At 34.1% G+C, this 72,089-nt stretch overlaps 2 protein-coding genes across 2 annotated transcripts; one reads left to right on the top strand and one right to left on the bottom strand.

The window, feature by feature from the left end:
• Positions 1 to 32,661: 32,661 nt before the first annotated feature.
• LOC112703552 (protein trichome birefringence-like 41) lies at positions 32,662 to 38,789 on the top strand. The gene is made up of 5 exons (XM_025755037.3): positions 32,662 to 33,522; positions 35,819 to 35,990; positions 37,081 to 37,256; positions 37,345 to 37,503; positions 38,291 to 38,789. The coding sequence occupies exons 1-5, from the start codon at positions 33,098 to 33,100 to the stop codon at positions 38,583 to 38,585; spliced, it is 1,227 nt and encodes a 408-aa protein (XP_025610822.1). The 5' UTR covers positions 32,662 to 33,097; the 3' UTR covers positions 38,586 to 38,789.
• Positions 38,790 to 55,438: 16,649 nt separating this feature from the next.
• On the bottom strand, positions 55,439 to 59,021 carry LOC112703551 (uncharacterized). The gene is made up of 5 exons (XM_072199706.1): positions 58,673 to 59,021; positions 58,330 to 58,461; positions 57,052 to 57,141; positions 56,716 to 56,778; positions 55,439 to 55,741 (listed from the first exon to the last, which is right to left on the bottom strand). Exons 1-5 carry the CDS (start codon positions 58,982 to 58,984, stop codon positions 55,712 to 55,714), a joined length of 627 nt encoding a protein of 208 aa, XP_072055807.1. The 5' UTR covers positions 58,985 to 59,021; the 3' UTR covers positions 55,439 to 55,711.
• Positions 59,022 to 72,089: the final 13,068 nt, after the last annotated feature.

The following is a 72,089-nucleotide window of genomic DNA, read 5'->3' as shown; positions in this document are numbered from 1 at the left end:
AGCTCGCCACGGTGGTCACCACTCTGTACCTATGCATGAAGTTTCCAACTCCAGAAGGGATCTCCACCATAAAGGGAGACCAAAAACTCACGCGACGCTGTTTCAATGAAAGCCTGAACCTTAAAGGCGACCCCAGAGGAAAAGAAACCCACACTATTGAACTCGGTGGAATCCAAGCTCGCGAAGAACTTTGTCCTCAACCAGAAGGTGAGACCAAAGAAGTTTATATTAGAGATACTTAAGACAAAATAACAAACATAGGGGCGAACCTAAAAGAAGACTTAAAGGAACTGTTGACAAAGTTCTTAAGAAAGAACTCCGACCTGTTCGCATAGAAGGCCGCAGACATACCCGGTAGTGATCCTGGACTAATGTGCCATAGATTAGCAGTATACTGTGGATCTCGGCCAGTACAACAGAAACGTAGGAAGCTTGGCCAGGAGAGATCACAAGCCGTAGAGAAACAGGTACATGCCTTGTTAGAGGCAGGGTTCATAAGGGAGGTAAAGTACCCATTATGGCTGGCCAATGTCATACTGGTCAAAAAGCCAAATGGAAAGTGGCGGATGTGCACTGATTACACTGACCTTAACAAAGCCTACCCAAAAGATCCCTATCCTCTCCTAAATATAGATACACCAGTCGATGCCTCATCGGGATACAAGTACCTTTCCTTGATGGACACTTACTCGGGGTACAACCAAATTCCAATGTATCATCCCGACCAAGAAAAAATCTCGTTCCTAACCCCAAGAGCAAACTACTGCTACATAGTCATGCCCTTCGGACTCAAGAATGCAGGGCTATGTACCAGAGGTTGATGAATAAAGTTTTTGCCAATCACATCGGAAAGCTGATGGAGGTTTATGTCGACGACATGCTGGTAAAGACACAAAGAGAGGAAACGTTATTATCCGATCTCGCCGAAGTATTCGACACCATAAGAAAGTATGGGATGAGACTTAATCCCGTAAAGTATACTTTCACGGTAGAAGCTGGCAAATTCTTGGGCTTCATGCTCACCCAGAGAGGGATCGAAGCAAACCCAGATAAATGCCAAGCCATACTCACCATGAAAAGCCCGACCCGCGTCAAAGAGGTACAGTAGCTAAATGGAAGATTAGCGGCCCTATCTAGATTCCTAGCTGGGTCGGCCTTGAGATCTCTCCCTTTTCTATGCAATACTAAGGAAAGAAAAGAGGTTTGAATGGACCCCAAAATGTGAACAAGCCTTTTAGGACTTCAAGACATTCTTGGGGTAACCACCCATCCTTACCCGACCCCGGCAAGGAGAAGAACTGATCCTATACCTCGCCGTAGGAAGTCAAGCAATAGCCTCAGCCCTAGTTAGAGACGACGAAAAAGGGCAACAACTCATCTACTTTATTAGTAAGACTCTACAAGGGGCTGAAATAAATTACCAAACGATAGAGAAGTTTGCCTACGCCCTTATACTCACTTCCCGACGACTCCGACCATACTTTCAGGCCCACACAAATAGAGTGTGGACCAACCAACCCATAAAAAGTTTTCTACAAAAAACAGACATAGTGGGAAGAATCCTACAATGGGCAGTCGAGTTGTCCAAATTTGACCTTAAGTGTGAAGCTCGGACAGCCATCAAGTCCAAATACTTGGCCGACTTCGTTGCAGAATACACCGACACCCCAGACACCCCCACCAATTGGAACCTCTACATTGATGGCTCATCAAACAAAGTCGGAAGCAGAGCCGGAGTAATCCTAGAAAAAAATTAGGGAACTCAACTAGAGCTCTCCTTAAAGTTTGAGTTTCCTGCCTCAAATAACCAAGCCGAGTACGAAGCTCTACTGGCAGGCTTGAAGTTGGCTAGGGAAGTCAGAGCTCAAAAGCTTATTATTTTCAGCTACTCACAGGTAGTCACCCCGTAAATAGAAGGGAGCTACCAAGCCAAGGATCCTACCATGAAGAAATACCTAGACAAAACCAGGGAGCAACTAGCCAGCACCAAACCAGGGGCAATAATAGAAGCCTGATTCAGGAAACACTACAGAATCTGTCAACTTTGGAGGAGCAGAAGGTCCTAAACATATCAGACCAGGACCAAGACCAAAACCAAGGGTGGATAACTCCCATAATTAACTACCTAAAATCTGAAACACTTCCCATAAACAAGAAGGAAGCAAAAAGGCTCATAAGGGAAGCACAGTACTACACCATAGTAGATGACGTCCTATATAGGAGAGGGATCTCAACACCCCTCCTAAAATGCGTCCCGACCTCCACTACAAGGGAGGTCTTGGAAGAAGTTCACGGTGACATGTGCGGCAACCACCTCGGGGCACGAGCTCTTTCCAAAGAGGTACTCTGAGCTAGTTTCTACTGGCCAACCTTACAAAAGGAAGTAACAAAACTTGTCAAAATATGTCCTCAATGCCAGAAGCACACCAACTTCCATATAGCACCACCTGAAGAACTCATCTATGTCACTTCACCCTGGCCATTCGCAAAGTGGGGACTCAACCTGCTCGAACCATTCCCCCAGGGGTCAGGACAAGTCAAGTTCTTCATTGTAGGAATAGACTACTTCATAAAATAGATTAAAGTATAGCCATTAGCCGCTGCCACCACCCAAAAAAAGTTGGAAGGTTCTATACAAAAACATTGTCATAAGGTTTGGAGTCCCATGCTCCATCACCACAGACAATGGCACTCAGTTCACCGACACGGGCTTCAGGAACTTGGTAGCTGATCTGAAAATCAAGCAGCAGTTCACCTCCGTAGAACACCCACAAGCCAATGGACAGGCGGAAGCCGCCAACAAAGTCATCTTGGCCAGGTTGAAATAGAGGCGATAGGACGCAAAAAGATCTTGGGCTGAAGAGCTCCCGCAAGTCTTATGGGCATACCGAACAATGCGACACTCCACCACCGGGGAATCACCTTTCCGATTTGCTTATGGGATAGAGGCAATGATCCCCGTAAAGATGGAAGAAAGATTCCTAGAGTGTTCCTCTACAACGAAAATACCAACTCCCAAGCACAAAGGGAAGAGCTCGACTTACTTCCAGAAGTTCGAGAAAAAGTCTGGATTATTGAGGAAGCGCTAAAGCGTCGAATGGCTTTAAGATATAATCGGAAGGTAATCCAGTGAAGCTTCGCCACCAATGATCTCATCTTAATTTGAAATGATATTGGAGCAGGTCGGTCAGGAGAAGGGAAGCTAGCAGCCAACTAGAAGGGGCCATACCGAGTCACAGAAGTACTAGGAAAAGGTTACTATAGGGTGGCCGACCTCCAAGGGTGAAAGCTACCAAGGTCGTGGCATGCCTGTTACCTAAGAAGGTACTATAGCTAGAAAAAGATCTTAGGCCAAGGTGCACTCTTTTTCCTAAATGGTTTTTTAATGAGGCGCCAGGCCGAGACCTAAAGGCTGCCCGAGATAGAAGGGTAAGCACTCACATGTACACACTCTTATTTATATTTTTACTTTACTACTTAAATAAAATTTGTCGATTCCTAAAAAGTTTTCTACTAAGACGCATTAATGTACGCTCATAAACGCAAAATTCCTCGCCCGATTAAGAGAGGTCGGCAAGGTGAAATGATAAAAGCCTGAGTTAATGCAAGAAGTTATAAAAAGTAACCCATATAAAGCGACCTGACGAGGTCGGACTAAAAATGGGATTACTAAAAATAACTTGAGAATGCCTGACAGAAAAGTCGGACCACTGAAAGGATCACTGAAAAGGGACAAACACCACACAAAGGCCAAAAAAGGTTAAAAAACCTAGGCCTGAAGTACTCAGCTAAAAGGTACAAGCCCTAAAAAGGGACGCTACTTAAAGCAGAAGCGCGACTTTAAAGGCGAGGCTAAGAAGTCGTCCAAATAAACTAAAAAGAAAAGGTTCCGCATGAGAACACTACCTAAAAAGTTATTTGGACTCTGACTAGAAAGCCCAGATAGCCTATCATAAGGCCGACACAAAGCACCACCAAAAGGTCACATCTTAAGAACCACTTGGCCAAATATATGAACCATGCAAAGGTTGAAAAAGCAACCTAAAGAATACAAAGAACATCGCCAGAAGCTAAGTCAGCATATCAGCAAACACAGGAATTAAAACATTAAAAACTCAAGGGCTGCCTAATGGCAACCCAAGAGTTGAAAGTGTTTTGATTAAAGGCAATGGTTGCTAAAGAAACAACAAGTGTCAGAAAAAGTCATCCATAAAAGCTTACATAAACCAAAGTTCAAAAGGTCCACAGGCCGGACCGTACAAGTACATAATAAAAGATATAAGAGAATTATAAAGGGTCCAAATTCGCCCCAGCAGCTATATATTTGGGAGAAGGAGGAATGGTCGAGATCGGGGTGGCACTGACAACTCTATCTGGCCCATTCAGAATCTCCAGGTCAGGCTCGGGCTCAGGAGGGACCACCTCGGTGAAAGGAGCTGCGGATGACTCAGGGGCTGCAGAACCCTTGGCTGTCAACACGGGAGGAGGAATCTCGTCATCGTCAGGAGCAGGAACGATCTTACCATTCTCAATAATATTATCCATACTGAATAAAGTAAGATCAGCATCAGGAGCAAGAACCTGGACCTGGGCCTTCAGATTTTCATACATAGCAGTCATTCCACCCACCATATGGCCATGGAGTTCAGCGTAATCATCATAAGCAGACTGAAGCCTCTCCCTGATTTCTAAGAGCTCGCCATAGGTTTGGGTATAGCTCTCCTTGGCTTTCTTGGCCATGTCCTCGGCCAGGTTAGCAACCGTCTCTGCCACACTAGCTCGAGCCTTCTCCTTCTCGACATCAAGCTCTAATTTAACAGCATTGGCCTCAAACTCATCATTCAAAACCTTAATCCTATTGTACTCAGACTTGGCATCCTCCAGAAAGGCCTTAGTAGCATGGACCGAAGATTCCTTGATAATCCGGGATAAAGCAGCACTAAGATTAGCCATCTGGATGCTATTGCTTGATATGAAGTCAAGATGATGAAGGATTGATACATCGTCAAGAGGAACCTTGCCATGAGGAGCAATAATCTCCGAAGCAAAAGCCACACCGTGAAACTCTTTGTCATTTAGATTATAAGTCCTAACAATCTTTTGCTTCTTGAGAGGGGGACCAGCAGAAGTAGGGGAGGAGGCAGCACCAGAGGTCATCTGAGGCGGGTCAGAGGAAGCTGTCCGAACTTAAAGGGTTAGGATAATCTTTCTCGGACCTTGAGAATCTGTTGCTGGATTCTTTGGAGGCAGTTGTTGCAAGGAACCCTCCCCCAACGTCTTCCTTGACAAATTCTGGGTAGCTACCGCCTTCTTCGCGTTACGAAAAACTTTCATTGAATCTGAAGACGACACCATCTTTTAAAAGAAGCCAGGAAAACAGTCACATAGCAAATAAGGGCCAAATCACAATCAATAAAAGAATACTTTCTATAAAGGAGGAGCTCGAACTCTACCTAGCTCAGAGCGGAGAAGAGCAGGATCTCCTAAAAACTTCTTAGTATCCAGATGAGGAGGCTCCCCCCAATGCTCCTCTAACACACCCACAAAAGCCCTCTCTACTTCATCTAAACTCTCCCAGGGGTACTTAAGAACTACTGTATCTTTCAGCCACCATAAGGGAAAGGTCGACTCATTATTTTCATCCAGAAAAAAATGGCGAACATCCTCAACAGCTCGGACTTTAAAATAAAAATTTTTAAAGTCTCAAAAAGGGTCATTAAACATGGAAAAAACCTTTCTCTCTTTGGTAGCTTAAAAGGAGATCCAAGAAGCCTTCTTCTTGGCCACTCCCGGTTTGCTCAGCACAAACAAGTAGAAGAAAAGGGACTGGGAAGGACGGACACCTAGTTCTTGACACAACAACTAAAAAATCTTTATAAAAGCCCAAGAGTTCAGATGAAGCTGTGAAGGGCCACATTAGAGTTCCACAAGAGTTCGGTTTCGAAAGTAGTAAAAGGAAATATAATACCTAGTTGGCTAAAGAAATAGTCATAGGCATAAAAGAAAGGACGCTCTATTCGATCTAAGAGAGGGAAGCTAACTCTCTCCTCAGGGTTGGGCAACACCAGTTCATAGTTCTTCTCATCCTCCCTACGCTCACAGATCCTATGAAATCTCCTAAGTTTCTCACAATACTCCGGGTCGGCCACAGTGACACACATCAACACTATGGAATCTAACCAGTTAGCCATACCCGCAGGGAACTTCGTAGACATCTCGATAATATTCTTATGCGAAGACATAAGAAAAATACACCTACAACAAAAAAAAAATTGAAGAAGGGTCACTACTAAAGCAACTTGGATAGAATCAAAGAAAACAGAAGCAACCAGTAACCAACAAAATGCAACAGCAAAAAAGGGCGCCTCACGGCTCAAAAGTCCACCAATTACAACCCAAGAGGCACCCTTTGGAGGCAACGATACAGAATACACAAAGGAAGAAAGGCTGCAAGCCAAAACCCTAGCTCTCTCAGGTGCCAACATTTCTTCGGGGGCACAAGCCAAGCAAAAAGATCAAAACTTTTTCAGAAAATGGAAACATGCAACAACACTAGAAGCTAAAAATAAAGAAGGATCGCAGCTATCACATGAACAACAAAAGAAAGATAAAACACTAACCTGCGATGAAGAAAAAGCAACTGCAGATGCACAGCGAAAGCACCTACGATCTAAAAACACCGCTCGAAAACTCTAGAAAAGAAGGAAGCTTGGGGCAAAAATGAAAGGGCCAACCAAACGAAAGTCTTTCGCAGAGAAACAAGAACTAATAAAGCAAAAGAAAGAAGGAAACTGAAAGAACCCAAAACCTCTCTAATTTCAAATTGAGCGAGGGAATGAAATGACAAAGGGAATTAAAAGCCCTATTAAAAGGCTTTAAAAGCGTTCACTCAAGACCTAAACTGATGCACTTGGGAGTGACGCCACATTTAAAAAATGCCTCGTGATTCAAAATCATTAAAGACATGAAGATAGCTCAAGAAGATGACGGATCAGACGATGCTTGAGCACGACTTCCACGAAGAGGTCGAAGCTCAGAAAATGAGCACAACCTCACGAAAAGAGTGAAGCTCAAGCAGGGGCACTGTTTATACACCGGTCCGAGCTACAAGGTCTGAGTTGACTCAAAAGTAAATAAATTGACCTTTTGAAAAGTTGGTCCATTACCGACCTCTTTACAAAGAGCTCAAAAGACCGCAATAGAGGCCCAAGAAGGCCCAGAACAAAAGGACACCGCCCACTAGAAGGCGGTTGACCAAAAGATACAGATCTCCTCCCCAAAAGATAAGATAAGATAACCAACTTATCTTAAAGGAAGATCATCAAGCATTACTATAAATACACTGGAGTACTGATGAGCGGATAATTTATACGCTTTTTGGCATTATTTTTATATAGTTTTTAGTATGATTTAGTTCATTTTTAGTATATTTTATTAGTTTTTAAGCAAAATTCACATTTCTAGACTTTACTATGAGTTTGTGTATTTTTCTGTGATTTCAGGTATTTTCTGGCTGAAATTGATGGACCTGAGCAAAAATCTGATTCAGAGGCTGACAAAGGATTGCAGATGCTGTTGGATTCTGACCTCTCTGCACTCGAAGTGGATTTTCTAAAGCTACAGAACTCTACATGGCGCACTCTCAATTGCGTTGGAAAGTAGACATCCAGGGCTTTCCAGAAATATATAATAGTTCATACTTTACGCGAGTTTTGATGACATAAAATGGCGTCAAAACACCAGCTCTCTCCTCTTTTCTGACGTCAAAATGCCAGAACTGGCATAAAAGTTGGAGTTAAATGCCCAAACTAGCATAAAAACTGGCGTTTAACTCCAAGAGAAGCCTCTACACGTGTGAATCTCAATGCTCAGTCCAAGCACACACCAAGTGGGCCCAGAAGTGGATTTCTGCATCATTTACCTATTTCTGTAAACCCTAGTAGCTAGTTTCATTATAAATAGGACCTTTTACTATTGTATTTTGATCTCCGGATCATAGAGAAATTCTGGATATCATATTTTCATACTTGAGGAGGCTGGCCATTCGGCCATGCCTGGACCTCCAGACCACTTATGTATTTTCAACAGTGGAATTTCTACACACCATAGATTAAGGTATGGAGCTCTGCTGTTCCTCAAGTATTAATGCAAAGTACTATTGTCTTCTTATTCAATTCAAGCTTATTCCTATTCTAAGATATTCGCTTGCACTTCAATATGATGAATGTGATGATCTGTGACACTCATCACTATTCTCAACCTATGAACGCGTGCCTGACAACCACTTCCGTTCTACCTTAGATTGAGCGTATATCTCTTAGCCTCCATTCCGAAAGATCGGAGTCTTCGTGGTATAAGCTAGAATTATTGGCGGTCATTCCTGAGATCCGAAAAGTCTAAAACTTATCTGTGGTATTTCGAGTAGGATCTGGGAAGGGATGACTGTGACGAGCTTCAAACGCGCGAGTGTTGGGTGTAGTGACAGACGCAAAAGGATCACTGGATTCTATTCCAACATGATCGAGAACCGACAGATGATTAGTCGTGCGGTGACAGCGCATTTGGACCATTTTCACTGAGAGGACGGGAAGTAGCCATTGACAATGGTGATGCCCAACATACAGCTTGCCATGGAAAGGAGTATGAAGGATTGAATGAAGACAGTAGGAAAGCAGAGATTCAAGAGGGATAAAGCATCTCCATACACTTATCTGAAATTTCCACCGATGATTTACATAAGTATCTCTATCTTTATTTTACAATTTATTTATCTTTTAATTATTAAAACTCCATAACCATTTGAATCCGCCTGACTGAGATTTACATGGTGACCATAGCTTGCTTCAAGCCGACAATCTCCGTGGGATCGACCCTTACTCTATTACTTGGACGACCCAGTGCACTTGCTCGTTAGTTGTGCGAAGTTGTAAAAAAAGAGTGAGATTACAATTGTGCGTACAAGTTGTTGACACTATTGTGTATCACAATTTCGTGCACCAAGTTTTTGGCGCCGTTGCCAGGGATTGTTCGAGTTTGGACAACTGACGGTTCATCTTGTTGCTCATATTAGGTAGTTTTCTTCTTATTTTATTTTCAAAAAATTTTCAAAAATCTTTCAAGAATTTTTTTCTCCTTTTTTCATTTTTCCAAAATGATTTTCGAAAAAAACCAAAAAAAAATTCATAAAATCATAAAACCTCAAAAATATTTCATGGTTCTTGTTTGAATCTAGGGCCAAATTTTAAGTTTGGTGTCAATTGCATGATTTTAATTGTCTTTCAATTTCGAAACACATGCATTGTGTTCTTGATGATCTTCAAGTCATTCTTGATGAATTACCTTGTCTGATCTTCATGATTTATTGATTTGCACAGCATGATGTTCTACATATGCATTCTTGCATTCATATGGCCTAAACATGAGAGAGTTCTAAGTTTGGTGTCCTCCATATTTTCTTTCATTAAGAAAATTGAGTTCTTGATGTTCATCTTGATCTTCAAGATTGTTCTTGGTGTTCATCTTGACGTTCATAATGTTCTTGCATATATCTTGTGTTTTGATCCAAGAATTATATGTTTCGACTCATTTTGTTGTTTTTCAAAAATTGAAAACATATCTTCTTGAATAAAGGATTTAGCAAAATGAAGATCCAAGAACATAAATCAGAGGAATTACAGAGAAAAAAAAAACTGGGCATTCAAAACGCCCAGTGAAGAAGGAAAACTGGCGTTTAAACTCCAGCCAAGGTACTTGGCTGGGCATTTAAACGCCCAAACCATGCAGCAATTGGGCGTTAAACGCCCAAAACATGCAGCTTCTGGGCGTTTAACGCCAGGATGACACAAGGAGAGGAATTTTGTTTTCAAATCAAATCTTTTTCAAATCTTCATATTTTTTTCAAAATCAAATCTTTTTCAAAATCATATCTTTTCAATCATATTTTTTTCAAAATCAAATCTTTTTCAAAATTTTCAAAAATCTTGATTCAAAAGTTTCAAGTTTGTTACTTTCTTGTTAAGAAAGGTTCAAAATTTGAAATTTAGAATCATATCTTTTAGTTTCTTGTAAATCAAGTTATTAATTTTAAAAATCAAATCTTTTTAATTTTTATCTTTCCAATCATATCTTCAAAATCATATCTTTTTCAAATCATATCTTTTTTAAAATTCTAATTTCAAAATCTTTTTATAACTTCTTATCTTTTTCAAATTTATTTCTTATCTTTTTCAAAACCACTTAACTACCTTTTTCACTTCAAATTTTCGAAAACCACTTCCAATTTTTCAAAATTTCATTTAAAACTTAATTAATTTTAAAAAAATTAGTTTTCGAAAATTCCCCCCTCATCTTTTTCCATTTAAACACTAACATTCCTCCTCCATTGTCAATTCTAACTCCATCTCTCTTTGTGTGTTCGAATTCTTCCTTACTTACCTCATCCTTCCATTCTTGTTTTCCTCTGACACCTCCAGGAATCTCTATACTTTGACATAGAGGATTCCATATTTTCTTTGTTTTCTTCTCTTTCATATGAGTAGGAACAAAGATAAAGGCATACTTGTTGAAGCTGATCCTGAACCTGAAAGGACTCTGAAGAGGAAGCTAAGAGCAGCTAAAGCACAAAACTCTGAAGAGGACCTCACTAAAATTTTCGAAAAGGAAGCAGCAAAAGAAACAATTATGGCCGAACCAAACAACAATGCAAGGAAGATGCTTGGTGATTTTACTACACCAACTTCCAATTTTTATTGAAGAAGCATCTCAATCCCTGCCATAGGAGCAAACAATTTTGAGCTAAAGCCTCAATTAGTTTCTCTACTGCAATAGAACTGCAAGTTTCATGGACTTCCATCAGAAGACCCTTGTCAGTTCTTAACTGAGTTCTTGCAGATCTGTGATACTGTTAAGACCAATGGAGTTGATCCTGAAGTCTACAAGCTTATGCTTTTCCCTTTTGCTGTAAGAGACAGAGCTAGAACATGGTTAGACTCACAACCTAGAGATAGCCTGGACTCTTGGGATAAGCTGGTCACGACTTTCTTAGCCAAGTTCTTTCCTCCTCAAAAGCTGAGCAAGCTTAGAGTGGATGTTCAGACCTTCAGATAAAAAGATGGTGAGTCCCTCTATGAAGCTTGGGAAAGATACAAGCAGCTGACCAAAAAGTGTTCTTCTGACATGCTTTTAGAATGGACCACATTAGATATATTCTATGATGGTATGTCTGAATTTTCCAAGATGTCACTGGACCACTCTGCAGGTGGATCCATTCACCTAAAGAAAATGCCTGCAGAAGCTCAGGAACTTATTGAAATGGTTGCAAATAACCAATTCATGTATACCTCTAAGAGGAATCCTGTGAGTAATGGTATGCCTCAAAAGAGAGGAGTTCTTGAAATTGATGCTCTGAATGCCATACTGGCTCAGAACAAAATATTGACCCAACAAGTCAATATGATCTCTCAGAGTCTGAATGGATTGCAAAATGCATCCAACAATACTAAAGAAGCATCTTCTGAAGAAGAAGCTTATGATCCTGAGAACCTTGCAATGGCAGAGGTGAATTACATGGGTGAAGCCTTTGGCAACACCTATAATCCTTCATGGAAAAATCATCCAAATTTTTCATGGAAGGATCAACAGAAGCAAGGCTTCAATAATAACAATGGTGGAAGAAATAGGTTTAGCAATAGCAAACCTTTCCCATCATCATCTTAGCAACAGACAGAGCATTCTGAGCAGAATCCTTCTAGCTTAGCAAATATAGTCTCTGATCTATCTAAGGCCACTCTTAGTTTCATGACGGAAACAAGATCCTCCATTAGAAATTTGGAGGCACAAGTGGGCCAGCTGAGTAAAAGGGTTACTGAAACTCCTCCTAGCACTCTCCCAAGCAATACAGAAGAGAATCCCAAAGGAGAGTGCAAGGCCATTGATATAATCAACATGGCCGAAACCTTAGAGGAGGAGGAGGACGTGAATCCCAATGAGGAAGATCTCAAGGGACGTCCAATGGTCAGTACGGAATCCCCTAATGAGGAACCAAAGGAATCTGATGCTCATACAGAGACCATAGAGATTCCCTTGGACCTCCTTTTACCATTCATGAGCTCTGATGACTATTCATCTTCTGAAGAGGATGAAGACATTATTGAAGGGCAAGTTGTCCAATATTTAGGAGCAATCATGAAGCCAAATGCTAAGCTGTTTGGTAATGAGACTTGGGAGGAAGAGCCTCCCTTGCTCACTAATGAACTGAATACATTTGTTTAGCAAAATTTACCTCAAAAGAAATAGGATCCTGGTAAATTCTTAATACCCTGTACCATAGGCATCATGACCTTTGAGAAAGCCCTGTGTGACCATATGATGCCACTCTCTATGATGGAGAAACTGGGAATCTATGAGGTACAGGCTGCCAAATTCTCATTGGAGATGGCAAATAAATCTATGAAAAAGGCTTATGGACTAGTAGAGGACGTGCTAGTGAAGGTTGAAGGCATTTACTTTCCTGCTGATTTCATAATCCTAGACACTAGGAGGGATGAAGATGAATCCATCATCCTTGTAATTGATGTTGACAGAGGAGAGTTGATCCTTCATGTGAATAAAGAACGCCTTGTAGTAAAGACTCAAGGTTCTCCATCTGTAACCATGGAGAGTAAGCATGAAGAGCTTCTCCCAATACAGAGTCAAACAGAGCCCCCACATTCAAACTCTAAGTTTGGTGTTGGGAGGCCGCAGCAAAACTCTAAGTTTGGTGTTGAGAGATCTAAACCATACTCTGATCATCTGTGAAGCTTCATGAGAGCTCACTGTCAAGCTATTGACATTAAAGAAGCGCTTATTGGGAGGCAACCCAATTTTATTTTAATTTTATCTATATTATTTTGCTTTCTTTTAGGTTGATGATCATGTAAAGTCACAAAGACAATTACAAAAATAAAGAAAAAAAAATCAAAAACAGCATTGAAAATAGCACATCCTGGAGGAAGGACTTACTGGAGTTTAAACGCCAGTAAGGGTAGCAAAATAGGCGTTTAAATGCCCAATCTGGCACTTTTCTAGACGTTTAAACGCCAGAATAGTGCACCAGACTGGCGTTTACATGCCAAAATAGGGCAACAAACTGCATTTAGATGCCAGAACAGGAAGAAAAGCTGGCATTTAAACGCCAGAACAGGGCAGCAAACTGGCGTTTAAACGCCAGAATTGCACTCTAAGGCGTTTTGTATGCCCAACTGGAGTAGGGATGAGAATTCCTTGACCCCTCTGGATCTGTGGACCCTACAGGATCCCCACAACCTCAACTCACTCTCTCTCCTCTTCACACCTTTCTACAACACTCTCCATTAAATACCCTTCACCAATCACTTCCTTAACTCTTCCGCAAAAACCCCCACCCACCTTCAAAATTCAAAACCATTTCCCTCTCAAGCCCACCCAAACCTTTCGGCCACTCCCCCCTTTTCCCTATCAATGCCCCCCTTCACTCCTTCATTTTCACACATCCCAACCACCTTCTTCTACCCTTGGCCGAACCCTATACACCCTCCATATCCTCCATTTTCTTCTTTTTCTACATATTTCTTTCTTCTTTTGCTCAGGGATGAGCAAATATTTTAAGTTTGGTGTGGTAAAAGCATTGCTTTTTGTTTTTCCATAACCATTTATAGCACCTAAGGCCAGAGAAGCCTCTAGAAAGAGGAAAGGGAAGGCAACTGCCTCCACCTCTGAGTCATGGGAGATGGAGAGATTCATCTCAATGGTCCATCAAGACCACTTCTATGAAGTTGTGGACAAGAAGAAGGTGATCCCTGAGGTCCCTTTTAGGCTCAAAAAGGGCGAATATCCAGAAATCTGACAAGAGATCCGAAGAAGAGGTTGAGAAGTTCTGCCAACCCCATTCAACAAGTCAGAATCTTAATGGTTCAAGAGTTCTATGCAAACGCATGGATCACTAGGAACCATGATCAAAGTATGAACCCAAACCCAAAGAATTGGTTTACAATGGTTCGGGGGAAATACTTAGATTTCAGTCCGGAAAACGTGAGGCTAGCGTTCAACTGCCAATGATGGAAGAAAATGCACGCCCCTACACTAGAAGGGTCAACTTTGATCAAAGGTTGGACCAAGTCCTCATGGACATATATGTAGAAGGAGCTCAATGGAAAAGAGACTCAAGAGGCAACCCGGTTCAATTGAGAAGACCGGATCTTAAGCCTGTGGCTAGAGGATGGTCAGAATTCATCCAATGCTCTATCATTCTCACTAGCAACCGATCTGAGGTAACTGTGGATCGGGCCATCATGATCCATAGTATCATGATTGGAGAGAAAGTAGAATTTCATGAAATTATACCTCTAGAACTCTACAAGGTGGCTGACAAGCCCTAACCTTTGGCAAGATAGCCTTTCCTCATCTCATATGTCACCTTTGCTATTCAGTTGGGATTGCCATAGAGGGAGACATCCTCATTGAAGAGGACAAGCCCATCACTAAGAAGAGGATAGAGCAAACTAGAGAGCCCATTCATGGCACTCAACAAGAGCATGAGGAAGTCCCTCATCAAGAAATCCCTGAGATGTCTCAAGGGATGCAATTTCCTCCACACAATTATTGGGAGCAACTCAACACTTCTTTGGAAAGCTTGAGTTATAACATGGACCAATTAAGGGTGGAACACCAAGAGCACTCCATCATTCTCCATGAGATTTGAGAAGATCAAAGAGCTATGAAGGAGGAGCAACAAAGGCAAGGAAGAGACATAGAGGAGCTCAAGAGCACCACTGGTTCTTCAAGAGGAGGAAGACGCCACCCTCACTAAGGTGGAATCATTCCTTAATCTCCTTGTTTATTTATTTTTCTATTTTTCAGCTTTATGCAGTAGGTTCTATCTATGTTTGTGTCTTCACTACATGATCATTAGTGTCTAGTGTCTATGTCTTAAGCTATAAATAACTCCATGAATTCTTCACCTCTCTTAAATGAAAAATGTGCTTGAATACAAAAGAACAAGAAGTGCTTGGATTTCAAATTTTATCTTGAAACTAGTTTAATTATTTTGATGTGGTGGCAATACTTTTTGTTCTCTGAATGAATGCTTGAATAGTGCATATTTTTTATCTTGTTGTTTATGAATGTTAAAGTTGTTGGCTCTTGAAAGAATGATGAACAAAGAGAAATGTTATTGATAATCTGAAAAATCATGAAATTGATTCTTGAAGCAAGAAAAAGCAGTGAAAAAAAAGTGAAAAAAAAAAAGAGAAAGAAAGAAAAAGAAAAAGCAAGCAGAAAAAGCCAATAGCCTTTAAACCAAAAGGCAAGGGTAAAAAGGATCCAAGGCTTTGAGCATTAATGGATAGGAGGGCCCAAGAAAATAAAATCCGGGCCTAAGCGGCTAAATCAAGCTATCCCTAACCATGTGCTTGTGGCATGCACATCCAAGTGAAAAGCTTGAGACTGAGTGGTTAAAGTCGTGATCCAAAGCAAAAGAGTGTGCTTAAGAACTCTGGACACCTCTAACTGGAGACTTTAGCAAAGCTGAGTCACAATCTGAAAAGGTTCATCCAGTTATGTGTTTGTGGCATTTATGTATCCAGTGATAATACTAGAAAACAAAGTGCTTAGGGTCACGGCCAAGACTCATAAAGTAGCTGTGTTCAAGAATCAACATACTGAACTAGGAGAATTAATAACACTATCTAAAATTCTAAGTTCCTATAGATGCCAATCATTCTGAATTTCAAAGGAAAAAGTAAGATGCCAAAACTGTTCAGAAGCAAAAAGCTACAAGCCCCACTCATCTAATTAGAACTAAGCTTTATTAATACTGTGGGATTCATTGTATATTCTCTTCTTTTTATCCTATTTTCTTTTTAGTTGCTTGGGGACAAGCAACAATTTAAGTTTGGTGTTGTGATGAGTGGATAATTTATACGCTTTTTGGCATTGTTTTTATATAGTTTGTAGTATGATTTAGTTAGTTTTTAGTATATTTTTATTCGTTTTTAAGCAAAATTCACATTTATAGACTTTACTATAAGTTTGTGTATTTTTCTGTGATTTTAGGTATTTTCTGGCTGAAATTGAGGGACCTGAGCAAAAATCTGATTCAGAGGCTGACAAAGGACTGCAGATGCTGTTGGATTTTGACCTCCCTGCACTCGAAGTGGATTTTCTAGAGCTATAAAACTCCAAATGGTGCGCTCTCAATTGAGTTGGAAAGTAGACATCCAGGGCTTTCCAGCAATATATAATAGTCAATATTTTATGCGCGTTTTGACGATGTAAAATGGCGTCAAAATGCCAGCTCTCTACCCTTTTCTGACGTCAAAACGCCAGAACTGGCATAAAAGTTGGAGTTAAATGCCCAAACTGGTATAAAAGCTGGCGTTTAACTCCAAGAGAAGCCTCTACATGTGTGAAGCTCAATGCTCAGCCCAAGCACACACCAAGTGGTCCCGGAAGTAGATTTCTGCATCATTTACCTATTTTTGTAAACCCTAGTAGCTATTTTCATTATAAATAAGACCTTTTACTATTGTATTTTGATCTCCGGATCATAGAGACATTCTGGATATCATATTTTCATACTTGGGGAGGCTGGCCATTCGGCCATGCCTGGACCTCCAAACCACTTATGTATTTTCAACGGTGGAGTTTCTACACACCATAGATTAAGGTGTGGAGCTCTATTGTTCCTCGAGTATTAATGCAAAATACTATTGTCTGCTTATTCAATTCAAGCTTATTCCTATTCTAAGATACTCGCTTGCACTTCAACATAATGAATGTGATGATCCGTGATACTCATCATTATTCTCAACCTATAAAGGCGTGCCTGACAACCACTTCCGTTCTACCTTAGATCGAGCGTATATCTCTTAGCCTCCATTTTGAAAAATCGGAGTCTTTGTGGTATAAGCTAGAATTATTAGCGGCCATTCCTGAGATCCGGAAAGTCTAAACCTTGTCTGTGGTATTCCGAGTAGGATCTGGGAAGAGATGACTGTGACGAGCTTCAAACTCGCGAGTGTTGGGCGAAGTGACAGACGCAAAAGGATCACTGGATTCTATTCCAACATGATCGAGAACCGACAGATGATTAGCATGCGGTAACAGCGCAATTGGACCATTTTCACTGAGAGGACGGGAAGTAACCATTGACAACGGTGATGCCCAACATACAGCTTGCCATGGAAAGGAGTATGAAGGATTGGATGAAGGCAGTAAGAAAGCATAGATTCAAGAGGGATAAAGCATCTCCATACACTTATCTGAAATTCCCACCAATGATTTACATAAGTATCTCTATCTTTATTTTATGATTTATTTATCTTTTAATTATTAAAACTCCATAACCATTTGAATCCGCCTGACTGAGATTTACAAGGTGACCATAGCTTGCTTCAAGCTGACAATCTATGTGGGATCGACCCTTACTCACGTAAGGTTTATTACTTGGATGACCCAGTGCACTTGCTGGTTAGTTGTGCGAAGTTGTGAAAAAAGAGTGAGATTACAATTGTGCGTACAAGTTGTTAGCGCCATTGTGTATCACAATTTCATGCACCAAGTACCCAGGTATAACTCATACTCAAATTCTACTAAAAACATGCCTAAAGCTCGTACTGACTTAAGCATCTGAGTCTCTTGCATGTACCACCCCCCTCCGGTGATCGAGGACCAGCAGCATCTCGAGCTCCAACAAGTCGAGCACGACAGCCTTGACCAGTTTAGAAGATCTTATCCGAGATCGACCTCCCTGTTTCACGTAACCCTCGGAATACTTCTTGATAAAGTTCACATTCCAATATCCCCACAAAAGTTATCAAAGAATCCCCAAGATTTGAGTAGTCTTGAACACGACCTCATGCATGCTATGTACGTGAGCTTGTCCCAAACTGTCAGCTTCCGATGTGGTTCCATTATATTGGTGAAATCCAGTGGGGCCATATCGTGATTATGATCCAGAATAAACATCTTTGCCCTGTACTACCCAGAAATCATGTCCAAGTAGACAACATACTTGGCATTGCAATTGGTTCTGGTCTCTAGTTTATAAACCATCTTCTTGTCGACCCTCTTATAATGTTTCTTTTCACCCAAACCTTGTCAATTGTAGTAAAAAAATATCCGCACAATATTTCCTTCCTCATCTTTCACAGAATCACCCTTTCGTATAGTAAAACCAGTCACCTTTGCAAAAGCCACATATGCTCTATACGCATCTTCGACACTATCATACTCAGCTGATCCTAATGAGGTGGCTGTTAAAGCCACTAACCCAAATTTTACGTCACCATACGGATTGTCGGCTACCAATACCGGCATGGACCCCTCATCACCAGCCAATAAATCATCTTCTCTATCTGTTGCTGCCGATTGACCTCCATATTAAAATTACCTTCTGGGGAGGTCGGACCTATTCTAAAAAAGTCGAGGCATTTCGAATTTTTTGTTGACACGAATAGCTAGTGTGTATCATCTTACAAGAATAGAGTCTGGGATAGATCAACCGGAAGAGGTATGCATAAAAGTATATGTACCAAGGAAAAGGTTATCGACAAAAAAGATTTGTCTAAGTTACTTTGTTTCTTTTTGTCCAAGTTACTTCCTTCATCCTCATCCCCTAAATCCGTGCTCCATCCATCAATTCGTTGGACAAAAAAATTGGAACTTTCTTCTCCATCAATTTCCATATCAAATTGGCACCATCGTGTCCAAAATAAACCAAGAACGAGTTAACCACTCCTATATTCCATCATCATAACCAATGCACAGCATAATAATTGCATGTAAATAAATTTTCAATATGAAATTGCTAACACCTTAGACCCAACAGCATGAACAAATGGAACAAGGATGTATCTGATTCGCATAATCGCTAACAAAAAAGGCAGCAAAATCGTGTGCTGAATTAAATTAATCACTAGAAACAACACAAAAATGCTATGCAACTCATAAACTTGGTGTACAGTTCTCTGCAGAGCACTCCTGGTTGGGATTATATTGGAGTTCCCAAGTTCTCAATATGCACAATGATCATGAAGCTTACAAAAAACTAATCGAATGGAAAGAATAAACCCACTCAGATGTGACCCTTACCACAGATTGAAAACGCCTTTCATCGTCGCCAGTGGCCCACAATCTACCAAATATTGCAGGCTGGAACCAGGTAGAGAATCTCAAATCGCTACTACATCGAAACTACATGACTAGCCACCACCAGACTCATCGCCGAAAACTCCAAGGATGACTTACTTGAAAACCAATCTTGAAGTAGGACTCACCATTAACAAGGTCGCCAGCTAACCCACATGAACCTTAGGTCATTTTCTCCGTCGAGAGCAACCCTTTCAACTTATGCGTGGAGGGATTTTTTTGGTGATATAATTTTTTAACCTTTTGCATTTTTCCATTTGTCCGTTAGGGATGTACATGGGTCGGGTGAAGCTGGATTTGATCTAACCCAGATCTGGCCTAAAATATATACCGGGCCTATTTGTTAGACCCTAACCTGGCCCTAAACCCAATGAAATCTACATACCTTTGGGCCACAATTATACCAGGTAAAAACTAGGTCATTGACAATAATTTATATAAAGAGATAAAAACTTCCTCCTTCCATTGTTCGTTATCTAAATAAACAAAAATAAGAGCAAATTCAACAATAATCAACAAATCAGAAAGACAGAAACCTTATAATAAAACTAGAAGAACAGTAAACACATCAACTAAATTAAGAACAAATCAGAAAAAAATAAACAAGTAATAATTTGAAGTTCCAATAATACTAATCAGAACAAGTAAAAAAAATAAGTTACAAATCAGAAAAAAATACTAAACAGAACAATAATCAACACCCTTAATATTCAGAAGTTCTGATAATAAAAAATCAACACCCATATCCCAAATCAGAATTCTAATAATGAAAATCAACACCCACACCCCAAATCAGAAGTTCTGATAATCAAAATCTATATTTCCTAATCAAAATATTAATTAAATAATAAAATTAATTATTTACCTGAGAAAAGAAGAAGAAGATGACTTGAGAAGAGAGCAGAACAGAACTAGCGAGGCTAGCAGAGTAGAGCAGTGGCGGGGCAGTAATAGAGAAGAAGAAGAAGACGACTGGGCCGAGTAGAGAAGCGTCACTCATCACCGAAAAGCAAAACAGCACTGTCGGTCGTCAATCGTCGCTCGTCAATCATCGGTTGTCACCGTGTGTGTCGAATGAGGAGATTCGCTGGTGGCTGGTGAGAGACAAAGAGGGCTGAGAAAGAAAAGGTGGCACCAAGCGTCAGGGGAGGAGTGTGCGTGGCCGGTGGCTCAGTCTCAACAGTTGCGACTACATGGTGTGTGCTAGCATTGGGAGAGAAGACGAGGTCAACATGGGGACTGGAGAGTGGCGACTGTGGGTGTGAGGCTGAATGGCTGAGGGAGCTTGAGGCCTGAGGCTGAACTGAATGCGTGACAGTATGTGTCCTAATTTTGTATGATCACCAGGCCAGGTCTGGGTGACCCGAGCTATGGCCCGGTCTCGGTTTCACCCCCTTCCATGTTTCATTTCTTCTTCCCAGGTCACTTCGGGTTCGAGCCATCATCTTCCAAAATGCTTTGGATCTAGACTAGGTCTTCGAGCCAAACCGAGCCGTGTATACCACTATTGTCCATGTTCCTGAACATGATTAATTCACAAGGATTATGTCTGCTAATTAAGCATCCACATATTAGAAAATTTACCTTAGTCAGCAAAGTAAAAAAACTCCTTCACTGTCTGCCTAGAATGCCATATGCCAGCATTTATTTGGTTAAGCCCATTTAGTCACCTTGTCTCTCTCTTGTTTCCACCTTGTTGTGGTCAACCCATAATATGTTGGATGGTCATTTTAGTAGGTATGCGGATGGTTATTTTAATTCTTTTGTGGATAGTTATTTGATTGGAATAGATTTAGTTAGATACAACTAAAATATACTGGATGTTCAATTCACTGGATATGCGGATGATTATTTTTATCCTTAAGTGGATGGTTATCCTTAAGTGTCGATGAGGGTCCTTGTTGACGAACTAACGGCAGTGAGGAGGATCCCGGCGGCGACGATGGGAGCTGGTTGGCGACCAAGTGACGGCGTGAATGAAGAACCCAGGAGGCGACGATGATGTCCGGTGAGAGAGTGAGTGATGCCGGTTAGTGAGATGGTAACGGCAGAAAATTTGAGAAAAAAACTAGTACTTTGATAAATTAAGATATAATAAATGATTAAAATTTTTAAATTACTCAATGAATTTTTTTAATTGAGTAATTTAAATGGAGTATTTTTTTATTTTATTCGGCCAAATTTTTAACCCATTATTTATGTAGTTCATTAGCGACGTACAAAATTGGGTCTGTTGGTACTTGGGTTAAATATGGGCGGGACCAGATAGTGAGATAGAATTGCTAATGTGGTGCAAACCATTGTGTGGGATATGGCTAAGTTTAGAAAAAGATAATTCAGTTACAACTTGCAAGCATTCTTTTTGTAGTTTATACATAAAAGTTGAATAAGACCTACGTGCTTATCTGCGTTTATACTATTTAGTCTTGTCAATTATAACTTAAATGCTCCTATCAACGCCCACTCATATTACACTCATCAGTTCATGACATACATGATAATCTTGAATTTATGTATCTTGTTTTATTTGTTTATTTCCTTTTTTCTACAAGAAAAGTTTTCTATGCTCACCAAAGGGAAAAGAAAACATTTGTGTTCATATCATCGACAACCAAAAGATTTCTGTTCATTAAAATAACCTGAATTTATCAATAAAAAATATTAAACTACTTTTATTAATAGATAGTAAAAATTTGAACTCTAAATCGTGAATATCCGTTCCGTTTTTATAATTATTAAAATTTAATAAATAAAATTAAATTTTAAAATTTATATAATTATTACTATCACGTATATAATATTAATTAAAATAAAAATTTAAAAATAATATAATATTATTAATTTTTTATTAATTATTTTATATATATATATATATATATTGAGACGGATATTATTTAAATTCGCCTACATCCAAGATCTCAAATAATATTGTCGTTCCTACGTGACACTTCTTTTGAATTGTGTTTATAAAATTAATTGTACAAACTAGATTAAATATATCAATATATCAAACGAAAGTGCATGCCATTGCCATTGAAGATCTTAATTACATGAAAAGAAACCTTGTTTACCGGTTCAATTGCAATTCTACAATCTACACGCACTTGCTGAGTGAGGCTTGGTTTGTATCTATGTGCAAGTCTTTGTCTGATCCATATGCCCATTTAACACACTTAAGTTTAGCACTCTTAAGTCTTAGCTTAAACTTATTGACCGGTTATGATTATTAAAATTGTGAAGATATAATAATTCAACTTTAGAAAATGAATGGTTTACAATGGAGGCTTGTAATATAAGTTTGTAGGTGGTCCATTAATCACTTATAAATTTTGGTAGACGTGGAATTAAAATAAACAATTTTGTTAGATAATTAACTCCAAATTTTGGTAGACATGGAATTAAAATAAAAAATTTTGCTAGATAATCACCTCCTTCCAACCAAGAATCAATCAACTACTTAAAGAAAATGAGAAAGAGCTTATTGAGTTGCTATTGTAGAGAGGAAAAAAATTAAGAAAAAGAGAAATATTAAAGTTTAATTTGGTAAAACTTTTTAAAAAGATGCTTGTATTTTTTAAAAGCATAAATTATTCATTTTGTATTAATAAATTAAAAAAATTATATACTTATATTTGCGGTTTTTATAAAATGAGAGTATTTTTAAAAATATTTAAAATAAAATTTTTTAAAAATGACTTGTACTTATTAAAATTAAAAATTTCAATATAACTTCATATATTAATTAATTTTTAAATTTAACTCTCGTTTATTATAATATCTTTAAATTTTAAAAATTATTTTATCAGATATAATTTTTATTATTTGTATTTATTAAAAATTATTTTTAATTTAATTTACTATATATATATATATATATATATATATATATATACTATTTTAAAAAATTATCTTTTAAAAATTAATTTTTATAAACTATTTTCTAACACTAAAAACTTTACTAGCTATGTTAGGAGAGAATATCATTGTAATATTTATGTGTCATAATTCTAAGTTCTAAACATAGGTTTGCTTCTAATTTGGGTCCTTGACCAGTTGACCTCATTTTTGAACTAGGCCGAGTGGGAAAAAAGTTCTTAAGTAAGTTGACAGCACCTATCTTATTTAAACGGAAATGAACAAATCAATATAATTGTCTTTTGGTAATGAACTGAATCGTTATTATATATAAACAATTTTATAAATTAATATTCAATGTAAGATTGCAATAAATATAGAGATGAGAATGACACATTGAGCTAACTGATGCATGCATAGAGTGAAATTTGACTAAACAACAAGAGTAATTTAGAAAAGACTTGGACATCATAACGAAAAATCGGTTAAACCTGTATTTGGGGCTACAAAGAGTCAATCATCAAAGCTGAGATTTCAAAATAATAATGATACAAATTTGTTCGTTTATATAAACTTTTTGTATTGTTTTTATATATATTTCAGAGGTAAGAATATAATGCGAAATATATGTAATTTATTACTCATGTTTTACTGGTTTGTATATGAACTATATATAGTTAAGTGAGCTGAGAGTAAATTGTACGAGTAATATATATATTATTTATAACTATATGTTTATCACATTTAAAATTATCTATTTATTTCTGCAATAATTAAAAATACAAAATAAAGAAACAAATGCATTAACGAAAGTGTAGGAAAAAGAATTTAAGCGATTGAGATAGAATAAAAAAATTTTTAATTAGGGACTAATAGAGAAAAAGAGAGTTCGTAGAAAAAATCTATATTAGGACCAAAGGAAAAAAAAAATCAATCACTAAAATCTTTCATTGCTATTTGCATTCTTACTATATTTATTTATAATAAATCATTACTAGTAAAATTATTCTAATTGATTCTTAGACCTATTTTTTACTCATTACATTACTATGCATGGTAGTGCGTGTTTTGAACGTAACACACAGCGGTCGCAGTTTTTAAGCGAGTTTAAACTTTTATTTTGGTGAACATGTGATTACTTGGAATTAAGCACATAACAAAAATTGGGTATCAATTTTTTTCATTGGATGGCAACTAATATGAAATTTGAGAATATATATGTATACAAGCAGTATGAACTTTTATTTATAGTCTTTAAAAGGAAAAAAATGGGCGGAGGGGATGAAAATGAAAGGCACCAAATAATCCAGTAGTCATGAGAATTAGAAAACGATGGTTGTCGATTGAAGTTGTCGTAAGCAACACGTAACTAAAAAGAAAAAAAGTAGCAGCCAAATCCATTCATTCATTCAATTAGAAGCATTTGTTCGGTAATTCCGTTCACCAAATATGTTTCTTCTTATAGAATCACTGCCAAATAATCCTCCAAGTTATTATATATCACACACGAAATTGTGTAGCTAAAACTACTAATGCTTTCACTTGAATTTCAATTATTATTGTAATAATAGTGAATTAATATGCATTCTTTTCTCTAAAATTCAGTACATAAATATGGATAGTCAAAAGGGTAAGTAGTTTAATTTAATATTTAGAAATTTTAAGTTCAAATATTAAGAATAACAAAATATTTTATTTATGAAAATAATATTTTAGAAAAAAATCTGTACATCAAACATATTTTCAATCCCTCTGTATATACTAATATTTTACATCATTATTGAAGCGACATTTGCCCCAAAAAGAATCAGGTAATTTTTTTTCAAAACTATATGTAAATGAATATATCCTTTAATTATAGACAATTTTACACTATATATGAAAAAACTAACAATTTAACAAAATTCCAACAATCTTGCTTACTCGTCCTAACTAACTTGAGGTGACTCAGCTGTCACAGCATCTCACTTACCTCTTTTTCATTTTCCTTACTTACAAGTAGGATCATTTAGACAAATAAAAAAATTCCCAAAATTAGGGTAATTTGAGTTAATATTTCAATTATATTTTTTCCATGCGAAATATAATTAATAATTGTAGAATCGAAGATAATATTGATGGAAACTGTAAAAGGCATATATAGATATTATCCTCGATCTCTAATAATGTACAATAATTACACAATTATGTATCATCTTGAAATAAAGATAAGAACGAATAATATATATTGCATGCATGATTTTATTATTAATTATTTTTCTATCCATCAGTATTTCTTGAATTGATATATAGTTGAAAATTGTAAAGAAATATATAATGATAAATAAATTTTTGAATCTTTAGTTTTCTTTATTTTGTAAAATTTTTTGAGAAAATAAGAATGGATTAAATTTTTAAAATGGTTTTTTAAATTTGGTCCGTACATCAATTTAATTCCTGAAATTTTAATTGCACTAATTTAAATTTTTAGATTAAACTCTGAGCGACATATTAGTCTCTCAGCTTATTTCTGGCGTGAATCAGCAGCCGAACTACTGATGTGGTACGTACCACTACTGTCTCGTGGCATCATCACTCATCCCACATCATCACCATCTTCTTTCTCATCCCTATCTCCATCCTTCTCTTCCTCTTCTTCCCCTACCCTCTGTCACCTTCCCTTTCCTTCTCTTTTTTCTCTCTTTCCCATTCTCACAACTAAAAAATTACTTATTACAAATGAATTTACAAACATATTTGGTCTTCATTACAGACTAATTTTTTATTACCGACGGATTTTGTTTCTCTGTAAAAGTCTCGTCGAGAATTATTTATCGACAGATTTTTTTCGTCGGTAATTTACCAACAGATTTTTTTCCGTTATCAACAGAATTTTTCTCGATAATGGTCCCCTTTTGATTATAGTCGGATATTTTGACAGATTTTCTGTTGGTAATTTACTGACAGATTTTTTTCGTTACGGACAAATTTTCTCTCGGTAATCGTCACTTTCATTTCGCTTAAATTGTTCGATTTTTCGACAGATTTTTCATCGGTAACTAGTGTCAAATTTTTCGACAAATTTTTCATTGGTAATTGGAGCCTTGGAAAAACATTTCCAAACCCTGAATACAGATAGAAAATGTGTCTGTAAATCTGTCAGTAAATTAAAACATAATTTTTTTAGATTTTTTTATTGCAAAATAAATCTTTTTTCATACAATATAAATTTAATGAATACAAATTTTCATCTAACTTATATTCGAACATTTATAATATTTCAAAAAATAAACAAGTTCATCGTATTATCAAATTAAAAGCAAAGTACTGTAATAAACAAGCAATTCGATATAATTTAACACATAAACAAAATATATTAATACGTCAACTATAATCCTCAATATATTATTCAACCATACTAAATAATATGTAAAACTAGTAATTCTTAGACACTAATCACAACTCAAGATGGCGTCTTTAGTCTTCAAGATTTAGCAATGGCCGAAGCAGTCAAAGATATGGAGATTTGTGGGTATTGCTTCAGCCATGATTGCACTTCTCTATTACAATAAAAAATGAAAAAATAAATTTATATTATTGAAATATATGAGAACTAAGTACATAATGGTGAGGAGTGATGAAATTCACAAAGTTTATAAACTTCCAATCTAGAAGGTTACCTTTTCTAATATTGGAGCCATCCCCATTATTACTGAAACCAAAGCAGAACATACACGTTGTGAACAATCTGATGACATCCCCTGTAAAAGTTATTCCAAAGTATTTAAACCTGTAAATATAGGTTCATTTCTGGATTCGAAGAATCTCAATTAAATTAAGAAATAAACTGAAATTAATTCAGATTTGAACAAGCAGTCATAAAAAAAACATATCAAATTCATTTCTGCATTCAAATGAACCTCAATTAAACTAAAAAATGAATCGAAATTACTTCATATTTGAACAAACAGTCATAAAGACTCAATTATCAACAAATCAAATTTATTTTTGTATTCAAATCCTCAATTAAACTAAAAAATAAACCAAAATTACTTCATATTTAAACAAACAATCATAAAGACTCAATCATCAACAAAAACACATCAAATTCATCTATGAATTCAAATGAATCTCAATTAAACTAAGAAATGAACCGAAATTACTTGAGATTTGAACAAACAGTCACAAAGACTCAATCATCAACAAAACACATCAAATTCATTTCTAGATTCAAATGAACATCAATTAATCTAAGAAATGAACCGAAATTATCTCATATTTGAACAAGCAATCATAAAGACTCAATCATCAACAAAAATACATCAAATTTATTTCTGAATTCAAATAAACCTCAATTAAACTAAGAAATGAGCTGAAATTATTTAAAAAATAAAAAAATTGGCTTACTACAATATCTGTCGGTGCGCAATATATTTCTTCATCAAATCTGTGACATTTTCTGTTGTTGAGAACCATGCACATTGCAAAAACCACCTATAGGACAAAAATTTATTAGATATATGAGAATAAAACTTTTTAGAAAAATTATTAATATTAAAATAATAGCTGAAGATTTTACTGTATTATATTTAAATCAGCTTTGTGGTCTAACATGAATATAGTTTCAAGTTCATTGGTTGCCCCTTGTTTGTAAAAATTTATTTGCATAATCCACTGATAGCATTTCTCCCTTAGCTCATCTTTTATTTCTCTTTCTTTCACTGGAGTCTTATACCCTTCAGAGATGCTCAAACTCAACTCTGTACTGATTTTCTCAGCATGTTATAATGCTGCTGTCACCCCAGCATCCATCACCGCCTCTACCAATATTTTAAGTTATGTTACTATTGGTTGAGAGGTCAGGGGACTAATGCCGAGGCTGAACAAAGGTGCATCATCTTCCCAATGCTAAGGACGTGGAGAACTGCAAGATGATAGAGGAAAGTTTTCGAAATAATAAAAAATTGTATGATATAACATCAAAATTAATAAAAATAATTTTAAGTAAAACTTACACATTCAGTGGAGTTTCTTGTTTGGATTGCCTTGCCGAAGTTTCTTCGCAGGCTTTCTGTTAGGTTTTTAAAGGACAGCTGAATTAAGCAGAAAAGTGTTAAAAAATAAATCGAAATTAATATTATATACTATCAAAACTAATAGAAAGAATTTTAAGTAAAACTTACACATTAAGAGGAGCTTCTTGCTCCGATTGCCTTGGGAGAATTTCTTCGCAGACTTGCTGTTGTGGTTTCAGAGAGTAGCTAAATTAAACAGAAAAGTGTTCAGTAATGAACCGAAATTATTGTGATATAACATGAAAACTAATAAAAAAGATTTTAAGTAAAACTTACACATTAAGAGGAGCTTCTTGCTCTGATTGCCATGGCGGAATTTCTTTGCAAGCTTGCTATTGGGGCTTCGGAGGGCAGCTGGATTAAATAGAAAAGTATTCAATAATGAACCAAAATTATTATTATATAACATCAAAGCTAATTAACTAATAAAAATAATTTTAACTAGAACTTACTCATTAACAGAAGCTTCTTCTGTTTGAGTTTTTGAAAGGACGAAGGTAAAGATTTTTTGTTGTTTTATCTTTTCCACGAGAGAATTTGGAAGAGCAATTGCAATAGAAACTCTAATGAAGGTAAACAAGAAAGGAGTTAATGTTGAACGATTAAAATAGGAAAGTAAATTAAAAATCTGCACTAAGTGAAAGCTACACATTGATTAGAATAGAAAAGTAAATTGAAAAACTCACATATCTAGAGGTTGAGACTAAATTTCTTCTCGAACCATAAGGATTCGTTCTTGAGGATCAAATGTTGGGCTACCAATAATTAAACAAAAATTTTGCATCAATAATTAAACAAAAGTTATTACCTAAATTCAAAAGATCAAGTATTTCAACTTACATAATTAGAGGTTGTAAACTTTTTTTTTCATGCCATTTTTTTCTTCTAAAAGTTGTAACCGAAGATTCAGGGGTATTTTTTCTAATTAAAAATATACGAAATTAAAATCATCAACTAAGATATTCTAATTAAAAGTAGAAAAAGTAAATAAATGTTAAGAGGAATTACTTGGTATGTTCGATGTATTTACAAACAGTGCCAAGTTCGTTTGTATTTGTACCACAAGTTCACTTTTGCTGCCCAAATTTATAATCGACGATCTAAGCAAAAAAATAAATATTATTCAGTAAAATCAAAGAAATTACACGAGGTTTTAGAAAAAGTTAGCAGAAAAAGAAAAAGAACTTATACAAGAAACTCAATTGTACGTCTACGATAAATCATATTGTGCATCCGTTGAGTCACGATCATCCGAAGTAACATTTGTTTTTTCAGTACCATTATTTTTTCTCTTCATTCTTTTTTCTTTTTGTTTCTTCTCCACTTCTTCACTTCTGTCAATTCATACAAAAAGTTTGGATTTGAAATCAGGATGAACCTTAATTAAAAAATAAATGAACCGAAATTTTTAAATGATTTGAACATGCAATCTATGTTCGAAAACAAGCAGAGAAACAAGCAGTTAAGTGAAGCTCAGTTAATTCACAAATGAACCGAAATTATTTCAGATTTGAACAAGCAGTCAAATAGACTCAATCATCAACAAAAACACATCGAATGTATACAACTGACAAAATATCAGAGCTATAACTAACTTAACAAGCACACATGAACAAATTCAGCAAATTCAAGTGAAACAAAACCAAATGAACATCAAATAAACTTAGAAATGAACCAAACTTATTAATACTTATCACATCATTAAGTGAACCTCAATTAATTCAGAAATAAACCAAATTTATTTCAAATTTGAACAAGTAGTCAAAAAGACTCAATCAATAAAAACAAAATATATATTTACAACAAAAAAATAATCATTTCTGAATCTTTTTCATCTTTGGATTCAGTTTCGCTTTCCGAATCCGTCTGAACAATCTTCCTTTTTGCTTTGTTCTTCTTTGTGGTTATTTTCTTTTCTTTAGTAATGTTTTCTCCATTTTTTCTTCTTCTCTGCAATACATACAAAAAATTTTGTTAAAATAACAATACAAAACTTTAAATAAATAGATAGTTTTCGATAAGTGATGGTGAGAAGTATACTTAGATTCAGAAAAAGTTTCTTCTTCTGAAGATGAATGCAAGATGACAAGTTTTTTTTCTTTCTTCTTCTTTTCCTTCTTTTTTCCCTTCTTTTCTTCTATCTCTCCCCCCTCAATTCTGCTCTGTTCACAATTTCCTAAAACAGAAACTTATTTCATTAATACAATAATTTAGAAGCATCTAAACCAAAATATCAAGGGAAATGGTTTTTTTATTTACCATTTCATTATTTGTTTCAAAGACAATCTGGTTGACCAGTCTCCTCCATGTCCAGTACGCCACCCATGGTGGCCCGGGAGCTTCATCTGCTTCTGAATGAGGGAACTTCGTTTCATGAAAATATATTAACATTAACACAAAGACACAGCCATCAACGGAAAGCTTGTGTTCTACTCTCTAGGCTTTGGTCCCCATGATCAGGAAGCTCAGCACATGAGACACCCAATTCCATTGTCGGACTGTCTCTACATGAAGGGCAGGCGGCTTATGGACCAAGGAGACTGTACTTACTATTGTCGGCAACAAGAAGCATTTCTGGACGAAGATGATGAAAGTCGTCTTGAATTTCAGCAAGTTTTCCTCCCCTTCAACACTCATATCAATCATAGATTTTATCAAAGACGCCAAAGCAGCACCTTTGAAGCTGTCAACAATCTCCTTCTGTTGCTCATTTAGTTTGCTGTAGGTAACTTTTTCAGGAAAATGATCCCCTACAATATTTTAATATAAACAAATCAGTTCATATTTGAACAAGCTGCCAAAAAGGCTCAAACATCAACAAGAACACATGAAATTTATTTTTTGTATCCAATGAACCTCAAATAAACAAGAAATGAACCGAAATTACTTAAAGAATAAAAATACAAATGTAAAAGATGGAAAGTATAATACCACCTGAATTTAGGTCTAGTGCATCTCCTATCTTGGCAGGGGTTATGTAGACTTTGCCATAGCGAGTGTCCAAGAATCCATGATAAAGATCAAAGGAAAGAATCAATTTCTCAAGAGCTTGTGCGAGACATTCAATTCTGAGATATGTCTCAGCGCACCAAATTTCATTTCTTCAACGATAGCTTTCTTTTGCTCACTCAATTCAGCGAACACCCAAGCTATCGATCTTGTTGAGCAACTCAAATCGTGAGTTTTCTGCACAGATTTGAAAGATTGTGTTATGATATATTTATAATACAAAAATACAAATGATTTAAGGTGTATATGCTTACATTGTAAGGCGACTTCTCCTTCTTTGAGATGGTCATCTTTTTTATTTTTGTTGTAAGGAATAAAAAATTTAGTCAATACTTAACACGTGAATCTCACTCAATTCACAAATGAACTGAATTTGGTTTAGATTTGAACAAAAACTAACTAAACAACCTCACATGAACAAGTTCAGCAAATTCAAGCCAAAACCAAACCAAATGACCGTAAATTAACTAAGAAATGAACCTACATTTTTTAAGGAATAACAATACTTAACAGTAACATCAAGTGAACTTCACTCAATTCATAAATGAACTAAATTTGGTTCAAAGTTGAACAAAAACTAACTAAACAACCTCACATGAATAAGTTCAGCAAATTCAAGCGAAACCAAACCAAATGAACGGAAATTAAACTAAGAAATGACAAATTGTGTCAATACTTAGTAGTAGCATTAAGTGAACCTCGTTCAATTCATAAATGAACCGAATTTGGTTTAGATTTGAACAAAAACCAACTAAACAACCCTACATGAATAAGTTCAGCAAATTCAAGCAAAACCAAACCAAATAAACGTAAATTAAACTAAGAAATGAACTTAAATTTCCTTAGGAATAACAAATTTGGTTGATACTTAGCAGTAGCATCAAGTGAACCTCATTCAATTCATAAATGAACCGAAATTGCTTCAGCTTTGAACAAAAAGTCATAAACATTCAATCAGTAAAAAAAACACATTCAATTAATTTATGCATGCATACAAATGAACTCAATTAAAGTAAGAGATGAACCAAATTATTTATCAGAACCAATAAACTAAAAATACAGTTTTATTTGATGCCCTAGTTATGAAGAAAAACAACAAAAAATAGAATCAAAGAAATTTGATCTACTAAATGAATGAACTCAATCCGCTAAAGCTTAAATCGAATTAATATAAATGCGAGATTTGCAAGAAATTAACTGAACATAATAACAATAGTTTTCTTAGTACCTTGTGAAATCTTTATTCTTGTTTTTGTGTGTTTTTTGTTGATGAATTTAAATGCACCACCAGATTTTGCAGTAGTTTTCGCAGAGAATTTGAAAGTTTTTTGAGAGATTTTGAGAGAGATTTAAAATTCTTTTGTTGCAGTTTTGAGTTTGAGCAATGAACTGTTTTTCATATTAAAACGCGAATTGTATTGGTAACGTTTGGGATTTTTCGGCGTGTATGACTCTCTTTAATGAGAGTGGGTTTTTTTTTATATTAGACCTGCTTGGTTGGACTTAAATGCAAAAATATTTAGATGTGTAGTCCAACTATATGAATAAATACTGATTCGATCTAAATTTCTATACTCCTAAGAAATCTACAAATCAAATATTACCATGTTTTATAAATTTATTTGTTTTTTCCCTTAAAAATTATAAAGTTATTGTAAGCTCTTCAAAATCTTTTATTATTAATTATTATTATTATTTGAGAAAAGGGGCCCTTGTTTTCTTTTAAGTTTTAATGTTATTCCTTCTCTCTTCAATTCATTGCCCCGTCTTTCACACCGTACCATATATGACGAAGACAATAAAAACTTAAAAAGAACGCGTCACGAAAGCCCAGTTTTACCATCCCTTCTATTTCTATCCCCATTCCCCAAACACTTGCTTCCCACAACTTTCAACAATTCCTTCCTTACGCCAAAAATGAAACTAATTAAACTAAAAACATAAAAAGCGAAAGAAATCTCAAATAGTTAATTTAATATATCTTTTCCAAGAATGTCCCTTCATACATAAAACACATGCAACCGCACTCTCCTATAAATGCCCATAACCTCAGCAACCAAGATGTCACAAAAGAAGAAACTCTTTCTCTTCCCTTTTTCTTAGAGAGAAACATGGGTGACTGCCCACAACAATGTTGTCACCGTTTTATATTCTCCCCGTACATCTCCTTCTTCTTTTTCTTCTTTCTCGTGCTCTTTCCGTCCACGCAAGTAAACGGAAAAAGCACGAGTTTGAAACATTGGTCAGGTTCGAGTCATGCTTCGAGTACGGGAGAGTGTGATTTGTTCACGGGTACATGGGTGTTGGACCCGTCGTACCCACTGTACAAAAATGCCACGTGTCCATTCATACAGAAGGAGTTTAGCTGTGAGAGGAATGGGCGGCCTGATCGAATTTACACACACTATAGGTGGCAGCCACTTGCCTGCAACTTACAAAGGTAAATACCACCCTCCACTTTCCACTTTCCCATCCTTCTATTCTATCCTTCACAAACAAATATTGTTATCAATTATAATCAGACAGAGTCCCACGCACGCAGTTTTTTTTTCTATAAAGTCAATAGTAAAAAATAATACATAATTTATTATGTTTAATTAAATTATTATTTAATAATTTATATAAAAATAAAATTTTTACTCTGTTATTCATTTTTTTTCTGATAAAAAACGAAGGTTGTAATTAAGTTTTGGAAATGAATGCATTTATGACAATTATATTTGGAGTGAAAAAAGTTTCAGTTAAATACGGAGGAAATGATTTCTTTCCTTTTTTATAAAAAAGATTATATAGTAAGCATTTATGGGGGACTATCAATTATATTTGTATCAGTAATATCAGTAATAATCACTAATTGCCAATGAGTTTCTAGCTAGAATATAAATTTCATTCAAATCAAAATACTTTTTCTTAATATATTATGACAATTACTAAATAAACTCATGGAATATTTAGTAACTCCAGTCGTTATATTAGTTTATATATATTTCTAAATATGTTACCATTTAACTGTTACTACTTAATTCGAAGCGTATAAATATACACAAAGCAGAGCATGTTCGGTAATGATCCCCACCATACCAGCCTGTAAAAAGAAAAAACAAAAAACTGATGGAGGGAAAATTTTACAAAAGGGTTCTTTTAGCGGCGAATTTAAAGGTTGCATTCCAAGAGCATGTCTAGAATTGAATTTTATTTAAAAAAAATAATTAAAAAGTATGTTTAAGTAAAAAGGGAAAATAGATGCAATCAAAACTAATCTTTTTAATTCCGAAATATACATTTATATTTTAAAATTATAATAATTTTATTTATTTGACTTTGAATATTAATTAATAAAAATTATTTCATTCATATATATTTATGTAATTATTTAAAATAAATTATTCAGATATTTTAAATATAATAAATCATTTTAAATTTACCTTTTAATTAAAATATTCAAACATAAATTAATTATCACGTAATGAATCAGTTTTAGAAACGTATTAAAATAAATTTGTTTTTTTAACATTTCCAATCATACTCAATTACTCAGTGTTTCGGTTGGTTTGGCCATTCTGGCGTATCTTCACGTGCAGCTTGTAAAAGCACTTTTCGGTGTTGCAGTTTTAAAAATAGGTGCTTTGTTAACATGTCACTGACAAAACAAACACTAGATTAGATTTAGAATAACAAGATTCTCATATTTTAATCTTAAATTTCTTAACTAGTTTCTTTTGTCGTATATTTTTTATTGATATAAAATATAAAAAAGTAATTATTTTCATGTATTTATTAACAAAAATACTGTATATAATTATATATAATAATCAAAACAACTTTTAAATACATAATTTTTAAAATTAAATACTTTTAAATACATAATTTTTAAAAGAGGAGTGCTATTGTTAGGGAGCAGCAGAATTTGTGAAGTTTAACCATCATCAATATTTTCAATGGTGTGAGATGACATCTAATAACGTAGAATTAATTATTTTTTTAATGATTAAGTGTTAACCAAAATTTCAACAAAAATATTGATTCCTTAGAGTTTCTTTTTTCAAAATTCACAAATGTAAGGTTTTGATAATATTTATTCAAAATTTCATTAAATAATATGTGCTTTTTTTTGTACTATTATAGTATTATTATCTTCTTAAACTTCTGGATGGCTGCGAACATTCTTTATTTTCCGCTCTTCAAAAAAATATTACTGCGCTGCGCCACTTAATGGTAGAGTTGGCTGTCGGACGAAATTCTATTTTATTTCTTTGATATTTTCTTTACTCTTACCAATTCCCATATTTTCATGTTATTGCAATTAACCCTCTTTTAATTTGACTTTTGTCCTGCACCTTTTTTCTTTTTTATTCGATAAATTAGTTTTTTTTAATATTTATTAAAATTCTATGATATTTTCAAATGTTAAAAAAATTAATAAAATAAATGGATAAATGACAAATTAATCTCTTAATTATAGTTTTTTTTAGAAAATTGAAGACTATTTTTTTAACATTTTTTTAAAATATTACAAACTTCATCCAATTTATTTTATCAAACACTAATATGTCTAATATCTTAAAAGACTAATAATTAATTTTTAAAATTTTTTATTAAGAACAAATTTATCCAATCGCTAATTTTTTTTAAAAAGCAGAATATATATACCCTTTAATTCAAACATACAAACTATAACTAATTCAAAATGACATTAAATTATTGTTTCATTATTTTATTTGATTTTATTTTGTTAGATTTAATGGGCAAGATTTTCTGGAGAGGATGAAGGGGAAGAGCATCATGTTCGTGGGTGACTCACTGAGCTTAAATCAATGGCAGTCTTTGACTTGCTTGCTTCATGCAGCAGTGCCTAATTCCAATTACACTATTAACCGAGTTGGATATGTTTCTATATTTACATTCACGGTATGTATGAGAAGAAATTAAATTCAATTTCATTATTTCCTCTAATAACTTTGATTATATATTCTGAAAAGAATTTCAGGTATTTTAAAAATATTAGTGTTCTAAAACGTTTAACTATTAATGTCACCTATAAAAATATTAATTAGAATTATTGAAATATTAATATTTAAAAATATTTAAAAATTTTCCAATATTATATGATCTATTCTTATAATTAGTTTGTTAGCTTATCCTCTATGAAAAAAATATTTAATAATATAAACAATTTATTTCGAGAGTCGTGATCATCATTATTATTATCTGACTTGAGCATTGAAGTTAAAGAAAAAAGAAAGAATCTCTTAATTCTGGAAAAAGATGTGGGTGTAAGGGATTGTTTTGTAGTAGCACCATAAGGGTATGCACAATGTAGGGTAAGCAACAATGGTTCATTCAAAAGTGGTCCCTTTTGCTTGTCCATATTCATAAGTCACTTGGTGCAAATGGCTACCTTCCAAAATCACTATTGTTTTCAGGAGGAGAAAAATGTTTTTACATATTTATCATATTTTTTACATTATTATCCAACTTTTTACTACTTTTTTTACATGGATCTCATATTTTATTTAATAAAAGCTTTTAAATAGTACATAAAAATATTAATAATTACTATCAAAGTTTGACTTTTAAAATAAATCTTTAATTAGAAAAGCAATTAAAAATCTTAATGCATCTTCTTAATTATTTTTTTTATGCTTTTAATATTTTCAAAAAACAACATATTTTAAATTTTATTCATTTAAAAGAAATAAGAAAATAAATTAAGATTCCTAATTGTTGCTAAAATAAACTAATAGTTCTTTTTGCTTTTACTAGCAAAGTCCCACCAACTTTTATTTACTCAATGATGTAGTGTTAGTGTACAAGCTTTAGCAATCAAAAGGGAGTTTGAATCTTACAAGGATTGATAATGCTCTTTTTCCTCATCTTTATCAATCATACCAAAACTCCTTATTGGCTTGTTAATGTGTGATTGTCTATATTTCCTTTATTATATCCTCATTCATTTATATAATCTAATACCTTCTTTTATAAAAATAAAAATTTTCAGGAATATAATGTGAAATTGATGCTAGATAGGAGTGTGTATCTAGTTGATGTTGTAAAAGAAGATAGAGGGAGGGTGTTGAAGCTTGATTCCATAGAAGGAGGGAAGCTATGGAAAGGGATTGATATGCTTATCTTTAACACTTGGCATTGGTGGTACCGTAGAGGACCCACTCAACCGTAAGTTTCTTAATTCAAGTAATTAGTGGTTCATATAATTGCTAATACTTTTGTCATTATTAATTGAATTTGTTGTTTTGTTAATTAGATGGGATTATATTGAAGTAGGAGGTCAAGTGATGAAAGACATGGATCGGATGAAAGCATTTCAAAAAGCACTTGAAACATGGGCTGCATGGGTGGACACTAATGTAGACCCAACAAAAGTAAAGGTCTTCTTTCAAGGGATTTCTCCATCTCACTACAAGTAAGCACCTTCCTTTAATTTTTTTCACATACATAATTTTTTAATTTTGATGTTCTTTTACTTTAATATTTAAATTCTCATTTTACACTCCCACATTATATTACCTTTCAATTGCAAAAATTCTTAGGCTCATCATTTTGGATATATAAATTCTGTGTGTGTTGTGCATAGTTATAAAAGTGGGTGGTGTTAAACATGAATGTGAGAATAGTTTTTTTTAAACTATGAGGTGAAAAAAACGGACTGTTCGATTTCTTTATTAAGAAAATTAAGAACACAAGTCAGACTGTCCAAATTGTGTGGGAGAGAAAATGAAAGGATTCGATTTGTACTTTTAAATTTTTTTATTTTGAAAACAAAAATCGGATAGTCTGATTTTAATATTAAAATTTTTTTATTTGTCTAAAACACAAATCGGACGGTCCGATTTGTGTACTGCAAATTTTTTTAATTTTTTAAACATAAATCGAAAAGTCCAATTTGCTCTTGACACCACAACTACGTAAAACACTCATACACTCCATACACTCCATAACTGCGTCCTACACCATTTCCTCTTCTATATCTAAATTAAAAAGTGAAAATTCTTAACCATCAAATAAAAAATAAAAAGATATTCTATCAAGCTAGTTGACAAACAATTTGTTTCTTTTCATATTTAATTTACGTACTATTTATCTAATCCAATTTATTTTTACAAAGAATGAAAAGAATAGAAATGATTGTAGTAGAAATTAAAAGTTGCTAAGCTTGTGCATGACTATGGTATTATTATTTGAAATTACAGTGGCACCCAATGGAATGAACCAACGGCAAATAGTTGTGTCCACGAGACGACTCCGGTGGCCGGATCAACATATCCGGGGGGAACACCAGAGGCCGTGGCGGTGTTGAAAGGTGTACTGGCCACAATGACTAAGCCAGTAACACTTCTCGACATCACCACCCTCTCACTTCTAAGAAAAGATGGACACCCTTCTTTATATGGACTTTATACACCAAATGGCATGGATTGTAGTCACTGGTGTCTAGCTGGTGTTCCAGATACTTGGAATGAAATTCTTTACAACCTTATGATTTGATAGAGTAAAGGAAAATAATTCATTGATTATTAAATTATATTGGGAGGGAGGGGGTGGTTTTGAGGTTTTTTCTTATAGAAATTTTTATATAGAAAATTGAGGGGTGGTATAAACAAATAAGCATGCATTTATCAATGTAATAAACTGCCTTGGGCTTTAAACTGAATATTCATATTATTCGGAATACATGATACATTTTTTGCATATTACTAGCTACTTTAGCCAGCTCCTTCAAATTAAATACACCTTCCATCTCTCCCCCTAACATTTTTGAAAAAAAAAAATAAAAAACAAAAAATAGACTTGATGTAACTAAAGCTTATTACTGACATTCTCAACATTTTTAAATGGAAAATTACTCTGCTTTTAAAAATTGACATAAGATCAAATTCAATGATATTAGTGCAACTTTAAACAATGTTACATTATTTATCATTTACTAGCATTTTCACAAGTATTAATATTTTTAGATATTAATATAATTTATTAAATTAAAATAGTAAAATTATGTCTATATATAAATCACAATAAACACAAAAATAATATAGGATAAAATACAATTTTAATTCTTAATGTTTGGATTAAGTCCTAATTTTGTCTCTAGTAGTTGAAACATTTTATTTTTATCTTATACGTCTTATTTTATCCTATTTTAAAACTCTAGTCAAAATTAAAATTTTTTTTTCAAAAATACCATTTTCTCCTTATGATCTTTTTTTATAGATAATAGCAAAAATCATAATTGTATTGGTCATGATGGTGGTTAATGTAATTTCTATAAAAATGACAAAAGAATAAGAGAAATAAAAAAATAATAATAGAAGAAAAATGACATTTTTAAAAGAAAAAATTTTAATTTTGACTAGAAAATAAAAATAGAACAAAATAAATATTTTCAAACTAAAACGTGACCTTTTTAATGCTAAAAAAAAATTCTCTTAACTAAAATATTAAAGACTAAAAGAATATTTGATCTGCGACAATTGGTCAACGACAGACTCTTAAATGAAGCTCAAATTCGTGAAGGATTAGTTCTTAACCTATTGAGTTGGGAACACACCGTGGGAGAAACCAATCTGCAAAAATGATGAGCATACCTATGATGAGCAATGCCTAACCAATAAGTTCAATATTAGTAATAAATTAATAACTATTTTAAGTATTTGTACCATTATTTAGAACACGATAAATGACATGGATTTATATATACTGGTTCACACTAAAAATTCCCAATACTGATATATCTCATTTGAATCATACCATATATATGACAAGTGTTAATCCATGGCTATAACTTATTCCTACATGTTATGAATTAATAAGACAAGACATTGGAGATTGGAGTCAATGATTAATCAAGGAAATAAAAATAAAAAACGAGAATAATATTTAATTTACAGAAGATTCTTCAATTGTCAACATATACCATGAGACTTGCAATACAATGCAAGCACATTTGCATATGACATGTAACATGAACATATTCCAATGAAAGAAATTAAAAATCCATTTTCACAAAACCAGCTTGGCTCCTTTTGTCGGTGAGATTTCTCTCTCCAAATATATACACTAATATAAGTAAATATATATATCAATATTGTATCCCACAAACATGCACAGATCAAATGTATGAAGCCAATAATTGATGCCAGGCACTTCCCTGATCTACTTAAATCACTATATTAAACTAATTTCAAATATCTGTTTCAGATGGAATCAAAACAAGTGGAATCATGTCTTTTGTGATACTTCACACTTAACTTATTTATATTGTTTAGAAATTAAAAATTTTTGTTCGAATATGAGTACCAAGAGTTGTACACACTGTATATAATTCGAACTTTGTGTATATCACATGAAACTAACATAGGAAGATATATATAATGTGGTAATTAATAATATAATGCTAGGGATATAATCAGTCTAAATAATTTAAAATTGTCTTATTTAATATTTATTTATTGTATGGTGTATTAAATTAAACTAAAAATAATAAATTTTGACAATTTTTAGTTTATATTTTTTTGTTATCAAATATTTTTTATATGATTCGAAATTAGCAATTATGCGCTTAACAACAATAATATAATATTTAAGAGATATATAATAAAAAATCAAATCAAATAGTTAAAAATTATTTTATTTAATATTTATTAATTATTATTAAAATAATGATATAATTTTAAATATAATAAATATATAATTACGAATATTATGTATATAAAATTATAAATATTATATTATAATTTTTCTAGTATTATTACCGATTTAACAAATATTAGTGAGAATACATTATTAAATGGAGAATGAAAAAAAACAAAGGGTCGTTTTTCAAGGATAATGCTTATCTAATTCTTGAAGCTTGAATTGATGGTGTTTAGGCTAAGATGATGGGATGGGCCGGAAGATGTTGTGATGTGTGTTATGTTATGGCACTTTAGATTTGACTCATAGCCAATCCATATATAACTACAACTACTATTTGATTGGTATGAACAGATTCGTCACATTGGGATAATTATTGAGAGTCCATATAATTTGGTTGTCTATTTTACATTGTCCAACTTCAAGCAAGTGATTAATGTTGCATGTGAATGCAAATATCTAAAAGTAAATAATAATGTAAAATAAAGTTTTAAAGTGAGATAATATTCAATTAAGTTTGAAATAAAGGCTATATTTGTATTAAAATTTAGGAATAGTGAAGTGAATGTTAACATAAAATAATATAATAATTTAAATATTAATTAAAAAAAATTTCTAAGATATAGTTTTATTTGTTGTCTTAGATTTTGTTTGGTTAGTGTAAAATCCGGTTAATTAACGGCTAATTAGCCTATAAATGAGAATTTATTCTAGAAAGCGCAAAATGTGATTTTTGTGGCTAAATATGATAGAGGAGATTGAGACGAGAATTTCGGTACCAATTTTATAGAAATCGGACCAAGATTGGACCGAACGGGCCAAACCGGGCCAACCGAACCCAAAATGGGCCCTTGGCCCAACATAACTAAATCAAAATCCTAGTTTTCAGCATTCTCTCTCCTCACTAAATACACTCACATGCTGAAAATGGAGGCCATGGAGGGAAGAACACTCTCTCAAGTTCTTTCTCTCACTTGATCTTCAAACCACCATAACTTTTGATTTAGAGCTCCGATTGCCGCACCGTTTGTGGCCACGCGTTCACCGCGGAGAGCTCTACAAAACTCATACAATTAATCTTGAGGTAAGCCACGTTTTGATCTTCGAAATTCCAGCCTTGTTTTCGAGTTTTATGAGCAAAAATGTTAAGATTTTGGGTTCTTTGATGTTATAAGACCCAACTCTCTTAAAGGAGAAGGTTAATCTTGTCTCCTTGGACCTTGGGTGTGGTAAGATTCTCAACCCTAGTGTAATTTGTTGATTCTATGATGTTTGGGTATTGAGATGTTATGTATGGGTATGATGATTGTGGCTTAGGTTGTGTATATGTGAATATTGGAGCTTGATTGGTGATTTTGAAAAGTTTGAAAAAGGGATTTGGTGGTGAAAAATCTGTTCTTGGAGGTATTGAGGCCTTGAGAGCTTGTGGATAAGTGGTTTGGAAGTGCTCCGGTTGAGCTTGGAAAATCGGCTAAGGTATAGTTTCGGTTTCCTGTATCTAATATGTAATGTGGTAGGAAATACTTAGGCTAGAGGCCCTAAGATAGGCATTGAATGGTTGATGTTATTGAATGATTGAGATATATGATGTGGTCATATATGTAATGATGATTATTGATGCCTTGGTGGTATGATGTATGAGAAATATGCATGTTGTGATATATGCTTGATGATTGGTTATGGTTGAATTGTGGGTTGAACCATGTTGATGGTGAGTATGATATTGATTGTGTACAATGATGATTTATTGGAATTGGTGTTGTTGAGAATTGGCATGAGGAAGAGTATATGATATGTCAATATGTTTGAGTTTGAGCCACTTGGGTGAAGTAGGTTAAAATGATGAGATAGTGATTTTGTAAATTGTGGTAAAGTGTCAATGTGTGAGTTGAGGAGGCTTGATGTTGAAATTGATATATTTTGATTGATTTCAAAGAAAAGGGATGAAAATGGCATGTTTTGATTGATTTTGAAAAGAGTTGAATATGGCTTGTTTTGAAAATGGCATGTTGTGGTTTTGTATGAAAAACATGGTTTTTGGGCATACTTTGACGGGACATAACTTGGACTACGAATCTCTGTTTTGTACCAAATCTATTTAGAAATGAAATTGGATCCGGGATGTCTCTGCCGTTCAAAGAACGGGTGAAAAACGATTTAAAATGAGGAAGTTATGTCCGTCGGAAGATTGGGGGTTGAAACTGTGAATTCTACAGCTTTTAACTTAGAAAATTTTTTAGCAGAATGACCCCCCACGCGTAGGCGCACTTGGCGTGTACGCGCCGTTCTTCTCGAAAGCGCCATCCACGCGTGCGCGTGATGTGCGCGGGCGCGCCGATGTGCTGCACCCAATGCCCAACCATTTTCCAGAGAGTTATGCCAGAACTGTGCCAGTTTTGTGCCTGGGGCACGAGAGTACCCACGCGTACGCGTGGTTGATGCGTGTGCGTCGTTTGGCTAGTTTTCAATCCACGCGTTAGCGTGCATGACGCTTACGCGTCGATGAGTTTTCGAGGCCATCCACGCGTGCGCGTGGAGTGCGCGTACGCGTGGACCTGTTTTCATCCCAAAGTTGATTTTTTGAGTTTTAAAAGCCAAATTTCATACTTCTAAGCCTGCGATCTTACCATTTATGTCTTAAATCATTATGATATGTCTAGCTATGAGAAGAAGGGCTAGTGAATGTGGCTACTTGCGAGTGAAGCAAGGAAAAAATGGATGATCAATGAGGATCAAGCATGAATATGTGAGATGCAGAGGATGGTGGTGGAAGTGCTTGTTATGCCATGGGCCGAAAGGCTGTAATTGTTGATGAAACGGTTGGTTATGGATTTAACCGTGAGCCGGATGGTGGATTATTGCCGTGTTACGGCGGGGCCATGATTATGGCTATGTATAAACGCATATATATGCTGTTGAATGAATTGTGAAAGTTGCACTTCCATTATCGGAGATGAGAGTTTCCCTGGGAGAAAGTAGTGGCTAGCCACCACGTGCTCCAGGTCGAGACTTGAAGCTCTTTTGACCCTATGTCGTCAGGGTGGCCGGGCACTGTGAAATTCCCGGACGAGCTCACCCCCAAAAATATTCACCAGTGATGGTGATGGATAAATATTCACCAGTGAGGGTGATGGATATGGATCATGATTATGATCAAGTTATAATGAGCACGACTCAAGTTGGGGAGACACGACAGAGGGACAGTCCAATGGTTAACTGCCAGGACTTGTCGGGTTGGCTCTATAACCGACAGATGATATCATCAGCCACTAGGGACAGGCATTCATCATATGCATGCTATATGAATTGTTTGAGATTGCCTATTTGACTGCATATTACTTGCTAATTGTCTAAATGCCTTACTTGTTCCTAATTGTATATTTCTTGCTTGATATAACTGTGTTTGCTACATTATACTCTTGCTGGTGGTTGGGAGGTCTGAAGGAATTGGAAAGGGAAGTATTAGTTAGACTGAAGAATCTTTAGTCAGATGTCCTTTATGGTTTAGCTTGTTTATAAACTTTGATATTATCTGGAGGGAGTTCTAGGATTGCCTTCGGCTTTCCTCTATTATTATGTATTATATATGTGGAAGCTGTTACCATGCTGGGGACCTCTGGTTCTCACCCATGCGGATTTTGTGGTTTTCAGATGCAGGACGTGAGGTTTCCCGCTGAGGCATGTTGGAGACTTCTAGATTTGCGAAGATCCTTTGTTCTCGGGGCTATGTTTTGGTTTATATGTTTTGCTTAGATACTTTTATCTCCATTAAATAATACAAACTGTGATGACTCCTCTTATGGGAGATTTTGGAGATTAGGTTTTATATATTTGTGTCCATTTGGGTTTCCTTTGGGGTTTTTCTTATTTTTATCATATGTATATATTGCTATGCTCGGACCGGTTATCTTCGCAGCCGGATCTTGAGTCTTGATATTCCTGTTTTTGACACTCCTTTGTATATATATAATCTCGCGTTGGTTTATCCTTGCTCGTTACGTTATCGATCGGAGTGTTGCGCTTTAGAGTTGCGATTTTTGTTTACCCCTTTTTCTAAAAAGGCTCCTAGTTATAATCAGTCATTCATACTACTATACGTACTAATTTTTATTTTAGAGGTCGTAATACCTTGCCATCTTTGAATTATGACTTAAGCATATGACTCTGTATGGTAGGGTGTTACAGTTAGTGTATCTAAATATATAAATATTTTATATATTTGTATCTATATATTTAAGTTTGACAAAAATAGATGAATAAAACACATAAAATTTTAAAAAGTTTATATATTACCTCTTGTTGAGTTTAGAAAATAATTTATTTTTAATTATAATGACAAAGCGTCCGCATCTTTGATGTTTTTCTTCTTTTATTTCAATCAATTTATTGAGAATTCTTGTCAAATCAACAATAAGTTTTTAGGTTATAAAAAATATTGCTTTGATTAGTTGAATTCATTGATTACAGAAAACTTTGAAAGAAAACTAGCAAAAAATCGAGAAGAAATGGACCGCTATTTGGGAAGGCGAAGGATGGAGAAAGGGAGCCTTGCCACAGCATGAGCATTTTGATTAGGGTGCAGTTTTTGAACAAATTCATTTGGGAATCGAAGCACTGCAGCATCTCCTCAACCTCATCCTCGATCTTGATTTCATCCTCAATCAATATCTCGATCCTCGATCTCCATCTCCTCGAACTCGATTGCACCATATTTTTTTTCACGATCTCGATTTGGGCCATCAAGGAGGCTTCGCGTACGACACGGATGGTTGGATACCTTCCAGAACCTCGATTCAAGCCACTAAATGTCCAACTTTTCATCATTCGCTCGGTCATTCAAAAACTAATGATGAAATTAATTAAAGATTGCAAGTAGATAAGAACAAGATTTTTGCTGGGAAGGAAATAATTAATATCCTTTTTATTAGCTTTCATGTTATATCCTAATCATTTTTCATTATTACTTTAAACTTTCCAAATTTGGGTAATTTCGGTTCATTACATAGTTTACTTGAGGTTCATTTGAATCCAGAAATTTACTGAGGAAACAAGTGCCGAGTTGAGCTTCACAACCGCTGCAAGGTACAAAACTCTAGAGGAAGAAAAAGAAATCACAGATGAGTTGAAGGAGAAGTGTTATCATTTGATGACACAATTAAAGGAAACCAAAGATATTATCAATGAATATGACACCATATTCATGTTGAACCATGAAGCACATTTGGAGGGATTAGACAACACTTCATGTCTCTCAGACCGTGACAAGATGTAGAAAATACGGTAAATTCTTCTCCTATTACATTACATTAATGATTTTTTAAAAGCTTTTATACCAATATATCTAGTAAATTTTCTTCATATAGGTGGTCAATGCGATGTGTATGCTTCGAATGACAGAAAATGTCGCCGGTTTGAAGAGGAAATATACTGCGTGCCAGCAGATATTGTGGTAAGTCAAATTTTTTATTCCTTAAGTAATTTACTAGTTCTGATAAATAATTCGATTCATCTACATGTAGAAATGAATTAAAAATGTGTTTTTCTTGCTGATTGAATGGTTATGAATTTTTATTAATATTTGAATCGAATTTGGTTCATTTGGGAATTGTGTTAGATTTACTTGACATTACTGCAGAATTGAATTAAAAATTTTCTTCCTGATTGAATGGTTATGAATTTTTATTCAAATCTGAATTGAATTCGGTTCATTTGGGGATTGGGTTAGGTTCACATCATACTGTTGCTAAGTATTCCTTAAGAAATGAATTGAAATGTGCATTCTTACTTATTGAATGCATGTGACTGCTAGAATATAATTTTCGGACTCTATGGCGAGAACTACATTGATCCAAAAACTAACAAGGCATACCAGATCAATCAATATACGGACTTTCTCCCTTTTTTTGACAGAAGAAAATTAGCATCACATCCATTTGTAAGTTGTGATTTCCAAAACTTCTTTAATAATTCTGTCGTTTACTATCATTTGGACTGAAATATTCTCTCATTATCCCAAACTTCAGTTGTTTGCACTGGTTTACAATGGAGGGCATTGGTAGTTCTGGATTGCCGATGTCAAAAAGAAGGCATTTTATGTGCTTGACCCCGTGAAGAAAAAGAAAAATGAAATACCTTAGTCAAGAATTACACTGAACAAATTTGTTGTAACTTATCACTACAACAATTTCGGCAGATAGCGGCGGAAATTTTGTGGTGCATATCACGGCGGTTAGGAGTGGGGCTGCAATCAGCCTTGTATTTAGCGAAAGTTTTAGAATATGTAACATCGGGTGAATTATCATTTTACATTTTGCGGCGATTTTCTTCCAACCGTCACAAAATGCGTATAACCACATATTTCAATGTTTTCTTTAGTAATAACCATCTGGGTATAATCTAGTTAAGTTAACACTTCTTTTTTAAACTATATATGCTTAAATCATTGTTACTTAAACTCGTAACACTCTTTCTAGATTCGTTTTATGTAAAAAAGTTCACAAGTTAAATAAGTTATATATGTTAACTCATGTGAACAAATTTACCAATAAGATTTTCTCGTTTAGTTTATTGTCATTTAATTTGTATTCAAACATAAATATAAAAGAAGAAAATAAAGTCATAGTCTGAATTTATAAAGTTAAAATAAAGTTTTAACGAGCATAAATTAATGTTACTCTTTTTTGAAGTTATGCGTTACTAAACTTAAATCAAGAAACTCTAAAAGTAGATAAACATGTAAAACTGCGACCCAAATCATTAAATTAAGGGAATCAACGTCACTCTTATAATAAAAGGTAAAAATTTCTCTTCAACATCGTATTGACCTGGCAAAAAATATTCTGTTAAGAATTTATGTGCTACACGTTTTACAGGATCTGATATTTTATCTCCATACCATGGCTTTTTGTTCGGATTAAAGAACCTTTTCTTAACATGTATATCATCTTCTCTTTGTTTATCTTCTAAAGTTTCATTGTCTTCTTCCAGAACCTTATTGAGATCAAACTGCATGGATCTGTCAATTCCAACAGAGGAGATATCATCTAAATTGTCTTCTGAATTAGATTCTTCCCCATATAAACTGTCAGGAACTATTTCTCCAGAATATTCAGGTAATACTAAACCACATGCATACAACAAAATAAGTATACCCAGAAGAAAGTGAGAACTCCCAAGTCATTAGATACCGACTTAGAAAAAAAACCGAATGACAATATGCTAAGATAATTTTAAAACTAAATGCAAATTATCGATAATTACCATATCCCTTGTTGGTAGTTTAGGAAAATTTCTTAGACAAAAGCTCTATAGTGAATGTTGTGCTTGCAGAGGATGATGAAAAGTCCTCAGTTTTTATTTGTTCTGTTTCACCGTCATGTTATGTTCATTAATGTTTAAAAAACGTAACACTATTGAAATTGATATTGAATATTAGATATCAAGATTATCAAAACTACAACATTAAGAACAACAACAACTAAAACAACATTAAAGATTTAATGTAAACTAACTTTTGACGAAAAAAAGCGTTGAAAGAAACGGGAAATCTACTTTTACTCATGAAAATTTGCAATACAATAAATACTTAACTACAAATCGAAAATACACCAATTTTTTTGTAACCAAAGAAAACAACGTAAAACATTGAGTTTATTTAACTTAGTTCATGACACAAAGATCTTTTTTTAAATTACGTTAAAATTCTTCATATAAGCATTACGCAACATCATCGATTTCTGTGGGGCCTTCTATATCATCCTCCCTTGTCAATTGTAAATCTCAAATGTCACCTTCCACTGACATGTTCAACCTTGGCTGTGGAGAAAAACCAACTTCAACTTCTTCATTCTCTTCTCCCATGTCATAAAAATCTTGTGGTTTCACATGAACCACAACACTCCATTCCTTAGCAACTTCATCATCCACATAGTATACAAGCTGAGCTTCTGATGCCAATATGTACAGTTCATTGTATTCTCGATCACCAGTGTGTATCGGACAAGAGAAATTAACGCTGGTAAGCCCCAAATGGTCTTGTTTGATGCCTCTACTGGTAGCGGTATCAACCTAAACACATTTAGATAATACCACTGTGAAATGACAGCTATAATTCAATTCAATTATGTTCACAATTTTTTCGTAATACGGAAAACGACCAACAACCACTCTATTATCATGCATGCTTGCATAACTTCTTGTATTAGATGATGCATATACTCCACTATCTTGGGTTTTCAACCCGTCTTCCTTTGTGATAGTTCTAAACTTGTGCCCGTTAACGTTGTATGCCCCAAAACATCTTGCCTGAATCATGGGATTGCATGCAAGCAACTTCATTTCTTTCGAATGAAGCGTACTTTCCATTGGAACTTGGAATTACATGACATTCATGCTTTATATTAAAATCAAATTTCATAAAGTACGAATTCTAGCCTAAAAACACATTGGTCATGTTAATATTCTATCAACCTCATGCTTGAACCACCGAGGAAATTCCGCATGCAAAACACTGTCTATCTTAGATTGCGACCATGTTTGAGCTCGTAATCTTCGCTTTATTTCTTCCCTAAATGTACTTTATGAGAGAAAAGAAAATTAGTCCAACTAGTCACTGTGTGTGAAAAGAGTTATATTTGTGTTTTAAAAATACATGTGTATACTTACTCAACAAACGAAACCACGGCCTTGCAGTTGACTATAACATGACGATCTGCTTGATGTTTTTCCATTGAAGTGAGTTCGAAATGCAAAACAGCCCCTAATGCCTGTCCAATAGCTGGGAACAAAGTTTCCCCTAAATTATGTGTAACATCAACGGGTTTATCATCAACTCGCCCTGGTCGGTTGATTCTATTCTCAATATTATCCAAATATCTAGAATAGAAAGTCAGAATTTCTTCAGATAAATAACCTTTCGGAATCGACCCTTCTGGTTGTGCCCTATTACGAATATATTGCTTCAAACGACCTAGATACCTTTTATATAAATTTACACAATTAATTCAACTGATTGTATTAAAGGGATTTATTAGCAAGCTAACCTTTCTATTGGATACATTCATCGATAATGTACTGGTCCACCAAGATTTACTTCATCAATAAGATGCACCGGGAGGTGAATCATGACGATAAAGAAGGATGGAAGGAAAATCATTTCCATCTGACACAAGGTTTGCACAACATGATTCTAAAGGTCGGCATGTTGCATAGGATTTATGGCTTTCCTACAAAGTTCTCGAAAAAATGATGACAAATTTACAATCACATTGAACACTGGACTCGGAAGTACATTCTTCATCAAAATCAGAAGTAATTGTTCCATCAGAATATGACAGTTGTGACTTTTCAACCCAGACAACTTGCGTTGTCGCAAATCAACATAACAAGCAATATTGCTAAAGTAACCATCTGGAAAGACCATATTCTGCAGAGTCTTCAGGAATATATCCCTCTGTGAATTTGACATCGTAAATATTGTAGAAGGATATTTACCACCTTCGTCTGGCCACAATTCAGGCCTTATGCCCATTCATTGTAAATCTTTGCGAGCTTTAAGATTGGCTTTTGATTTGCCTCTATCATTTAAGATAGTGTATACCATATTGTCATAGACATTTTTCTCTACATGCATCACATCAAGGTTATGACGCAACATCTGATCCTTCCAGTATGGGAGGTTAAAGAAAATACTCTTCTTTTTCCAATGCGAGTCATCTTCATCCGTATCCTGACCATTGCGTCTTTTTTTGGATGTCACAATTGAAATCGTCCTAAATGAAACGTGTACATTAGACTATTCCCTCAATACATCTATTCTGGATAACTTATTCTGTGGATCTCTACCTTCGACTTGCCCATCAAATCTATTCCGGTCTAGTCTGTATTTGTGTCCCTGATTCAAAAAGTGGCGATGGCCAATGAAACACCATTTTTTACTGTCTTTCAGCCGATGAGGCTTAGCATCCAAGTTACATGTAGGACAAGCTAATCTACTTTGCGTATTCCAACCAGATAAGTTTTTCAATCTTGGAAAGTTGCTGATAGTCCACATTAGTGCTGCACACATCTTGAAAGTGTTTCCCTTTTTGGCACCATACATTTCAACGCCATCTTATAATTGCTTCAACTCATCTACCAAAGGCTACAAGTAAACATCTATGTCATTACCTGGCATTTTTGGCCCAAGAATAAGCGTGGATAGAATGAAAGATGTCTGTTTCATGTAAAGCCAAGGCGGAAGATTATACGGAATAAGAATCACAGGCCAGATGGAATACTTTGTGCTCATATTCCCAAAAGAATTAAATCCATCGCTCGCCAAGGTTAGGCGAACATTGCTTAAATCCTTCGAAAAGTTAGTATACTTTGCATCAATCTTTTTCCATGCTTCAGCGTCCCCTGGATGCCTAAGAAAACCATCGTTATTACGCGCCTCTTTATGCCATAACATGTCAGTTGATATCTTGCTGCACATGAATAACCATTACAGTCATGGTATGAGAGGAAAGTAACGAAGAGTCTTGGCTGCTATAGGTTTCCCATTTCTCTTCACAGGTACGTTGAGCTTAACAATAAAGCCTTTTTAGTCTTCTGCTTCGATCTTGAACACCCACATCACTTGCACTTAGTCAAGTTTCCAGCATCACCTCGATACAGCATACAATCAGTTGGACAATCATCTATCTTAGTATATTCAATACCCAACTTTTTTATTGTCTTCATGGCTTCATACACTATCTTTGAAAGTTTTGCTTGTTCGAATGCGTCCCGCAGTAAGTCAAGAAGCATGGTCATTGCCTTATCACTCACACCGCACATACACTTAATATGATAAAGATTCGCTAAGAACAATAATTTGGAGTATTTTGAGCATTCGGGATATAACTCCTGCTCTCCATCTGATAGTAGATCGTTAAAATCTCACGCCGCACAACTTGGACCTTCATATAAGTACGGCAACATGTCTTCATCATCTTCGACATGTTCGATTGTTGTTGTGTCTTCACTCTTATGTTGCAGCGTGAAATTAAATGCCTCGTTAACCATTTGGTGCATTTGATTTACTTGGGATATCGGATTTTCCTCTACTCGTCCCAATCCAGATCTCTCTTCAACTGGCTTCTCACCATGATGCAGCCAAATCATATATCTAGGAAAAAATGGTCGTAACAACAGATGGTCATATGCATCCTCTCTTGTTTGTATAAGTTAAAACCCACATTTAGGACATGAACACCTTATCATGCCATCGGAGGATGCATTCGCAAATGCAAAGTCTAAAAAATTGTTCAATCCTTACCTATATTCCACATTATTCCGTGACTTTGAAATCCAGCTTTTATCAATATCTAGTATAGTATCAAAATATATCGAACTAATTAATAATGACATACGAATTATGAGAAAATAATATTGTAAAAATTTTCATCCATCAGAACGATCCTAATTTAATTTATTGCTTTAATTAAGTTTAGCGAATTGCAGTTACTATAAAATTTACATAAGTTTGCACAATATTTAAAATATCTTTCCTTCACTTACTACTATTTTAATGGGAATAAATGTGACCAATAATATTTAAATAAAATACAACAACCAATGGTCTTATGAAAAATTTTTTATATTTTTTACGTTGTTATTATTATTTAAAATTCCGTCGATGTACATTAAATATTTAAATGTGTAACTAATATTTTTATTAAATATTTTGTTAATTATATCTGTTTTATGTAGATTATTTATTATGTGTCATAATACTTGGTCGTATGTATTTTTATTGTAGGTTAAGTATTATTGATTAATTAAATTAAACTCCAATATATTTTAAATATCCCACTATTCATGAACCTTAATTAAAATATTTTATATCACCTTGTAGAGAAATTAATGGTAGTTATTTAGGGGCGACATAATAAAATTCCTAGAATATCGGACAGTCATAAAAGATTTTTTATTTTTAATTTACATGCTTCAGTAGTTTGAAAACTGTATATGATAAATGTTTGATATAGATATTATTTGGACTCGTACTAATTGACTTAGTTTTAATTTAATAAAATTATTAAATATTTGTCAATTAAGGTAATTTTATTAGGACTAATTTATTTAAATTCTTGTTAATATTTTTTGCTGTAACTTTTTGTTTCCTCATATTTGTATTGCATTTTATTTTAATACATGTGAACTTAATTTTCATTTTAATTAATCAATTATTCAGTTCTATTAACTTTTTTTTAGGATTTTTTTCTAAAATAAAAATTAAAAAATAACTATTTTTCAAAACTCTATTTTTTAACATTAATTTTTCAAATGCGATTTTTTTTTTATTTAGAGCAAGTACACGGTACCCCGGCGAACTCCACTTCAAATTCTAAAAAAAATGGCTAACTCAACTTCTTAAGCATCAACGGACAATGGCAACCATTATCATCGTCTCCATAGTATATAGGAATACACAATACTACACAAGAATAAGTCATTTTTATTGGGAAAATAATGGTTTTTGTTATTTATAATGGAAAAAAATCCTTGTTAAATATAAATTATTCTCGTGTATCTGCGTTTTCGGTCCTATTAGCTTTTCTTTTATATCATCTTCCAACATAGTTTAACCCACTCCCACCCACCAATATTCCATTATGTGCATGCTAGAATTATTTTTCATTCATTCAATTGTGGGACCAATACAGCTTAGAAATATAAATTTGTAAGTTCTGCTGTTATTTGTGTTAATTGTTAACACATCTAACCAGTAGAAGAATTAGTAGAATAATTATTGAGGGATTTTTTCAAATTTTTTTTACGGAATTAATTATTGTTTATTTAGCATTTTATGGTAAAATTTAGGATCTGAATTTTTAATTTGTTGTTACCAAAAAATAATAAATAATTTTTTAATAAATGAAAAAGATCAATAGTGGTATTTTCAAAATAATAAATTTACCTTTTTTATACATAAATACATATATCTTTTAAAATTAACGTATTATTAGAACCATTCTATTCATATTTCAAATTATAGTAATTAAATTCAAAGCATAATGTTTCTATTTTTATTTTGAAAAAAACTATAATTTCAAATCAATAAATATTATTTTACAATCAGCCACTACCCAATTTAGAATACAAGATCCAAAATGGTATCATTTGGATTTTTCAATTATTATTTTATCATTTGAAATTATATATTTTCTAATTCTATACCATTTTTAAATATAATTTAACATATGATAAATAATATAAAACAACTATTATTCATCTCTATCAATATATATAATGTCTATTTCAAATAATTTGTTCGGTAATGATTAAATTATACTATATAACTTAAAAATTATAATACCGCTTAAGGAAATGGCAATATAATAAAAATATGGCCCACAACATAAAAAATACACCTACTAATAAAATAAGAAAAAAAAAGAAAATCCAAAATCCCAGTGCGTCCTCCCTTCCCCCAAAATCCCTTCCTTTTGTGATTTTTTTTCAAATTTGGAAAGTAAACCACAAAACCTTCTTTTTCCAGAGTTGAAAAACTAAGCCTCCAAACCCGATTTCTTCATTGGTGTCACGGCTGCCGTTCGTGGTTATTGTCTGTCCGAGGCTTCGAGCTGGTCGGTGTAGTCTAGTCTTGGTCTTGTCGCTCGCCGTTGTCTCGCCACTCGCCGTTGTCTCGCCACTCGCCGCCGTCTCGCCTGGTCACTGCTGTCTCGCTGCTCTTCGCCGTCTCGCTCGGTCGCTGCCGTATCGTCGGTCGCCGTCGTCTTTGAAGGTTAGTGGCATTATAGTTTCTTGGTTTTGTGTTGTTTGATGGTTTCCTTTCATGCACTGTTCGTTGAATTGAGTCTGTTCTGAATGTGAACCTTTTCAAATGATTGATTTTGAAAAGCTGCTGGTGAAATCATTTTTGAAGATGAAAAATTTACTATGCGTTTGATGTGTTTTAATTACTATTACCGCGAATAATGCAGTTGGAAATAACTAAATCTTTAAGAACTAATCAAGAATCTTGGAAAATCTAAAAACATAACAGCCAAACTGAGAATGAACACATCAAAAGAAGTAGCCAAATGAATCTGCTTGCTATCTTAATCTTTAAGCCACTGTAATGTGCATCACAGCAACCTGTGTTGTTCATATCCAGCTGGACCACTACAAGAAAAACACCCATTCAGGTACACTTGAAAAGTGTAGCCAAAAGTGAAAAAAAATGATGCTTTAGGCTACGGCTACGCTTTTTGGGGGATTCCTATTCGGCCATTGCCTATTCTCAAAGGCTACGCTTTTCTGCACCAAGGGCTATGCTTTTGGCATTTGGGAATAGGGTGCGCTTTTCAAGAGATACTGTCCAGGACCAAAGGCTACGCTTTTCAACTTCTATTTTTGCCAGAATAGGCTACGCTTTTTAATGCTACTACATCACCTGTAAAGCATAGCCACGTTGTATACCATGGCTACTTTTTATAAGTGTAGCTTTAGGTCCCTCGTTTTTTTTTGTATACTATAGCTACTGTATATAAATGTAGCCTTAGGTCTCTTTTTTTTTCTCTATATATATATATAATTTTCTAATAATTATTAATACAACATAATAGTTAATAATATGATTACATATATAATAATTGTGCATTTTTAATTAAATGAGTTAAATATTATAAAATAAAAATAACTACATAATTATACTAAATAATTTTTTTAAATAACAAAAATTATCTATAAAGAATATATATTTATAATGATCCAAAAGTACTGGAATGAAGTTAATTTTGAATATTATTCATACATCTCACACTAAATTAAGCATAACCATATCAAAATAAGCATGAGACCACTTAGAATTTACTACAAATACTTTACAAAAAGCTAAACTAAAATATTATATCCTACATAAATATCTTCTGATAAAAGTTATTAGTCAACCATACATGTATCCATTCCCAATACTACTCCATCTTAGCCAATAAACCACAATCATAAACAGTTCAATCTTCATTATCATCCTCAATATTATCCTGCATAATTATATAGAAAAATAATTAAAAAATATTTATAATGACATTCGCAATTATAAAAATAAAAAATCAAAATAATTATTTAACAAGGCAAAAATTCAAATATAAAATATAAATTAATTGTTCATAAGAGATTATTGCCTTGGTAGTCTGCTTTTTATTTTATATAAACAAGCACAAGAAACCCGCCTCCTCTAAATTATTGGGCCATGATGGGAACCTAAACAGAATGACACCAACCTAAGCTAACCTTACTCTTGCTAGTTGCTACTACTACTACAACTACCATCAAAGAAAACAGCATTGGAGAATGAAATTCATAACCCATTCATACCATAAATTTTTAGGAAGTAACTGTTTTAGTATCACTATTGTTCACTAGAAAAATTTTGATTGGTGTCTAATTACTAGCAAAGTAGCAAGGAGGGGATATAGATAACACTTTTTATTTTGTTATTTATTTGTTTATGATTCTGACCCATTGAAAATAGGAGAGGGGGTAATGTACTAATGTAAAAGAAATGGCAAAGCTATATTTTTGGAAGAGGAGGGTAATTGACCCATCAAGGAGAAAATTGATAAGCATTCGAAAATAGTGTCCATTATGTCTCATGAACTTCCCATTTAAAGATAATCGAAATCAGCACAATATTTTCATAACAATAATGCAAATGATTGACAATTGATAAATTTAAGTTCATTTGTTCCTAGAGACATATAACCTCTAGAATTATAAACATAACAATATCAATAATATTAAGTTATTCTTTTTCCTATTTAATTTACAACAGAACAGAGCATGCACAACACTTTATTCAACTGAACTATACATGTGACATTGCAGCAGCAACAATTAATGCAACTCATGGTAAAACAAACATATTAATTCTCAGATCAAAATGTCCAAAGAGACCACAATAATGATGCAAAACCTTGTTATAAGCATATTCTACCAATGGTTACTAAAAACAGACCTTGATTGAGTGGAAGATTCCATCAGCATCGGCAAGAAGCACACCAACATCAGAAGCCTGGTCCTGTATGCAAAAGGGGTGACTAAAGGCAGGAGAGAACAATAAGAAAACCAATATCACATTGCCAATGAGACATCCATCCAATATTTAGAAATAACAGAAGAAACTTTGGGCATATTTGGATAACATTTGAAGGTTCAGAAGAAATAAAGCCCTAATTCACAAGTACAAAGAAAAAAATTTTTCCAGCAATACACCATTATCCCAAGAGAAATGTAATAGAAACTCATGTAACATAGCTCACCAAGCATAGTTAGGTTGAGTCCAGATAGTTACCTTTATAAAGACCAAACTTCTTATTGAGTAATACAGGTCAACCAAAGTCTTTGCATACTTGATAGTAGCTTTAAGTCTAGAAGCAATATCCTTTATAAAATAAACAAATTGTACCATCAATTTTTCAGACATGCTAAAAAACATGTGAAATGAAATTTCATTGCAAAAGCAATGATAACCAGAACCAAATCAAGACAATAATAATACCTTGAAAACGTCCCCATTAAATTTTTTACAATAGCAAAGCAATAAATTTTTTAAGATTAAGAAGAAACAATTTTTTTATTATTTTTAGACTTTTGTTAAATAAAATGAAAATAGTAAAATTAGTTGTAATGTTGCAGAGCAGTCACAGTTAGCCTGTATTGGTACAAGATGATAATATTCTTGTCTCCATTAGAATCAGTTTCGAAACACCCTTAGCTTTATAATCTTACAACAAAGCATATTAACAAAAATATAATCAAAACAGGTTGCAATTTGGCTTAGGTGCAGGAATTACATTTAAAGCACGAAGGCACAGAGCAACATTCATTTTTCCTTTTTGGTTCAGTCACTATGCATTCAGTAATAGGAATGAAAAAGATGAAGATGAATGAATGAATGGATGCATTTAGCAGACGCTACACTTACTAATAGTTTCTCCTTTTTTCCGATTAAATGACACCGAGAAAAAATGAAAGCCTATTGCTTGCCGTTGATCTTGCAGGAAAATGTGATTCAGGTGGATTGTTCTGAAGCTAAAATTCTCAATTCCTAGTGGCATATCCAGTAGCTAAAACCCCCAAATAAAAACCCTAAATCAGAACCCCAAACCTCTCAAATTCCACAAAACCAACTGAAAATCGATACATACCACCGTTTTGAAGCTAAAACCCCCCCAATTCCTAGTGGCCCAAATAAAAACCCCTAAATCGAAATCGTAAACCTCTCAAATTTCATAGAACCAACTAAAAATTGATACATATGATTAGCCATTGTTGTTCATCATCATCAGCACAGCCACACACACCTTCTTCTACACTGAAAAGAGAGAGAGTGAGAGAATGATGGCAAAGAGAGGATAGAGAGCGAGTAAGGAACATACTACATACTGCATAAAAGTAAAACACTTTGCCATATTGATAATTAAACATTAGCTAGCAACCTTACAAAATAATAAGGAATTAAGAAAACTTACAGAATCCAGAAAATAAATATTACAAACTTAACTACAACAACATCAACACATAATGAACAATAATATTTTGAGAGTTATAAAACAATGAAGAAGTTTACCAATGTGATGCTCAATACAACTGGAAAATCACCGAAAGCAAAACTATACCCAGAAGATGCTCCTCCATTTACAGCAACTTGACTTAGAAAATGAGCAGCAGTTACTCCACTCCCTTTACAGCAACACTGGTGCTACAATACATGCATTTTCACAAACACAGATAGCAACAATAAAACTGTGAAGAAGTACCTCCAATTTCCAAATCCCTAGTATTCAGCTTTGACAATTAATAAAAAACCACATACAACAACAACCACCACCACCATAAAATTCTAATTTCACTATAAAACCGTAAGATACATCGAAATTGACATTGAAAGAACAGGGCCGAAGGAAACTCACCTGGGATCGACGGTGAAGAAAGCTAACCAACTGAGTTAATGGCCGAAAAATAAGAAGACGAAGACCACCACCACCCGAGGGACCAGATGCTGGTTTCATCTTCTTCTGCCACCGGCGAAGTGAGCGCAAGGAAGCCGGCGACTGAATGCGACATGGTGACGACACAAACCGCAACGACGAGCTTGAGTCTGAGACAGTGAGTGCAAAACCAAGAGAGAAGTGAGCTAGAGACCGGAGACGAGAGGTGAGAGTGAGGAGGCGTGGTGAGAGAGTGACGAGAGAGAACAGAGAAGAAAGACGAAGGGGGTTCATTAGATTAGGGATTGGGGGATACGACGCCGTTTCTGATTTGGTGAAAAGGTGAAAAAAATTTCACTAAGTGTTTGTATTTAGCCCTAGATACATTAGGAGACGTTTTTGAAGCGCATTGAAAATATAATAAATAGGTTACTCTTTAAAAGTGCACCCTTTGGTGAGAAAAGTGTATCCATAGATATTCAGATACGGCTACGCTTTATTAGTGATATTTAAAATATCTAAAGAGACACTTTTGAAGTGATTCCTCAATAGTGTTTCCTATTCTCTTATAAAAGGGCACCATGCGAAAAAGCGTAGCCTATTCATTCTAGGAATAGGCTATGCTTTTCAAATGTAGCTTAAAAAAAGTGTGGTTGAATGGGTGTTTTTCTTGTAGTGACCCGACGTTACTCGGAGCGAACTCCAAATATGGTTTCTTTACCGTGTCAATCAGGCACAATTATCATCATGGGTATGTCAGTTAGGATATCTTGGCATCACGGTAGAAACATGCTATCAGTTAGGCAAACATTCCCGCATTAGCAATTTGGCACAAGGCCCATTCACATTCCATATGCTATCAGTTAGGCTGACATTCCCGCATTAGCAATCTTAGACTATCAGTCAGGCCGGCACTTCCACATTAGCACTTTGGCACAAAGCCCATTCGACATACAATATTCACGATTCATTATCCGTTTAGTTATCTCTTTTATACATGGCTTCTCATTGTCTTTTTCTTTATTATGCCTCCACATCACCAATTACATACACGTACCTCCGCATCACCGCATTATTAGACATACCTCCGCATCACCACTTAACTACACATACCTCCGCATCACCAATTAACTTTAAACCTTTCTTAGTTGTTATAGTACTACTGATTTTAGAAAGCATGACTTGGTTTTGAGTTAACTTGGTCACAATTAAATCTTGCACCATTTCTCTTAAAATTCTGTTATGATTTTCTAAGAAAATGCAGAAAAAATAACAGGGAGCAGCGAGTTTGATAAATCTATTAAAAATTCAATTTTCACCCATTGCCTTTCAAAATTTATGATCTCAAACAAGACTCTACTGGATTTCTGACAAATTAAATTCCAGGTTATTACGATGTCATATGAAAAGGTTATGAGGCTAGAAACACAGCCCTGCCTTTTAGAATTCTGTTTTCAAAGTCCAATGAGCTACCCACACTCTTTGCAACATATCTAATTGGTTAAAAAGAGTTTTGACACAAAAATTAAACTAAAGATTGTGTACACACAAAGCTTAAAATGGTTGTTGGTTTTAGCTCAAATACTCACCAGAATTAAAAATTAAGTGGGTTGGAAGTTGGTGCTTCTGCAATAAAAAAACAGAATTTTCTGTAGAAACCATCAATTTTCAAAAATTCATTTCTCCCAAATCACTCATCAATAATTTCTGAAATTTTTGTGAGACGTTCAAAACACATTAAAGTTTTATGAAAAAATAGTTTCATTCAAAATTATGACCTGGACTGCTCCTAGAAATCGATTCTTTCTACTGTCAATTATGCAGAATTTTGCCTTAAGCTTTTTCAACAACTTCCCATACCAAAATCCACATTTAAACTTATAATCCTTCCAAAATCACACGTTTAACCCCTGTTTAGTCATTCAAAGTTGTCTTCACTGTCAACATAGCCCAAGTACCCAGAATCAACATTTTACAAAATTTCAAGTACTTAAACATAATCAAACATTTACTTTTCTGCACTATGTCAAACATAATTTTCTAATACAACCATCATCATTCCAACACATAGTAAATATTTAATCATCATCAGTCAAGCATATAATAAATCATTAATCCTTAGCAGCAAGCACAGCCACAACTCAAACTCAACTCATAAAACTCAATTCATATTTCAATTTAACAAGCAACACCAATTTCACCAACATTCACAACCAACAATTCAATCATAGTCACAGCCAATTGTTCGTAGCCAAAATCCGAACTCAAGAATAGTATAATTATTAACATATTTGTAATTATGTACTATACTTTTGGGCATTCTTAAATAAAAAATTCTTAATTTTAAACTAAAACCCCTACTTTCGTATGAAATCAAAATCAACGAAAGCTCCGGAGAAGCTTTCTAACTGAGCAGCTAAAGAGAAAAGCGTCAGAAATCGTTTGTGCCTCCTAGAACTCCAATTGGCTGAACTCAAGAGAAAGAGGAGCTATGTCACTGTCAACTTATACCAGATAAAAGTAACGCCAACGCGTAGATAAAAAAGATATAAACACTTTTACCGGATTAGATTTTTTTATTGAAATTACAGATCTCAAAAAATCGAAATCGAAAAATCAAAGAGTCATAGTTTCTCCCCCTCACTCGGTCACTTCTCCTTCCCGTATTGCCTTAATTTTGGTTTGGTAATTCATTTAGGAAGAATAAAAGATAATTGATGGTAATTAAGGAAAATTGTAAACATGTGTCATGGTATTATATATATATATTTGATTTGAAGTCACGTTGGCTTTTCTTTCTTTATCATGTGCTTAATGCCTTACAGCCAAAAAAAAAATAATAATAATAATAATAATTTTAAATATCTCATTATAATAAAAAATATTTAAAAATTTTAATAAATTTTAAAATTAAAGTATCATAAAATTTAATTTAATTATTCTTAAGAGAATAATTTTCTTTAAACAAAATAATAAATCATGAATAATTTATTATTTAATTAATTTAAAAAATTTGGAGTGTTATATCTTTACATTGTGATAAGGTCATATAATGCATATTAAATATGACTGTATGACATGGTACACAGTTCATCATCTGTGCCTGATTATCTTTTTGTTTAGTATGAAACTTGTACAATTTTAAAAAAAGAAAATAAATTCTAATATTCTATTTATCATGATCTATCATGTAATGTACCTTATAGTGTCGCATGTAGATATTCTTTTTTTCCCCCTAATATTATTGTATAGTCTGTATTCTCTATTTGCTTAGGGGTTTTTATTAAGTTGTATTTATCATTTGTCTAGTAATATTGTTTTCTGTCAAAGTTTGTAAGAATGCCTAGAAAATCACGGTACAACATTATACGGGAACCTTCAAAAGATGTCGGAACTAATGCCGACATTGAAGAAACTACAATAAGTGTTCATGGTTAACCTTTCTTTACATAACCTTATATGAAAATTATGTAGCATTCAATTTTATTCATTAAACCATTTTGTAACTTTTTTGTGAAAACTTACTAGTTTAAGAATTCAATTAATATTCTAAATTAATTCTTGTTGTTCAATATAATTCTAAATGATTTCATATTACCTTAAGGTTGGATCCATTATTAGAGGAGTTCGGATATCACGTGAGGAACCATGTGATAGAGCTCATCTATTTTCATCCTCAACTAATAGAACTCCAGCATCCCGTGTCAATGAACCACTTCGTGCACCGCGCAACGATAAAAGGTTTGCACCTTCAAGTACAGTTGACGACCCTCAAACTCCCACAAAATGCACAGAGACTCGGCATCGCGATGAAGTGGCTGATAACCAATTAGAGGATGAGGATTAAGACCCCGAGGTGGATGAAGTTTTGTCATTTGATGACCACATTGACGACTTGTTTGCTACCCAAGAAGTCGAAGATCAAAACAACTAACAATGAGAAACGCAAATATACAAATTACTGGGAAGTTACTATCATCGGTATATTTTTTTCCTCCTAATTTTGTAAATATTTATTTTCAAAGTCTTTTACTTCTATTTTCCTTTTGTGCAATGATTATATAGTAATTTTTTTCATACACTTCTTAGAGGACGGCGTGAGAAAAACTTTTAAGCTGAGCGTGAAGGAAGCTATAGCACTTCCTTCCAATACAAAGATAATACTCCTATTTAACAAAGAGTTGCAACTAATTGGTCAGGCAACTGGCTTATTAAGTGGTTTCTTAGGGAGTTTGGACACTGATTATTCACACTTTCCCATATGTGAAGAGAGTTGGAAGCACGTCAACAAAGCTAAGAAGGAACATGCATACGACATGATTAAGGTACATCTTTAAGTTTCAACATATTAAGCAAATTTAGTATTCAATTTTTTTTTGGGTAAGAACTTTTGCATGGGTAAATTATATTGCTAGTTAAGTTTTCATATTTCATTTTTCACATGTTTATGTCAGCATTTCTATATTATACGTAACTGCGACTTCTTGTACCGGATTTGAGTGTTATACTTTTTCAATTTAAAGTACCCTGTTTTGGTTGTGGATATTCTTCAAATTACCAATCTTATGCTTGTTCGTTGGTTTTGGTTAATGACAATGGCAACTAATTACAACGGGTCTTTCACTATGAGAACGATGCCAAAGAAAAAATAAAGCGTGGAATTATGCAAAGGATAGGAAAGAACTAGAAGGATACAAGACACAACTTGTATCATAAGTGTTACAAAGAAACAAGGACTTTTGAGAAAAATATTAAGCCTCGCCCATCAGGAATAGAAGAAAATCACTAGAAATGGTTCCTTGAATACCGCCAGAAGGAAGAAACAAAGGTATGCCTTGGTATTTTTTATTATTTCCACAAAACATACATGTGTATACATATTATACTCCTTACATTTTAAATTCAACATCCCAATCTCATTTATATTTGTTCTGTTATTTGTTTATAGAAAAAGTGTAAACAAAATACTTTAAATCAAAGCAAGCAACTTTACACACATATTGGGGGCTCCAAAACATTGGCAAGAAAAAAAAGACGAAGTGGTAATAAGTAATTAATTGCATTAATATTTTGATTCATCTTCCTGAATATGGTGTTGTTATCTGCATAATTGTGTCGATATCAATGATATAGGAGAAAAACCAAGGAAGGTCCATTGGTAGAGGAGAGTTGTTTATCATCACTCATAAGAAAAAAAAATGGCTTGTATATCCATCCCGGTGCACATGTTGTTAGTATTGTAAGTAATGTCTGAAAATTTTAAACTTAGCTTACTGTATATATGCTAATTTTAAATCATGTCTTTCCAATTTCATGTATATTTGTAGGAAAAAATTGCGAATGTTGGGAGGCGAGATGAATCCTCTAAGCACCTTTCACAAAATGATTTTCTAGCACAAGTTCTTGGAAATGAGCACCTAGGACGAGTTCGTGCCTTAGGTGCTGGACCATGTCCTACCAAAGTATTTGGTAACACTGCTGGACAACCGTCGGGTTCTAGTGAGCTAAATGAAGAGTATGAGAGGAGGATTGTAGAATTAACGGCTAAGATAAAAAAAGAGAAGGTGAATAGACAGTCGATAGAGAAGGTTTGGGATATATAATCCAACAGCAAGGAGGCAACTTGCCAGCTGACGTTGTTACAGCGCTGGATTATTTAGGTAGTACACCGACCTCGTCGTGCGCAAGGCCATCTTTATCTGGCAACCATGACCCGCAACAAAAATAATGACTTTCAATCAATGTTATTAGATACTATTGAATTTAAGTTGGTTTAGAGCTTTATGTTTATTTTCTTCAAATTATCAAATTTTACTTTATATTAAATGATGCACTTATGACAATCTCATTATATATGTTATGTTTGCATATATATGATTTGGTTTGTTATGTTATTTAGTTATTTTATTTGGTTGGAAGTTCTTTAAATTAATCGGTAACTAATAAATTAAAGTTGAATAAACGTACTATTTTAAAAGAGAAAAAATAATAAAAAAGGTAAAATTTTAATGCGAATACTGAATTCGGCGGCGGTTTCTAACCACCGCAAAATAGGCATATTGGCGGTGGCTATCGTTTTCAATTCCTTACCATTTAGCGGCGGTTTGTAACCACTGCAAAATTTATATACCTTTTTTGAACCCCTTAGAACAGCAAGTAAAAACTGCCGCAAAACTATTTTTATTACGCGCGGTTATTCCAGCAGTTAGCTAAAATTGCCGCTAACCGTTTACCCGCGGCCTATCTTCCAGCAGGTTCTTAACCACCGTAATATGTTTGGCGGCGGTTTTCAACCGCCGTAATATAACCCCAAAACTGCCGCAATCTACCGGTAGTGTTGTAGTGTATTTAAATAATACATATTTATGTAAGCTTTGGTTTCCTTCAATTATTACTGAATTGAAGTACACTTTTTTATTCTTTTCAGGGATTAATAGTATCTCAGATGAGGGTTTATGCTGGGGCAGAACCCTTGATGGAGGATGGAGAGGGAGTGGAAGCATAGTATATCTCGATCAGCAAACAACAAACAAGGTAAAAAACTTTCTTTACTATAGTGCTATTCTTAATATGTTTTGTTTTATTGTGTCTCCTATTAATCATATTTTACTTATTTCTTTCTTAGTTATGATTGCGGGATATACGTGATGAATTGGCTAGAAACATTTGAACCTGAAAATATAAAAAAAGGGAAGTATAAATCTAAAAACTGGAACAAGTAAGTAATTTCGAAATTAATAAAATTTAGTTCATTTTCTTATTTTAGTTGGGTTTAAATTAAGTAATTTATTTCAATTGAAATTGTAAGAAGAAATTGATGCCTTCAGCCGGGAGTATGGTTCAACCATTCTCTTCCACAAAATAAACAAATTGAGAGACCAAGTGATTGAGGCATCTGAAGCCATAAGACTCCCCAAGCCATCTGCTACCCTCTCAAGCCCTTTTTGTAAATTCACATCTGGGGATATAGATAGTAAATAGGTTATAGTTTCAGACACTAATTTTTTTAACTCCTTGTAAAGAACTAAACACTTCTTCTTTAATGTATATATGTGAATATTAATGTAAATGTTAATGAAAATCTGATGTTAATGTATATATGTGAATGTTAATGAAAATCTAATGTTAATGTATATATCTGTTGGAACTGTCTGGGATACTATTTTGTTTTAGGTTTACAGTGAATGGATTCAAGATATTTATCAAATATCAATAGACCTAAAAAGCACAAATGAACCAAAATTAATAAATTAGATGAACAGAAAAAGTGTATATATCTATTCAATTTCAGAAATACCTAAACTCTTTGACATAACAAAAAAGAGACTATTCAGTAAAGAATAACATCAATCAGAAATTAATACTCCTATAACTTCAGTGAACCGAATTTCGCTCATACATGAATTGAAATTTATGTTAATAAAAACTAAAACTCCTATAATCCTCTCCGAGATAATTCATATCATGTGCATCGTAAAGGCTGAAACTTGACTGAATAATTGATCCACCATCTAAAAAGTTCAACTGCAAAACACAAAATAAATCATATATTAGCAAAATGCACAAACGAATTTTTCCCTAATCAAAAGCAAATCGATGTTACCTCGCTTGGAGCTGGCTTTTTCTTTTTCTTTGTTGCGTTTGTGATCTTTTTACCCATGTTTGATCCGAGTCTGTTCTTGGGACGACCTTTTGTTCTAATACGTGGCGGGCTTTGAAGGTCGTTCACATCGCTCAACGTCACTTCTTTGTGGGATAACGAACTTTTTTCTTTGCTTTTCGCTTGATATTCTTGCATCTTAGCCATGACATTGTCAAAGCCCGGTGCAGAATTCCGGTAAGCTCCTCGAGTTCTGACACAAATTTGCAAATATTGTGCGATTGAAACACCAAATCGTCGAATCTTTTGCTTTTCGGCTCCAATAGAGGCTCGTCTTGACTGCTCTTGATATATGTGTGCCTCCTCTTTATGTTCTTGCTCCAACGTTCTAGTAAATATTTTGGTGCTACTTTATCTACTTGCTCAAAGCTTAAAACTCTTAGAGAATGGCGGCACAGTATGCCCTTTGACTTGAAAAACAGGCACTGGCACTTTACTTCTCGTGATACTACCTCTTAAGTGACAAAAAACTTGTTGAATGTGGAGTTAGAAACCTGTTCTATGACTTCTTACGTCATAAAACTTAGGGGTGGAATGCATTGATCTTGTGATGCAATTCACCTTTCCTCTGAATTGTGGTTGAACTTCCCTGAACTTCTTGTGAGTATACATATGCTGAAATTGAGCCTCTATTGCTGATTTTGTTGCGCACGGTATCATGGTGTGAAAATCTGCTGCATCAAATTCTCTCTCTCTTTGCTCTCTGCTTGCTAGGCAATTATCGTATTGCTTCACAAATTGAATTAAGGAGCTATTGCGTGTGGTAAACTTGTTGAAAAATGCATGCATGCTCTCGCTCCTTTGTGTGCTTTTCATCTCGACCCAAAAGTGGTTGGTGATCCAGATAAACTGGAATCCATAAATGAATCGAAATCATGAGCTTGGATAAACTGAAAACTATGCACGTTTTAACAAAAAATAGTAACAGCATCAAATAATTCGAATTAAAACCTCAGTTACCTGAGAGCCACTTATTGCCTTCGACACTGTACTTTGTAACAAAATCCTTCCAATTTCTGTCAAATGTATCTTTTGTGAACGAGTTCCAAACGATGTGACTCATCTCTTATTCGATTTTTTCATGTCACTTGTAGCTGTTTAATTTGCTTGGGATCTTCTTCATGATGTGCCAGATGCACCACCGGTGAATTGTTGTTGGCATGCACATCTCTTTGGCCCTTTGCATCGATGCGCATTGGTCGGTAAGAATACCTTTTGGTTCCTTGCGTTCCATGCAACGGAGCTAACACTCAAATAGCCATTTAGATGATTGGATGTCCTCATTTTTCATGAGAGTGCATTCGAGAAGTGTTAACTAACCATGGTGATTCACGCCCTCAAAAGAACCAAAAACCAGATTGTACCTGCAAAAATGGACACGGGTAACAGTTATGAATCGAAATGTGTTGGCTTGGTGAACCTAAAACTTAATTTCAGTGAATCGAATACCTGTTTGTATTGTAAGTGGTGTCAAAAAGAAATGACGTCTCTAAAATACTCGCAAGCAGCCCTGCTTCTTGCATCGGCGCAAAATGCATTTTTGATGCAGTGATCGCCTTCGAGGTTAAGCTCGAAAGAGAAATTTTGATTCTTCTCTTTCATTCTTAATAAGTACTTCCTAAATTCTTTGGCATTATCTTCTTTGGAAATATTTCGTACTTCCCTTGTGATGTAATTTCTCACGTCTTTTTTGATAAAACTTAGTTTCCAATGACTGTCTGCTGCTGCAACGAATGACTGATATGTTTTACTCGGTATAACAACCCTATTTTTTGAGAATATAATTAACTAAAAGTGATTTATAATTTATTATATTTATTGAGAATTTTATTTAAAAAAATCGTTTTTCTTAAAAGTAGTTAAATTAAATATTACGATACTTTGAATTTAAAATTCATTAGACTTTTTAAATAATTTTTATTATAATGAGATCTTTCAAAAAAAAAGAATTTTAATTATTATTATTATTATTGTTATTATTATTAATGTTCAAAAAAAAAAAAGAAAGTGGCCGAAGGCCATTATATATATTCATTATATATATATAGTAAAGAAAGAAAGCAAGCAAGCTAAATGTGGCTTATATGCATGAATATATATAAACACGACACATGCCCCTAAACTCATCACGTTACCATCTTAATTCCTTTTTTCTTCATCATTCAGTCGTGAGTCCTGAGAGAAGGAAGAGAGAGAACCGTGAGAGAGAATCAGAGAAACCATGGCACCGTAAACCTTTCGACATAGATTTTCTAAGTTTTGTAACTCTAATAAAAAATCTAATTTAGTAATAGTGTTCATATTTTTCTCCTTTACATGTTAGTGTTATTTTCATCCAATACAAGTTGATAATGATATAGTTTCTCTTCCTTTTGAGTTTGGCCAATTAGAGTTCTTGGAGGCACAAACGATTTCTGACGTTTTCTTTTTTAGCAACATGGTCAAAAAACATCTCCAAAACTTCCGTTATTTTGATTTCGTACAGATGTAGGATTGTGTAACTTTATAATAATTAAATATGAATTTGATAAGTGAATGTTGATTTGGTTAATTATTGTTTGTGTTTGAATAAATTTATGTTGAATTATTGTTACTTGTGATTTATTGGTTTAGCTATGAAGAACAGTTCAGCTGTAGTTGTTTTAATAGTTTTGGGACTATTATGACGTGGTATTTTGAGAAAATTGATGAGATTTAGTGGTTGAAAGATTAAATTAAAAGCTGCGAAAAATCGATAAGCAAAAGACTCGAAAACGGATTAAAATACAAATAATATTTTGAAAAGGAAGGGCTAAGGGTTTCAGTTCTGGTATAAGAGGAAGATTAATATTTAAAAATTATTTTTGAAGGGTAACATTGTATTTGTATATAACAATCGAGGTACAATTTGTAATTATATAAGTTTATAAGTATTTTGGGTAATAAATAAAGTACAAGGGTAAAAATGAGTATTTTATAAAAGTTTAGGGTTATTTTTATAAATGTAAAAATAAGTGATGCTTCCAAATATAATTTTATAAAATATTAAGATTAAAAATATAATGTTAAAAAGTTGGTGATTTAAAAAGTAATTAATAAAAGTTTAAAAATAAGGTTTTATTAAACTAAGTTCTAAGAAAAGATATATAATATAAATATTATTTGTTTACCATTTAAATTAGTCTATTTATATTATTGTTAATATTTTATGTCGAATATTAATTAGTAGAGAATGTAGACTTAATTAAAGTACTTTATAATTCTTTTTCATAAGACACTTAGCGAAAGGCGAGGGAATAATGCGAAGATAAATTGTATTATGAAATAATAGGAAAAGAAAAGAATATATTAGCTAAAGGAATCTCTGTCACAGGAGAGCAAAGAAAAAAGACTAAAAGAATTTAATGAACCCCTGCCATAGAAGAGCAAAGCACAGGAAAGAAAAGAATATATTAACTAAAGGAATATCTGCCACAGGAGAGCATATCTCTACCAATAGAGAGCAGAGAGCAAAGATAAAAAGATTTTAAAAGATTGTCTGTCACATGAGAGCAGATGCAACTTTATTTGAGCCTCAGTGCCAAATGTATAGTAGGGACGCCTACTCACTGAGAGATGCAAGCATATTGAAATACACTTAAAATAAAGTAACATTGTATGCGGCATGGCCGTAAGACTTATATGCACACTGTATGCATCTGGAAAGCCATACCTGGGACTCGTGCCCGGGTAATGTCGGGAGCGAGTAGGCAACCGACACATGAGCTCATGGCCTGCATTAAGAATAGACATGCATCATACTTGTTTGTGCATATTTGTTTGTAAGTGTGTTTCCTGTGATTGTGGGTGTGCTAAATGGCTGTTTAAATTCCGTATTCTATAATCGTTGAATTGGATTGTCCCTTGTTGACTGTTATTGCTGACAAAGTATATATATAAAATAAACTAAATTTCTAACCCCGATCCTATTAAGAACTTCCCGATTCTTACCCCCTATTTCCACCCTTTTCAGCTACAGGCGCGAATGTTTAACGTAGAGCTACAGTAGCATAGAAGATTATGCTTACAAGTTGAGTTGTTAGAATTTATTTTCCCTTCGCCGTTTATTCTTTTGGTTTTTGGAGGGATAGGACTTGTAATTGAAATTCTTTTACTAAGTCTATGTATATAATGCTATGTGGATATGTATATCTTCGTGGTTAAGTAATTAAAAGTAAAAACTATTTCATTTTCTTAATTAAAATTTCGGTTCGTATTTGCGAAGGCTCAATATAAAATAAAGATAGTATATAATAAAAAGGTTTAGAGGTAAATAGTGCTCGAAGTTTTAGTACGATCATGAGGTGCTAAAAGTTAGGGTGTTACACTCGGTCTGATTCCAGCTTCCTCGTTGTTTTCAATGGTACGACGCACAAACATGCTTAGCTCCCTGTGTTGTTTAAACATCTCTACTCGGTCTGGATAGCAAGGGTGTGAATGGTTCAGAACAATTTTGAAAATTGTCCAAAGATCGACGTCCTTCAATATATGTACATAAATCCTGGTTGGACAGTTTATTCCGACTGAGGGGTTTGTCTTCAGAGTTTGAGATATCTTGAATTTTCACTTTCCCTCTCTACTGCATACGATTAGTTGATTCTTAATCTCATATCCCTTCCGAATCGTGTTTCTTATTTTGGTAGAAAAAACCGACAAGTTTGGAATAGCTTCTTCCAATGTCTTGAAAGTGATCCCAACCTTTAAGACAAATTGTTCATCCGTAACAAACTTGGACTACAGAATGTACCAAAAATATTATTAAAGTGAAGCCATTGTATAATACTAAATGAACTGAACATTGTCCATTATATAAATTCAAATTCGAACACCTATTTGCAAAATGAACCGAAAATATAAGTCAAAGCGAAACCAATGTACAATGCTAAATAGAGCGAAAATTGTATATATAAAATCAAATTCAAAACACCTGCGTCTAGAATTTCGAGATTATCAATTCAATTCAAAATACCTGCATCCATTCAATTCAATTCAATTCAATTTATCAATTCCATTCCATTCCATTCCATTCCATTCAATTCAATTCAAAATTGAATAATCCAAACCTCATCCACTTGATTTGATTCAGAAGAATAATCCAAATCGCTCTCATTTAACTGATTTGAAATTGAATCATTCATTGTGTTGATAAATCCTATGCAGATCAAAGAAGAAAACGAAGAAGAATAGCTGGAAGATAAAGGTAATGCAGATCGAAGAAGAAAATGAAGAACAACAACGAAGATTAGAGAAGAAACGAAGAAGAACAACTAGAGCAGAGAAGAACGAAGAAGAAAATTGTAATGCAGATCGAAGAAGCTTTATGTTGAGGCAGAAGCTTTACGTAATTACATTAATAGGAGGAGACAGGGGCGCGCGTGTATTTCAAATAACATGGAGGGAGACGGCGCGTGAATGCAAAATTACTTGGATGACTTGGTTAGGGTTGCATGGATGTGGAGCATTATTGATAAAAAGAGTTAAATTAAAAATAATCAAATTTCTCTAATATTAGCTTATAAAAGAATAAAAGAATTTGTTTGATTTGGTAAAATTTTTACTTTTTAAGAGTAGCTTATAAAAGTTAACTTTTAAAAGATAATTTTTTAAAAAGTGTAGCATTTATATTTAGTAAATAAAATTAAAAATGACTTTTAATAAAACACAAGCAACAATAATTACGTTTGATAAAATAACTTTTAAAATTTAAAAATACTATAAAAG

This window comes from Arachis hypogaea, chromosome 7, assembly GCF_003086295.3.
Source record: "Arachis hypogaea cultivar Tifrunner chromosome 7, arahy.Tifrunner.gnm2.J5K5, whole genome shotgun sequence".
Lineage (NCBI taxonomy): Eukaryota > Viridiplantae > Streptophyta > Magnoliopsida > Fabales > Fabaceae > Arachis > Arachis hypogaea.
The sequence above is the reverse complement of the archived record's forward strand: the minus strand, read 5'-3'. Positions and strand labels throughout refer to the sequence as shown.

What these genes read in the sequence shown, in the direction of transcription:
- LOC112703551 (XM_072199706.1), bottom strand. Translation starts at nt 58,984, where the DNA reads ATGAACCCCCTTCGTCTTTCTTCTCTGTTCTCTCTCGTCACTCTCTCA. An exon ending in TTCTTCACCGTCGATCCCAG is followed by an intron (nt 58,462 to 58,672) that starts GTGAGTTTCCTT and finishes CATGTATTGTAG; the next exon opens with CACCAGTGTTGCTGTAAAGG. An exon ending in GAATCTTCCACTCAATCAAG is followed by an intron (nt 55,742 to 56,715) that starts GTCTGTTTTTAG and finishes ATAATTATGCAG; the next exon opens with GATAATATTGAGGATGATAA.
- LOC112703552 (XM_025755037.3), top strand. Translation starts at nt 33,098, where the DNA reads ATGCAACCGCACTCTCCTATAAATGCCCATAACCTCAGCAACCAAGAT. An exon ending in CTTGCCTGCAACTTACAAAG is followed by an intron (nt 33,523 to 35,818) that starts GTAAATACCACC and finishes TTATTTTGTTAG; the next exon opens with ATTTAATGGGCAAGATTTTC. An exon ending in TTTCTATATTTACATTCACG is followed by an intron (nt 35,991 to 37,080) that starts GTATGTATGAGA and finishes AAAAATTTTCAG; the next exon opens with GAATATAATGTGAAATTGAT.